General features: G+C 49.2%; 1 protein-coding gene and 1 long non-coding RNA gene across 3 annotated transcripts; one reads left to right on the forward strand and one right to left on the reverse strand.

The window, feature by feature from the left end:
- The first annotated feature begins 17,246 nt into the window (after window positions 1–17,246).
- Window positions 17,247–19,706, forward strand: LOC125746425 (basic proline-rich protein-like). Its single transcript, XM_049020366.1, has 2 exons — window positions 17,247–17,261; window positions 17,376–19,706. Exons 1-2 carry the CDS (start codon window positions 17,247–17,249, stop codon window positions 19,704–19,706), a joined length of 2,346 nt encoding a protein of 781 aa, XP_048876323.1.
- A 22,346-nt stretch (window positions 19,707–42,052) lies between these two features.
- LOC125746342 (uncharacterized) lies at window positions 42,053–50,974 on the reverse strand. 2 transcript variants are annotated; one of them, XR_007398945.1, is made up of 3 exons: window positions 50,849–50,974; window positions 49,189–49,239; window positions 42,053–46,180 (listed from the first exon to the last, which is right to left on the reverse strand). It is a non-coding gene; the product is annotated as an uncharacterized LOC125746342 (long non-coding RNA). The 2 variants fall into 2 exon arrangements; XR_007398946.1 differs by having other exon boundaries at window positions 50,703–50,960.
- Window positions 50,975–60,948: the final 9,974 nt, after the last annotated feature.

The raw sequence follows: 60,948 nt of genomic DNA on the forward strand, positions 1-60,948 counted from the left end.
TCTGACATATTAAATATCTATGAGTTGTATTTTCAATTTTCTCTGTTTTCTTGCCACGAGCAATCATCTGAATAAAACACGGACAGACAAATAGGAAACTGTCTTCATTTATGTGCAACATCACAGGAATCGAAAAGAGAATGAGGCTTTAAAAGGGTGCTGCCAGGGAGAAAGTACACGTGGTCGTGTGACATGCAGGAAAAGGGATGTTCAAACCCTCCAAGATGACTAATGCGTATGTCACTTACAACCTGATGAGGAATATCTACAGGCCAAGGATGTATATACAGACAGGAGTCATCTACAGGCCTACCACCCACTTCTCAAGGAGGTATCTATAGACAGGAGTCATCTACCGGCCTGCCACGCACTTCTCAAGGAGGTATATACAGACAGGAGTCATCTACTGGCTTGCCATCCACTTCTCAAGGAGGTATATACAGGCAGGAGTCATCTACAGGCCTGCCATCCACTTCTCAAGGAGGTATATACAGACAGGAGTCATCTACTGGCTTGCCATCCACTTCTCAAGGAGGTATATACAGGCAGGAGTCATCTACAGGCCTGCCATCCACTTCTCAAGGAGGTATATACAGGCAGGAGTCATCTACAGGCCTGCCATCCACTTCTCAAGGAGGTATATACAGGCAGGAGTCATCTACAGGCCTGCTACCCACTACTCAAGGAGGTATATACAGACAGGAGCCATCTACCGGCCTGCTATCCACTACTCAATGAAGTGTACTGTATACAGACAGGAGCCATCTACAGGCCTGTTACCCACATCTCAATGAAGTGTACTGTATATAGATGAGAGCCATCCAGGGTGTCGGCAAAAATCTTAATGTGAAATTTAAGACTTCTAAAGACCTTTTTTAAAGCCCCTTCAAACCAAATTTAAAACAAGACTCTAACTGGAAAAATTGTTTACCAGGATCAATACCCACACATTTACACTACACTGACTACAGCCAGTGTTCATTCAGGTTTGTATTAAAAGGTGGTAAAACAGTTGGTGTAAATAATAAACAGATTTTTACCATGCGATGATCAAATCCTCAGTTATGAGAAATCCTCATACCAAGAAACTTAACAAAACAGAGCAACATCAGACTAAAGGTGATTATATACAGGGCAAGCAGGTGAGCCACAGGGCAGCCGATCAAGGTGAGGGACGCTTGGCAATAACCAATCAAAGAAGAGCAAATCTACTGCCAAGAGACAGACACCGCGAAGATGGACACCGAAAGATTTGCAAATGTCACTTGTCTTGGCTTCAACATCTATTTCACTTACTGTAAGTAACACATATAGCACAATATGACAGAGATACTAGAGTCAAAAGAACATTTTTGATAATTTTAACATAGTTTTTAAAGGTGTATTAGAATGAAAATGAAAATCAGGCTTAACTCAGTATAGTAAAATAAGGTGGATTTGTGCCTGGAACTGACATACCGTGAATCTCAAACACTGTTGTTTCTCTTTCAAATATCAATCCCATATGTATCTGTAAAATGGGCTGGTCCAAAAATCCGGGATTGTTTCGTTTTCGTATGTATTCTTGACCCTTTATGGACCATCATATGAATAGCACTACAGCAGTCCCATCTCAATGCGACTAATGCGCTCCTGAAAAACCTTGCATACACTAAAATTGCGGGTTACACTTTACTTGAGGGGACATGAGTAATGTAGTAATACACACTTACTGTATGCATTAATTAACCAGTAAGTAAGTGTCTGTTAGCTACTGATCTCATACTTGTTCATCATTAATAAATCATGACAGTTCATGCATTCCATTCAGTCACTATAATGCTTAACAGTTAACTAATTAGTTAATAATTGTAAGACCACTTCAGGGGGCAAAAAGTTCTTAACCCATTTACTACTCAAGAACAAAATCATGGACAAACACGGGTTTTCCAATGAAATAAATGAACTCTCATGATTGATTAATGATGAATGAGTGATTCACTGAAAAGCAGTTCAGAAGAACAATTTGTTCACAAATTGGGCATCACTTTCGTTTTGGTGGAGTAGACACACATACAGACACACACACATACACCCAGGTTTGTAATTATATCTGTGTGGGGACTTGGGGACTCTCCATTCATTTCTATGGGGAAAACTCTAATCCCAACATGACGACCTTAACCTCCACGCAGCCCTGACCTTAACCATAAGAAACCAAACAAAATAAGAGACTTTTGGCATTTTTAGTTTCTTGATTGCTTTCACAGATTATTATAAAATTCAGCTTCCCCTGTGGGGACGGGGAAAAAGGTCCCCACAATGTAATACTCATATACACACACACACACACACACACAGACGGTGTATGACTATTCAAGGCCTTAATTGGTTCAGTTCAATTTAAAACTTTACAATGTCCCACGGACACCCTGACTACCTACAGACCACATCTCAGTGTGTTCATTGACAGCCTATCCAATTAGGTAGCACTGTACACCTCCAGCTGCGTTTTCCTGTAGTCCTCACATTACACATCTTTTCCTATGTGTTTCTTCACACTACCCAGGCAGCTGCTAACTGCTACTGGCTTCTAATTCACGACACTGGAGGCTCTTTCCATTGTACCAGCCACTGATCCATAGGCTATCCGGATGCTCCAGGGGCCTGTATCACAAAGTGAGATTTATTGGTTAGCTAGATAACCTGTTGGATTTAAGATACCCCGGTTTAAATGGATTTTATCATCATTTAATTATATTTAGCCCAGACTACCTTAAACTGCGCAAGTTATCTGGCTAGGCAAGAAATCCTGCTTTGTGATAAAGGCCCCTGGTGACAGAGCAGTTATGTGTGTGGTCACCAGAGGAAGGGGTTCGAGTGTTTTTTTAAGTGTGGTAGCTCACAAATGACAGACGGCCACACTGCCTTGGAGCTGCCAAACTCTACATGTTCCTGTTACATTCGTGTGCATCCACTGACCTGGTTAACTGCTGGCTGCACAGCCCTCAGACTGTAAGCGGGTGTGTGAGCGCACAGCCCTCAGACTGTAAGCGGGTGTGTGTGAGTGCACAGCCCTCAGACTGTAAGCGGGTGTGTGTGAGCGCACACTGTAAGCGGGTGTGAGTGAGCGCACAGCCCTCAGACTGTAAGTGGGTGTGTGTGAGCGCACAGCCCTCAGACTGTAAGCGGGTGTGTGAGCGCACAGCCCTCAGACTGTAAGCGGGTGTGTGTGAGCGCACACTGTAAGTGGGTGTGAGTGAGCGCACAGCCCTCAGACTGTAAGTGGGTGTGTGTGAGTGCACAGCCCTCAGACTGTAAGCGGGTGTGTGTGAGCGCACAGCCCTCAGACTGTAAGCGGGTGTGTGTGAGCGCACAGCCCTCAGACTGTAAGCGGGTGTGTGTGAGCGCACAGCCCTCAGACTGTAAGCGGGTGTGTGTGAACGCACAGCCCTCAGACTGTAAGCGGGTGTGTGTGAGCGCACACTGTAAGCGGGTGTGTGTGAGCGCACAGCCCTCAGACTGTAAGCGGGTGTGTGAGCGCACAGCCCTCAGACTGTAAGCGGGTGTGTGTGAGTGCACAGCCCTCAGACTGTAAGCGGGTGTGTGTGAGCGCACACTGTAAGCGGGTGTGTGTGAACGCACAGCCCTCAGACTGTAAGCGGGTGTGTGTGAACGCACAGCCCTCAGACTGTAAGCGGGTGTGTGTGAGCGCACAGCCCTCAGACTGTAAGCGGGTGTGAGTGAGCGCACAGCCCTCTGACTGTAAGCGAGTGTGTGTGAACGCACAGCCCTCAGACTGTAAGCGGGTGTGAGTGAGCGCACAGCCCTCAGACTGTAAGCGAGTGTGTGTGAGCGCACAGCCCTCAGACTGTAAGTAGCATTGCTTTCTAACACCTCTAGGTTTGGGGGTTGAATCCCACCTTCGCTGTGTGTGCGCATGTGTGGACCATATGTCCCCCATAATGTAATAAAAACCCATTTTTTATGTTGTGGGGAGCATTTTTCAGGTCCCCTCAAAGATCTGTGAATGCGATCAAAAAAGTAAAAATGACAAAAGTCTTGTATTTTGTTTGATCACTTATGGTTAAGGTTCGGGCTGGTTAGGGGTCACGGTCGTCATGTTGGGATAAGGTTTTTGCATAGAAATGAAAGAGATATAATTACAAACCTATGTGTGTGTGTGTGTGTGTGTGAGCATGTGTGTGTGTGTGTGTGAGCACGAGTTTGCATGCTCACTTTGGTTTCTATCATGCATGTGGCAGTCAGACTACCTGGCCTCTCTGATTTTCCAGTTCTGTGTGCCCTTCAATGGACTGGGATCTTGTCCAGGTTGCACCCTCAGATGCAATTGGCTTCAGGTCCCCCGTGAAAAAGAAAAATGACGAGGGGGGGGGCTTTCTGATGCAACTGTACAACAACGCTGCTTAAATTAAAAACTGTTCTGAATATACTAATAATTTTCCATACTTGTGCATTTATTTATCTTTGCCAGTGATGATTCCTTCCAGAACACTGTTCTGTAATTATTTCAATAAAAGTATTAATAAATGATACAGTGCATAAGCTGCTGATATTCATTTCAGTGTTTTGTTCGGCTGGCAAAGACGTGACTAGTCCTAACAGGTTTCCATGGTAGCAGGTTATTTTGGATATCGCGAGCACATCCGGCGCGGGTGGGGGGGCTGCCAGCAGGGCGTTGGGGGGAGTGTGTCTTCACAGGCCGTGCTCAGTGGCAGCTTATCATGTCACATACCGCTGCAGCGTGATTCGGCACAATCAAATCACTTATGTCCTGCATGAAACTTTCAGTCATAAGTGTCCAGTTTGATATAAAAAATAACTCTATCACAGTAATTATGCAAGAAGCCTTTTTATCAAGCAGGTTTACAGCAGACACAGACAGATTAAAGATATATATGCCATCCTGATTAATTACTCAAGTAAAGATCGTGGTGTATTTCCCATTTCTTTGCTGGGACTCTCGTCCGCATGATCCTGTGCTCATTGGAAAGCGCAGATGTGTTCAGCTGAGGAGCAGAGTGTTAAGACCAAGTGCTTCGGATTCACTTTCCAGCTGATCCTGAGCTGGGCAGAGCTGCACTGAGGCAGAGATCCCTCAGAGGAGGCGTCTGCATTTCCATGGGGATGTGAGACACTGATCTCCTAGCCAGAACCCCCTGTAACCCTAGTGCTTTCAGGTGAGACGCACTGGAGCAGCACCGAGACAGAGATCCCTCAGAGGAGGCGTCTGCATTTCCATGGGGATATGAGACACTGATCTCCTAGCCAGAACCCCCTCTAACCTCAGCACTTTCAGGTGAGACGCACTGGAGCTGCACTGCGTTTCCCTCAGGACTCATAAGTCTCTCATGGAGACTCCTGTCTGCCTGCCTGCACAGGGACACACCCTACAACAATGCACTGACCTGCACCCATTTCACAGCAGGCTGGTCCTAGGCCATGTGGATATGTCCTGCAGGACTGAGAGCCCCTCAGTGTCCCCAGCCCCTCACTGTCCTCAGCCCCTCACTCTCCTCAGCCCCTCAGTCTCCCCAGCCCCTCACTGTCCCCAGCCCCTCACTGTCCTCAGCCCCTCACTGTCCTCAGCCCCTCAGTGTCCCCAGCCCCTCACTGTCCTCAGCCCCTCAGTGTCCCCAGCCCCTCAGTGTCCCCAGCCCCTCACTGTCCTCAGCCCCTCAGTGTCCTCAGCCCCTCACTGTCCTCAGCCCCTCACTCTCCTCAGCCCCTCAGTCTCCCCAGCCCCTCACTGTCCCCAGCCCCTCACTGTCCTCAGCCCCCACTGTCCTCAGCCCCCCACTGTCCTCAGCCCCTCACTGTCCTCAGCCCCCACTGTCCTCAGCCCCTCACTGTCCTCAGCCCCTCACTGTCCCCAGCCCCTCACTGTCCCCAGCCCCTCACTGTCCTCAGCCCCTCAGTGTCCTCAGCCCCTCACTGTCCTCAGCCCCTCACTCTCCTCAGCCCCTCAGTCTCCCCAGCCCCTCACTGTCCCCAGCCCCTCACTGTCCTCAGCCCCCACTGTCCTCAGCCCCCCACTGTCCTCAGCCCCTCACTGTCCTCAGCCCCCACTGTCCCCAGCCCCTCACTGTCCTCAGCCCCCACTGTCCTCAGCCCCTCACTGTCCTCAGCCCCTCAGTCTCCCCAGCCCCTCACTGTCCTCAGCCCCTCACTGTTCTCAGCCCCCACTGTCCTCAGTCCCCCACTGTCCTCAGCCCCTCACTGTCCTCAGCCCCTCACTGTCCTCAGCCCCTCACTGTCCTCAGCTCCTTCAGCATTCTCAGCCCCTCAGTGTCCCCAGCCTGGAAGGTTATCCTTAACTCCCTGGTTTCCTCACCTTGGTGAGGAGCAATATGGGCAGATGGTTTTGTGGTCTGAAGTTTCAGGCCTAGGCAGGGCCAGTGGACGGGTCTCACAGCCTGAGGGGGGCTTCTCTGTAAATTGTTGCCAGTTTTACTTGATCAGGCTGAAAGGCTGGGCGAGTCCCCCTGATAAAGTTTGCAGTCATCCCCCCATGGCAGATGCCTCTCTGCCTCTCTGCCCCCCCTCCCCCCCGTCTCCTGCCCTGGAGCGGTTTAAACCACTTTAACCTCTCTCATTAACTGGCGACAAGCTACAATGCAGCGTAATGAGAATGGTGATGGAGTCTCTCTCTGAATAAAAGCACAAGTACAGAAAGCAGCGTCACGGGTTCGCATTAGGCAGCACGGCCTGTCCTGCTGTCTTCTGTCACCCACAATGCACTGCCTGTGGCACAACACCATCACCTTCCTGAGCCAGACGGTCTCACTTACAGTCCGCAAAGCCTTAGTAGAGGGACACGCCGCCATATGACAGTGTCATGCTCCACTAAAAAAACCCCCAGAAGGTGCAGAGTTTCCATCCATCCACAAATATTCTTCCTTCACCCTCATCATTATTCCGTCGTTTACACAATGTAGGGATTGCAGGAGCGATGTCACATGCTGATGGCCGCGACGCCCTCTGCCCTAAACACAGAGAAAAGGCAACAAGCACTTGCCACATAATCCCCCATGTCTTGGGGAATAACCTGTCCTCATTACTTGCATCACTTGCCTTTACTCTCCTGCCATCATGTGCAAACCACTGAGGTGGAAGCAGGGGTGGCTGGTCCACGTAGACCCCCAAAGAGGAGCTCCCAGCAGGACTGGGGGAGGACCTCGGCCTGCCAAGAACATCACGCTTAAACGATTGTTTGTGTTGGTGTACAACTAGTGCGTCAGCTGGCCATGGCAAAATCTCTCCTCAAATCACCACAGAATTTCATGTTACCATCCAAGACGCCTCTGCATTTGTACATCCCAACAAGATTCTTGAACAGCAGAACAAATTTTTGTTCATTTCTTAAAGTATTGCTGTTTTTTGTACACTGTCTATTATAACATTAAACAGTATTTTTACTGAGCAAATGTACACTTAACACCCTTAAGAGCTTCTTCCAGAAATGAGTTTAGACATCTTTATTTAAGACTTTTAGGGTGTTACTGTAAGTAAGTAATTATTAGCAAGAGGTCATACATTAAAAATAATGAAAAAGCGAACATTGAGGTAAATGTTCAGGCTTCACCTCCGTAACTCCATCTTTGGCACCAGAGAGCAGCATTGAACCCTTCAGAGTTTTTCCTAGTGAAGAACCACATAACACTTCTTGAACCATTCGCTGTATTTTTTAATCCCACTACATGATGCTCTCTAGCATGTCCCAAAGCAAACCAAGAGCGCCATCTAGTGGGGTCAAAAAATATGGCAAATGGTTCATGAAGCTTCATTTTGACTAGTACTGGCTTTTCCTTCACCCCATATAGGAAGAATCTGTGGCTGGGGGAGATCCAGGGTACTGACACAATATCCTGCACCTACCACTACCTCAGTATTGGGTCAATAGCCAGTCATGCCAAAGGACCCCTATAATGGATCCCCATGAAGGATCCCCACGTGATCTTCAATGACTGAGCTCATCGTCTGTGAGCCACTGATCCATGGACCCTGATCTCATCTGCCATGTCATCTTCATCTCAGAACTGTACTTTGAGAAGCTGGAGGATAATGTCCATGTATAGCATAGACATCCTTATTATTCCTACTGAGCTGCTGGTGTGACATTTAGCTGATTGCCTGGCATTGCACGCATCCTGATGGAGAAGAAGCCCCCAAGTGGGTGAAGAAACGAAAGCTGAGCTGGTAACAGAATCTGTATTACCCAGTACACATGTTAGGCACAACAACAGACTTTACACTGAATAATTTACAGAAGGAGCTGAAGCCATGTTATGTACAAAGGAACGGTCTCTGCAGGGATTTTAAGAGGGACAGCTCATCGCCAGGACAGGTCCTGAGCCAGCATTCTGTACGTATCATCTGTGTGAGCTTTGGGTGTCTGCAAATGTGCGTCTGACTCAGAATGAAAAGGATATTTTGCAAAAGAATAGATTTGTTCAGACAGAGAACCAGAAGAAGAGGAAATATACCAACGTGAGGTTTAATGTCAGACGGGTGAGAGGGTGTCCATGACAGGTCGACCATGACCTTCAGCAGTGTTTCAGCCTTTTTTGTTGGTGCTTGGAAAGTTATCAAAAAGTTATCTTTTATGTGGGAAGTGTTGAATTTCTCATAGGACTACAAAGAACACAAAGCATAACTAGGGATGCACCGATCCCATTATTCTGTCCTGATACCGATACTGAGCTTTGGGTATCGGCTGATACTAAGTACTGATCCGATACCAGTATTTAATATATAAGCTGTAGGTTTTGCCTCACTATGTGGAAGAGACTGTGACCATTCTTTGGTATGTACTGTAAGGGAATATCTGGCTTAACTTAAACAAAGCTTATAAATAAACAGTATATATTTAGATATCCATCCATCCATTTTCCAAACCGCTTATCCTACTGGGTCATGGGGGGTCCAGAGGGCACGAGGCAGGGAACAACCCAGGATGGGGGGCCAGCCCATCGCAAGGTACACTCACACACCATTCACGCACACATTCACACCTATGGGCAATTTAGCAACTCCAATTAGCCTCGGCATGTTTTTGGACTGTGGGGGGAAACCGGAGTACCCGGAGGAAACCCCACGATGACATGGGGAGAACATGCAGACTCCACACACATGTGACCCAGGCGGAGACTCGAACCTGGGTCCCAGAGGTATGAGGCAACAGTGCTAACCACTGCACCACCATGCCACCCCCTATATATATATAGATATATAGATATATATATATCTCGTTTGTCTATCATTGTAATTGTTTTTTTTTCCTTTAAGTCTTGTCAAATTACCATCTAATTGACATTTGTATAATTATTACATGACTCTAAGGTAATAAAACAGAAAGTGTTACTATTTACTGAATTTTACTGACGAAATGCAATACAGCTGTTTCAACTTACAGTACTGTACAAATAAAATGACTCAGAAGTGTATGATACAGTGTAATACATTAGCCTACTGCACAGAAAGTTCAGTGTGCTGTAGTGTCACTTATGCATCTCGGTACATAAGCTTCCACTCCAGGTTCGTCACTGAGAGAAATTGACTGTCTTTTTCCTGTTAGGTTTCCTGTGCAGGCAGCATTAGCCTCAGGTAACTAGCCAGAAGCAGGCAGGTTAGCACAAGGCAAAGTAGGGTTATCAAAGTAAAGTAAAGTTAAAAAAAACAGTTTTAATTTTTTCACAAGTTGTACTGTATAAGAACACACAAAATGAAGACTAAAAGCGGACTACTTCATTACTATAAGCAAGTTATTTAATCAGTATTTGTACAAGAATGATTCTGCCCCCAGATCTTCGCTCCATATAAGCGGTTGGTTACTTTATCCATGACCACGCTAAGTGATTTGCACTCTGTGCATTTAGCTTAATTGAAACCTAAGTTTTCAACTTTAACATTTATATCTGGATTCTCATTTCTCAGCTTAAAAGGTCTTTAAATCTTGATTAAACAGGCTGATTTATACTTCTTCGTAGAATTAACACCGTAAGTATGACGTAGCCGTGGATCCTGCCCTGAATCCACGGACTGTGCATGGTCTGCTTGATAGCATTGATTTTTTTTATAGAAGTGAAGAAAACATACACCCAGGTTACTCATATTGGTGATTGGACCTGAAGCGTTAAAAAACTAAACTTATTCTATGTTGGACATTAATACCACTTCAGTTTCATTTTCTCTCGCTTCTCCATAATTTAGTTTGTTGTTGTGGTCTTTCTTTGCTAGCATTAGGATATTCCATGTACTCTGCACTATGGAGCGTCCTTTGATCAAATTGCTTGTGATAAGTGATGGTTGTCCCTTCCTCTCCTCGACAGAACAGACATTAAAGTCTGACAAAATGTCACGGCTTTGAGTTTTAACGTAATGTTTCAGTTAAGTGGTGTTGGTCCTTATGAGTATGAATATACAAGCGCAGTATCAGATTATAACCATGTTATTAAAAGAGTGACTGGACAGTCACTGAACATCCTCTTTTTGTTACACTGGAATGTCCTTTTTATTCCAACACAGCAGTCAGTCTGAACAGCTCAGGTGTGCTCAGTGCCCAGTGCTCAGTGCTCAGTGGCCTTCATACCAGTCAAACTATTTGAAGTTGCTTTTGTTTCCTGACCTTCAAATATCATTCTGAGACACATATTTTCCTAGTGGTGCTAGGGATCCCTTTGGACAAAGTAACATTCTGCTGAACCTACAGGCACCGGAGACAAATGACCACGATGCAGTGAAAGCCGGTGTTTGCTGGCAACTCGATTTCCCGGCACAGAGGGACAGATCATCCATCTTGGATCAAACCCGCGAAGTAGTGGAAACGTGCCTACCAGCGACTCGACCTCTCTACACCAAGAGACTGACAATTCATCTTGGCTCATACGCATCATAGGGTGACCATAAGGTGTTGATATCGAACGATACACACTCCAGCACCATCAAGGCAGATCCTGGAGTAAGCAGAAGGGTATTTCTGAGCACATTTGCAGGGTATTTTTACTCTTCCAGGTAAACAGCCTCACAGGACAGCCCATGTGTGACACTCCTGAGACCTCAGCTCTCTGAGCCCTCTGACAGCATCCACAGCAGTTTTTTATGATCATCATTTTTTTTGTGAAGAAGAGGAAGAACAATTTGTTGTTGGTTTTATTTTCCTCCTCAGTCTCATGTTACCCACCCTGCCCACAGAAACAGCCCCCACAGTCCTGGCCAGGCAGATGAGGCCTCCGTGCAGAGAGGGGGTGCTTTGCTTTATCATTCCCATGAAGATGAATCTCCTGTCTGTGCACACGGGCAGCAGCAAACCCACTTTATTACTGTTTTATATCGCGCATTATTTACACCTGAAGGAATAGCAAAGAGAATAAAAAGCCAAAGCCTCGGCACTCACTGCACCTCCTCCTGGATGTTTAAGATCTCCTTCTTATCAGCATTTCACTTAAGACTCCTATTTCTGAAAGAAATAACCCTGCAGAAGGGGTGAGACAGAGTCCTGCGATTGGAGGATGTGAGCAGAGCGGGGTCTGGAATTCCCGCTGGAGCATGAAACGCCAGCAGGAGTCTCTGAGGAGGCCAACTGCCCCCCCCTCACCCAGAAACGGAGAGGCTGCTCTGCTCTTCTCTAATGTTTGCTTTGACAAGAATATCTTAATTAATTTTGGGCCCACTGGAAATATAAAAAGTAAGTACTTGGAAAGAAGGCCAGATGGCCGCTGATGGACATGGCTGGCGGTGCAGAGCAGGATCCCCCCCGCCGTTAACCCCCCCTGCCTGGCTTGGTGCCCTGTCTCCGGAGCGCAGGTTGCAGTGCGGCGCCCTGCCATCACTCCTCCAGGAGCATCCAGCACCTCCCATCGCCTCCGGCTGGTTTGGCCAGATCGGCTGGAGCGGGATGGGAAGAGGCTTGGCTTCTCCCCCCGGCATTGACCCTGGGAGCGGTGTGGTCCCAGCAGGTGAGGACAGCCCGCAGGCACTCTGGAGGGGGTCACAGGGGGAACGGAACGGGGGCCGTTATGAGGTACCCATCAGGGACATGTCAGTGACAGCGACATCAGCTGAGCCTGATGCTGGAGGGGGGCTCAGCAGGAACAGGGGCTTAGCGACCTTGGGGGGGGGGGGGCACTGTTCCTCAGACACTCAGTTGGGTACTGAGACTACTCCATGGTGGATCCCTTTGTGTGGAATGTAAACATGGCACAGAAATGTGGGCCTGATTGGGGTTCTTCCTGCTGTTCTCCCTGGCCTCCTTCTGCACTGTTAGCCCCCCCGGCCATCAGGGTTATGACTGATGGCTGCTCATCAATGTGAACATAGTTCAGTCTTCAGATTGTCAGATAGACCTTAGTGACCAGCATTATCACAGCGTTCTAGCACCGACCCATTCCGATTTCAAAAACATAAGCAACCAACCCTAACCCTAAGCCCCCCTCCCCCCACCCGGAACGGCAGGCAGGGAGGAACAGAAGGCATGTTTTGTGCTGTTAAAAAGGCCCGGGCTCATTTAGACACTTCAAAAAATGGCAGAAAGGTGAATAAAGTGCAGAAGTCAGTGTTTGTGTTAACATTTTTGCTCACGGGGTTTAGCATGAATAACCCTAATGGCACTTCACTGGCACGAGCAAATTGGTCATTCACTCATCCTTCAGCATCCATCTTTTCATCACACCCTCCTGCCTTTAATTGAGTTGTTGTGAACATCTGCCCACTTGTCGTTGCTTTGATGATGCCGCTTACTAATTACTGCACTAATTGCAATGATTAGGAGGATGGTGACACACATGCAGCAGGTTGTACGTGAACTCCACACCTCCCTGATGCTGAAGTCCTGGGGTCTGTGCCAGGTTAGGAAACAATGACCATACTGGTGCTGCCTCCATCCTCTTAAGTCGATACTGATGGATCGTCGGTAAACACACTGATAACAGCAGCATCTGTTTCGGGACCTGAACCTGCAAACTCCAGGTGGTTTCACTGTCTGAGGGAGATGTGACAGATGAGAGGATGTGAGACAGTCACTCCGTAGGGTATGAGAACGACATCCCGAGTAATTATCGCCTCATCAGTGTGGGGGGGAGGGGGGGGGGGGGGGTAGCACACAGACGGAGCGTAACACTCTGATGGCGGCTATATCCAGCGTGTCGGGGGAAGCCTTCACCTGAGAAAATTTGCACACACTGCTCCAGCTCATCTGCTGCAGGCGCATCTGATGATATTGTTTAAGGGTCATGTGATCTCAGAGATGGGAGTGCGTCGCGGAAAGGTCAGGAGGCCAGATGCAAGGGTCGCTCTCCATCAACCCCCATCCTACAGGAACCCAAAACACACTCTTTGCTTTTGTTTAAATCTTCTACATCTTTGCCGGTGAATTTTGTTGGCATTTATCACTCAGGTCACCAGGGATGAAGATGATGATAAGTGGAGGGCACTCGTCACTCAGATCACTGGGAATGAAGATGAGGATGAGCAGATGACACTCGTCACTCAGGTCACTGGGAATGAAGATGAGGATGAGCGGATGACACTCGTCACTCAGGTCACTGGGAATGAAGATGAGGATGAGCAGATGACACTCGTCACTCAGGTCACTGGGAATGAAGATGAGGATGAGCGGATGACACTCGTCACTCAGGTCACTGGGAATGAAGATGAGGATGAGCAGATGACACTCGTCACTCAGATCACTGGGAATGAAGATGAGGATGAGCAGATGACACTCGTCACTCAGGTCACTGGGAATGAAGATGAGGATGAGCGGATGACACTCGTCACTTAGGTCACTGGGAATGAAGATGAGGATGAGCGACACTCACTACTCGGGAGCCAGAGAGGATCACTATTCCCTCAGGGTGTCCTAACCCTCTGAACAGTTGCAGCTTGACACACAGCTCATGCTGAGCAGCAGGGGTGTATTTCTCAGAGGAAATGTCACCGAGTCATCGAGAGATCACCATCACAACCCCCAGAGCCGCTTCTGAGGGCTGAGAGGGCTGGGAGGGCCGTGGGTCACGCAGGAAGCGGTCGTGCTCCCCTAGGCTCAGACCTGTCACACCAAACACCGCCTGCAGGGAGAATCCGCAGTCAGGCTTCCAGGAACAAGGCTTGTGTGTCCCAGGAGATAAATTGACAGCGAAGAGGACGACACCAGAAAGAGAGTGGGTGAGGGGAGAGAGCGCCCGCCAGCCCACAGTCACCCACAGAACATCTGTGCCTCATCACTACTGCAGAATGTTTATTCCTCCCATCTGCAGGGGCCACTGGGGAGGGCTTGGGGCCACCGTGGCTGCAGGGTAGGGTCTTGGCCATGTCGATATTAATTTCCCATCGTGTCCCATCTGAAGGTGTCCATGAGGATCGGCAGAGCTCGGCCATGGTCACAGGGGCAGTCTGGTGCTGCTGAGAGACAGAGGCGGGACAGTGAGTGCAGACAGCTGTTTAGATTAAAGTAGAGGCAGGTTCAAGGAGCCTGGGGCAGGCAGCAGGAAGGCAGTGTAGGAGTCTAACGGCCTCGCGGAGGCAGAGAGGCCACAGGGGCTGCCACCTGTAAAGAGGAATGGGATGGGCAGCTTCGAGCCAGACGCCGGGAACCCAGAACCGCAGCGCCCCCCCTGACTCCCATCTGGTCCACTTAATGTGCTGCCAGGCCATTCCCAGAGCCTGCGTGCATGTCTGTGTGTGTGCGTGTGTGCGTGTCTCTGTCTCTGTCACTATGTCTAAGTGCCGACCTAGACCTGTGTCTTCTTAGTCGCCTGTTTTATTAACACAGAGAGACACACTGATACTGCAGGTCCGTCGCTGTCAGTGTCATGGCGATGAGCAGACTCAGCTCTGACACGACCTCCACCGCGCTGCCGGCTTTCTGACCGATGTCCTGATTGTTTGCAGAGTCTCCTGTAGATCATTTAGCTTCAGCCTCATGCTTTCTGTCTAATCAGCACCTCCCCAGCCCTAACGGGAATAATTCATCCTCCTGATGGAGTTTGTAATCGGCACAGATCCGTCTCCTCCAAGAAGTGCGGAGTGGGGAGCCGAGCAGAACCGGACAGCTGAGTCTCGTTACTGATGGGGTCCTACTGGTCCAAGTCCACCTTGTCTCCCAACATGACGGGATGCATATCCCGCAATGCAGAGCTTATCCTGATCCCAGCCTCGTTATGAAGCGGGCTTTGTGATCCTCAGTCTCCGTGTGAGGAGCAGTCCCAGTCGTCAGGTTCTGGTGTGAGGAGCAGTCCCAGTCGACAGGTTCTGGTGTGAGGAGCAGTCCCAGTCGACAGGTTCTGGTGTGAGGAGCAGTCCCAGTCGACAGGTTCTGGTGTGAGGAGCAGTCCCAGTCGACAGGTTCTGGTGTGAGGAGCAGTCCCAGTCGTCAGGTTCTGGTGTGAGGAGCCGTCCCAGTCGACAGGTTCTGGTGTGAGGATCAGTCCCAGTCGACAGGTTCTGGTGTGAGGATCCGTCCCAGTCGTCAGGTTCTGGTGTGAGGAGCCGTCCCAGTCGTCAGGTTCTGGTGTGAGGAGCCGTCCCAGTCGACAGGTTCTGGTGTGAGGAGCAGTCCCAGTCGACAGGTTCTGGTGTAAGGAGCAGTCCCAGTCGACAGGTTCTGGTGTGAGGAGCAGTCCCTGTCGTCAGGTTCTGGTGTGAGGAGCAGTCCCAGTCGTCAGGTTCTGGTGTGAGGAGCAGTCCCAGTCGACAGGTTCTGGTGTGAGGAGCAGTCCCAGTCGACAGGTTCTGGTGTGAGGAGCAGTCCCAGTCGACAGGTTCTGGTGTGAGGAGCCGTCCCAGTCGTCAGGTTCTGGTGTGAGGAGCAGTCCCAGTCGACAGGTTCTGGTGTGAGGAGCAGTCCCAGTCGTCAGGTTCTGGTATGAGGAGCAGTCCCAGTCGACAGGTTCTGGTGTGAGGAGCCGTCCCAGTCGTCAGGTTCTGGTGTGAGGAGCCGTCCCAGTCGACAGGTTCTGGTGTGAGGAGCCGTCCCAGTCGTCAGGTTCTGGTCGACGCCCTGTGTGAGGAGCAGTTCTGTTCGACGCCAGTCTGTTTGGGGTCTCAGCTCCCCAGACAGATCTTTGCAGATGGGGTTTAGTTCCGGACGGGGTCTGTACACATCTCAACCTGTGATGGCGTGGAACTCCGGGTCTCACAGGGGTGTGATCAGTAAATAAGGTTATACTGTATGAGCCAGCAGGTCTGCGCACCCGACACACAGATATCGCCTTGAAAACGAGCCCAGATCTCAGCCAGCAACCTACTCATATGTATTATTAGTATATTTGTTCACCCTGAGTAAACATCAGTGGGACAAACTCCAAATATACACCTGCTTGCTTCAGCCACTCTGTTCCCGTCTTCCATAAAAATGAAATGGAGAACAGCTTCAAATAAAGCAGGTAAATCGTGTGTGAGGCCTTTAGCAAATCTCAGAGCTCGCGTCTGCAGAGATATGAGGCACTTAAAAGGGGGTCAGATTAGTATAGGGTGTCTTACTCCGTTACGGACCTGAGCCAGCAGAGCGCATCTGTGTCATTTATACACAAAAAACATAAATGAAAGATTAAAGCAATATCATACAAGCAATTTGTACTCTCAGAATTAAACCCATACAAACACAGACAGCATGCAAGCCCTGTACTGTTAGAGATGGGTGGGATTCAAACCCACATTAAGACAGGGAGTATGCAAAATGTGCTCACAGAGATGGGTGGGATTCAAACCCACATTAAGACAGGGAGTATGCAAATTGTGCTCACAGAGATGGGTGGGATTCAAACCCATACAAACACAGAAATATGAAAACTCTACTAGCAGAGCTGAGTGGGATTCAAACCCACATAAACACAGGAGGAATGCAATTTGTACTTAAATACATAGGTGGGATACATGCCCATACAAACACAGAGAACATAAAAACTTTGCATTCACACAGCTGAGTGGGATTTAAACCCACACAAACACAAAGACTCTGCAAGCTTTGCACTCACAGAAAGGGGTGGGATTTAAACCCATACAAATACAGAAAGCAAGAAAAATTTGTAGTCGCCAGGCTGGGTGAGACTTATAGCCACAATCCTATATGAGTTATAAAAAGACATTAAATGCATATCAAAATCGTTTACTTTCTTAACATCTTTCTTACTAATTCAGCAGTTTAATTTGGCTTCATTCTCATTAATTAGCAAAAATTAAAATCCTTTATTTTCCTCCAGCTTTCTTCAAGTGTCACTTCTTGGCTGCAAATATTAATCTCCAGTTAGGATATGGGAACTGGGCCTGTTTGATTTGCATCTTTTTAATGGATCAAAGGGGACCGTCTTGCACTGTCAGACGTGTGCTGCTGCCCCCTGCCTCCCGCGGGGACCCTGGCTGCTCCTCCCTGCCCCGCGCAGGTCTGCCTCCTGCGGGGACCCTGGCTGCTCCTCCCTGCCCCGCGCGGGTCTGCCTCCCGCGGGGACCCTGGCTGCTCCTCCCTGCCCCGCGCGGGTCTGCCTCCCGCGGGGACCCTGGCTGCTCCTCCCTGCCCCCACGGGTCTGCCTCCTGCGGGGACCCTGGCTGCTCCTCCCTGCCCCGCGCGGGTCTGCCTCCAGCGGGGATCCTGGCTGCTCCTCCCTGCCCCGCGCGGGTCTGCCTCCCGCGGGGACCCTGGCTGCTCCTCCCTGCCCCGCGCGGGTCTGCCTCCCGCGGGGACCCTGGCTGCTCCTCCCTGCCCCGCACGGGTCTGCCTCCCGCGGGGACCCTGGCTGCTCCTCCCTGCCCCGCGCGGGTCTGCCTCTCACGGGGACCCTGGCTGCTCCTCCCTGCCCCCACGGGTCTGCTTCCCACGGGGACCCTGGCTGCTCCTCCCTGCCCCACGCGGGTCTGTCTCCCGTGGGGACCCTGGCTGCTGCTCCCTGCCCCACGTGGGTCTGCCTCCCGCGGGGACCCTGGCTGCTCCTCCCTGCCCCCACGGGTCTGCCTCCCGTGGGGACCCTGGCTGCTGCTCCCTGCCCCGCGCGGGTCTGCCTCCCGCGGGGACCCTGGCTGCTCCTCCCTGCCCTACGCGGGTCTGCCTCCCGCGGGGACCCTGGCTGCTCCTCCCTGCCCCACGTGGGTCTGCCTCTCACGGGGACCCTGGCTGCTCCTCCCTGCCCCCACGGGTCTGCCTCCCGTGGGGACCCTGGCTGCTGCTCCCTGCCCCGTGCGGGTCTGCCTCCCGCGGGGACCCTGGCTGCTCCTCCCTGCCCCGCGCGGGTCTGCCTCCCGCGGGGACCCTGACTGCTCCTCCCTGCCCCGCGCGGGTCTGCCTCCCACAGGGTCCCTGGCTGCTCCTCCCTGCCCCCACGGGTCTGCCTCCCACGGGGACCCTGGCTGCTCCTCCCTGCCCCGCGCGGGTCTGCCTCCAGCGGAGATCCTGGCTGCTCCTCCCTGCCCCGCGAGGGTCTGCCTCCCGCGGGGACCCTGGCTGCTCCTCCCTGCCCCGCACGGGTCTGCCTCCCGCGGGGACCCTGGCTGCTCCTCCCTGCCCCGCGCGGGTCTGCCTCTCACGGGGACCCTGGCTGCTCCTCCCTGCCCCCACGGGTCTGCTTCCCACGGGGTCCCTGGCTGCTCCTCCCTGCCCCCACAGGTCTGCCTCCCACGGGGACCCTGGCTGCTCCTCCCTGCCTCGCGCGGGTCTGCCTCCAGCGGAGATCCTGGCTGCTCCTCCCTGCCCCGCGCGGGTCTGCCTCCCGCGGGGACCCTGGCTGCTGCTCCCTGCCCCGCGCGGGTCTGCCTCCCGCGGGGACCCTGGCTGCTCCTCCCTGCCCCCACGGGTCTGCCTCCCGTGGGGACCCTGGCTGCTGCTCCCTGCCCCGCGCGGGTCTGCCTCCCGCGGGGACCCTGGCTGCTCCTCCCTGCCCCGCGCGGGTCTGCCTCCCGCGGGGACCCTGGCTGCTCCTCCCTGCCCCGCGCGGGTCTGCCTCCCGCGGGGACCCTGGCTGCTGCTCCCTGCCCCGCGCGGGTCTGCCTCCCGCGGGGACCCTGGCTGCTCCTCCCTGCCCCCACGGGTCTGCCTCCCGTGGGGACCCTGGCTGCTCCTCCCTGCCCCCACGGGTCTGCCTCCCACGGGGACCCTGGCTGCTCCTCCCTGCCCCCACGGGTCTGCCTCCCGTGGGGACCCTGGCTGCTGCTCCCTGCCCCGCGCGGGTCTGTCTCCCACGGGGACCCTGGCTGCTCCTCCCTGCCCCGCGGGTCTGCCTCCCACGGTGACCCTGGCTGCTCCTCCCTGCCCCGCGGGTCTGCCTCCCACGGTGACCCTGGCTGCTCCTCCCTGCCCCCTCGGGTCTGCCTCCCGTGGGGACCCTGGCTGCTCCTCCCTGCCCCCACGGGTCTGCCTCCCACGGGGACCCTGGCTGCTCCTCCCTGCCCCCACGGGTCTGCCTCCCGTGGGGACCCTGGCTGCTGCTCCCTGCCCCGCGCGGGTCTGTCTCCCACGGGGACCCTGGCTGCTCCTCCCTGCCCCGCGGGTCTGCCTCCCACGGTGACCCTGGCTGCTCCTCCCTGCCCCCTCGGGTCTGCCTCCCGCGGGGACCCTGGCTGCTGCTCCCTGCCCCGCGCGGGTCTGCCTCCCATGGGGACCCTGGCTGCTCCTCCCTGCCCCGCGGGTCTGCCTCCCACGGGGACCCTGGCTGCTCCTCCCTGCCCCCACGGGTCTGCCTCCCACGGGGACCCTGGCTGTGTGACGGAAGCATTCGTGACATAATGGCAGTGATGTCAAGCCGTGTGGAGAGGAGAACAGTCATCGTCACTCATCACGCCAAGGCGGGGGCCACCAGATGCCGCCCGCCCCCCGGCTGCCGTAGCAGCATCTCCATGCCGAGAGAGCTGGGGTGCAGCACTACCGCTGCTCGGGGAAAATCGGCCTTCATTAGCGTGTGAAATTATAACCTTAAAAGCCTCCGTTATGCTGCATCGCCTGCTAGCTTATTAGACAGATTTGACAGGAACGTGTGCAGGATAAGCAGCACTTCCTGTTACTGAGAAGCACAGCAAACACATTTCCTCTAATGAACTGCGGCTTTTCTGCCGACTGCTTCGTTATGCTGCAGCCGCGCGCGACATCTCCGGGCCTCGCTCGAGATATTTACGCCGTGCCATTATTTTATTTTAGTAATAAAAGGTGTCAGACCCTGGGTTAGCTGGCTCCCCATAATGGGGGCGGTTTGGAAGTGCCCGGGGGGGGGGGGGGGGGCAGAGCAGAGAGGTGACTCAGCAGGAGAGGACATCAGTAAGCTGAAACCATGGCGATTGGGTCTGTCTGCGTGTGGCAGGGTGGGGGAGGCCAGATTGATGGGGGGGTCAGCCACAGCTCCCCGGCTTCGCTCGTCCATTAGCTGTGCTGAGTCTCCCAAGGGCCCAGAGGATGCTGGGAAGTTAATTACGGAGCATACGGTTATTAATTAATGCCCGTGCCTGGAATTTCTGGATGGGGGGGGGGGGGGTTACACCAGCACATGGAGTGGGGGAGGCACTGGAGGTTTGTGGCTGGTGCTATGTCAGAGGGCTTGTTATGGCACTATCACATGACACAAGGCTCTCTCAGAGATATCCCCCCTCACAGAGCCCACAAACCTGGATCAGGCCATGAGCCAGAAAACTCCGACCAACTTGGAACCCACATCTGTGAGCTCTGTCCTTAGTTAATTGGGTTCTTTTGGTCCAGTTTCAACTGAAATGGGTTTCGCTGAATGCTCCAGAAATGGCCAGGTCTGCTCATCCAGACACCATCCAGGCACCAGCCGCTTAGCTGCTGTTACTGGTTTCCAGGCTGATTGATGCCAGGCGGTGGGCAGAGAGTCAGAGTGCCAGAGGCTCAGTCATGAGCGTGTTCCCATGGCTGATTGGGGGTGAAAGGGGCAGCTGCTTCATCGGACGCCCAGCCCAGCTCGGCCCAGCTCGGCCCTGTGGGGCGCTCTCCTGGCACCCACAGCCTCTGCTTTTCCTCCAGTCTTCCCACAAGCCCCATCTGTCATTCCCTGAGTTCAGACAGTTTCTTAGACCTCGGCTGGGTCTTGTAGAGTTGGGGTCCCCATCAGTGAATGTGTCAGGGCGTAAGAAATCGACAAACCAGAACACAGAGTATGTTTACGCCACGCAGTCATTTTGGAGAAAAGTACCGTAAAGAGACACCCAAACCATTTGTTCTGCAGTATGAAAACTAAAGCTTTTCTGCCTCCTTCCTCAAAAGGTAGGATGACCAGATAATCCATGTCAGGGAGGACAATTTGCACTTGGTCAGAATGAATAAACTTCCCTTTAAATTGAAATGAGTACAGAGTTTTCACATTAGCACTGAGTTCTTGCTCTGTGCCGATTGGTCAGTCTCCTACAATCATGCATGTGTCACTAATGTTAATGTGACACAGCTGGATGAGTCTTTCAATCAAGGAAACAAACCAGACAAAGCAGAAGAAGAGCTGAATTAATTAGCCGAGCACCGGAGCTCAAAGTGTCCTCACTGACATGGATTATCTGGTCACCCTCTGGAAAGGTCACATCTCATATGTTAATTAAGAGTAACCTTCAAGGTTGGGAGATTCTCAGCACGTGTGTAAGACAATTCTAAGCACATGCATACCGGGACTCTCTGCATGTACTGAGGAGGGATTTCCTCTGACTGCTTGTAGACGGTTTACACCCTGGAGCAACACAACCCCTTGCAGGTTATCAGTCAGCATGACTGACTCAGATTCTGACTCTAAGGTTCTGATAGAGTCGACACGCTTTTCTGCACAGCTCAGCTCGGCATTAGGGAGGCGTGTCGGCCAAGGCGTTATCACTGTCCATTAGTCAGGAAGTAAAATTGGGCAGACAGCCGGGAGGAACCCCCCCTCCCCAAGTGTGACGATTCGAATGCATGCAGCGTGTGTGTGTGTGTTACGGGTGTAGTGCTTGGACACTTTCGCAAATTCCGGTGGGGTGTCTGTAAGAATGTGGCATGTTCCATGGGCATCAACTATCAGATGCTGCCTTCAGCTAAATCCTGCCGTTGGCGATTCAGTTTCCTAATACCTCCTCCAGCGGATCAACCAGTCTATGACAGAACACCTCAACCCTGGCCGCCCATCCAAAATATCACCTTTTCTGCCCCCTGCCCCCCAAGACCAACAGTCTCAATAGTGCGGGAAACAGGGAATCGGGGACGTGAGCAGTTAACTTGATGGACGCAGACTCACAGCAGAAGACTGAAGAATGTAGAGCAAAAGCAGGGAACCTGAAGGGGCAGGAACACAAACCAGGACACAGGAATAAAACCCGAGAGAATATCAGAGCAGCGGCACAGAGCAGCAGCTGGTGAAATCGGCCACCTGGGATCGTGAATCTCCTAACCAGAAACCAGAAGGTCTCTCTCCCAGCACGGGTAAATCGCAGCCTCTCTGCCTCTCTTCCTCCATTCTCTTCCTCCATCCATCACCCTCTTTCTCTCGTATAATTGGCCATTGTATTTCACTGTGGAAATGTCAATAGCGTCCTCTCTCCAGGTACATGGGAATTCCAATGCAATCTGGCAAGCAACACATAGCTTTGTGTCCGTGTGGAATGAGTGAACTCTGAGCAGGCCTGGGTGAGCCCTCCAGCAATTTTAGTAATTATGATTATGATTAGAACAGAGTGATTAAGTATGGGCAGGAAGCAGTTGAATTTCGGTTAGGTGCATACAGCTCTTCCTGTGAAGCTCTTTACCTTGGGCTGTGACCCTATTCCCATACAGCTCCTCCTGTGAAGCTCTTTACCTTGGGCTGTGACCCTATTCCCATACAGCTCCTCCTGTGAAGCTCTTTACCTTGGGCTGTGACCCTATTCCCAGACAGCTCTTCCTGTGAAGCTCTTTACCTTGGGCTGTGACCCTATTCCCATACAGCTCTTCCTGTGAAGCTCTTTACCTTGGGCTCTGACCCTATTCCCATACAGCTCTTCCTGTGAAGCGCTTTACCTTGGGCTGTGACCCTATTCCCAGGCAGCTTTTCCTGTGAATCTCTTTATCGTAGGCTGTGACCCTATTCCCATACAGCTCTTCCTGTGAAGCTCTTTACCATAGGCTGTGACCCTATTCCCATACAGCTCCTCCTGTGAAGCTCTTTACCTTGGGCTGTGACCCTATTCCCATACAGATCCTCCTGTGAAGCTCTTTACCTTGGGCTGTGACCCTATTCCCATACAGCTCCTCCTGTGAAGCTCTTTAAATTGGGCTGCGTAGCTTGGTTTGCGACCAGGGGAGCGTCAGCCTCTGAGACATGGTGAGATGGGTGTTTCCCTTGTTATGTGTCTCAGCCCCATGCAGAAGATTCACTGGGCACAAACCACAGAGACAGGGAAACAGGGAATGGACAGGAGAGCTGTCCTTGAACATCTGTAAAACCTGTTAACATCTGTGGGCTCAGATTCTGCGTCCTAAGCGGCATAGGAAGGATGGTACAGCAGTTCAGATTAAGGTAGAAAACAGACAGACAGACACAGGAAAGGGAAAATTAAGAAAGTTAGGGAGACAGATAAATAAAATGAAAAAAAAATGTTAATGTGTAAAATGTTCAAATATGTGAACATATGAAGAAGCCAGAGGTCTAGGTCAGCGCTCTGTGACGGTGACTGTCCATCAACAAACCATAACTCCTTAAGTGTAATGCTGACAGGCTGAACCCAGAGCCACGCCGCAAACCCCATAGGCAGAAGAAAGAAGGACCAAGAGACTGTCCCTCACACACCTCAGAGCAGGGAGTCCTCTGCTGTGTCGTGTCACAGAGCAGATGGGCGCCGTCGCTCTCGAGCAGCACAATCCCCTCCACCGCCTCCCCCAGTAGCCCTGGCCGATCTGCAGCACTGAGCCGGCCCTCACTAAGAGCTTTTTCAGCCGGCCGTCGTCTCCTGGCTTCAGGGCGAATGGCTGCTCCCACTCTGTACACCAGAGGACCTGCATCATCATCAGCAGAGATGAAAATCAGAACTGCTCTACACACTGCATCCCCCAGAGAAGACACTCGCACTTTCTATCAAAGTTTCACAAAAAGAATGTGTTAAATGGCACGGCAGTTACTGGGTTGTTTGGAAAATGCACCCCTACTGACACCGTTTATCCCCCCCAAGGAAGAATCCCCACCGGCTCCATTTTCCCCTGAGATTCTCTGCTCCTGTGAGAGTGCAAAATGGGTTATTTTCACTATCAGAAAGAAAGTCAATAAAATTACTCTAAGTGTTGGTGCCATAATAGCCAAAGGACTGAATGAGAGAGGGGGTGTCTGTGATGGGAGCATTCCCCCCCCCCCCCCCCGCCTGCTGCTTCCCTTCGCCATACAGTTGTTGCGGCATTTTGATGTTTTCGACGCCGATCATGGGGTCGACTGTGGGGTGATGGAGAAGCACATGGCAGCGCTGGGGTCACATGACCCACCACAGTGCCAGCTGGATACACTTTTATAGGCACGGGAAGTGACAGTGGAGTCCTGAGGTCACGTGACCCACCACAGTGCCAGCTGGATACACTTTTATAGGCACGGGAAGTGACAGTGGAGTCCTGAGGTCACGTGACCCACCACAGTGCCAGCTGGATACACTTTTATAGGCACGGGAAGTGACAGTGGAGTCCTGAGGTCACGTGACCCCCTGCCCATCTCCTGATAGTGCCCATTAAGCGCAGGGTCTTTCCGGGCAGTTTTTTCAGATCACATGATTATCCCGAAACCATGTCTATTTCATTTCAATCATTTTTGTAAATACTGCATACTGATTTGCTCCATACAAATCTTATACAGTACCTGTCACTTTGGACCACAATCTACTCTTAACACAGACGTCGGAATACAGTGTTCAGGGCAGTGACCTTGCATGCCGGTGTCTGCCTCTCTGCGTGCAATTATTCTGTGTAGGACAGATGGTCCAGCTCGTCCATTAACATTGATGGGAAGTTAGATAATGATGTTAGGGTCTAAATCTAACTTAAGATAGGCTGGCCTTATTGTCCTTATGAATTATTCCTACATTTTTAAGTTCTATCTGTCATTTTAAGGGTTTTAATGAGGGATTTTATAAAATGCAGCTAAATAAGGGAGAATTCTTATTGGCTTTTACGAGGTGCCCCTAGTGGTCAGAATGTGGCAGCACAGTTGGGATTTCCAGCACCTTTCCCAAACGATGAGGTGTTTAACTGAGTTTGGGAAAGTTTCACAAAGCCAGATTTCTTGCTTAGCCGGATAACATGTTAGATTTAAGGTGCACCAGTTTAAATGGACTTTTTCTTTGTTCACTTACATTTAGCCCAGGCTACCTTAAATCTGACAGGTTATCCAGCTAAGCAAGAAAAATTGCACAGAAAAATAGGCCTGATACCAAAAAGGCTACGTTCAGATCTGTGCCCATGTGCGATTTTAGGGTTCAGGGTCTGTTTTTAGGGATCAAGCAGGCGCTGTCACCGATCTGAGAGTGATGAGGATTGGCCTAAAGCAGCTGTGCCGTGTGTTCAGCTGCACGCTCTGAGAGCTGAATGAACGCCTGGCCTCTCCGGGAGTCCCTGCACACGGTGGCGTCATTTGATGGAACATGAAGTCCAGGTGAGGGAAAGAGCGCTGATGATGGGAAAAGCTCCGCGTGGGCGTCGTGTAACAGCGAGTGGCGTATCCCCACCAGCCAGCGGCCCAGTGACTCACACGCCGCGTGTCAGTGTTACGCCTCCGCCGCACACACACACACACACACACACACACGCCGTATCACAAGTCAGCGGTGTAGATGTGCAGAGAGGAGCGGCTGGGGAAATGGTGCTGAGCCGCTGCTGAGTAAGGAGGAAGCCATGAGGAAACAGCGGAGAGAGGAAACAGGAGCATGCAGAGAGAGTGACGGGGGGCTCAGAGCCGGGGACCGGCAAATATCCGCAGGGATTCTGGGTGGCAAGGTGATGGGTGGGGGGGGGTAAACCTCTGCCATGTCACCCGACACACAGCCATTCTGTCTGAACCACGATGAAGCGAGAGAGAGAGAGACTAAAACCAGGCAGCAACTGGCTGACAAAAGATATCGTGATTGCAGTGAAAGCTTGAAAAGAAAGTAGCTCGACGAAACGTCTAATAAAACTGGTGAGAGTGTTAGTGGAGGCTTTAGGGAAGCGCAATTGTAATTGAAAGATTGGTGGTTCAAATCCCCAACCAGCAAGGTACCACTGAGGTACCCTGAGCAAGGTGCCACCCCCAAGCACTGCTCCCTGGGTGCTGAATTAGCTGCCCTCTGTATGTCACATATGGGTTAAATGCAGAGAACACATTTTGTTATTGTGCACTGTGGCGTGTCAACAATGATCACTAAATTCTAATTCTAGTATTTAACCTGTCATTGAGGCTTAACCCTCCACGACCAGCTTCTGCTGTGTGCGAGAGACTGTTCAGCAGAGCCGGACTGATGTTCACACCTGAGAAGGGCATGTGTTGATTCCAAAAACTTTGAAAACCAGCTTCTTTTGGAGCTAAACAGGGGGTTCTGCTAGCCCTATGATGTGTGCCCGAGTTCTTCTGGCTTATACAAACACCTAATATATTTGCATACAAATTAAGTTTTTTGAACACCATGCATATTGAGTTTATAATCCCTCCATCTTTTACAGTACTATAATATTTTTAGCATGATGTGTTTAGGAAAAAGGTGATCATCATGTATAATGATGGTAATGGCCAATGCAGCATTAAGTATTTATCTGGCTTTATTTTTCCCTGCGTGTGTTCGACATACCGCTTGGACATGGGGTCCAGCCAGCTTTGCCCTACAATGGTGGTTTTGTCCTTTGTAAGGGTACTTTATACTTTTGTACTTTAAGCATGTTTTAGAGCCAGTACTTTGCACTATAACTTGAGTAAAAAAGTGAAGTCAATGCTTCAAGTTTTACTGGAGAATTTTTAAATACTCCAGTATCTATGCTTCTAGTTGAGTGAAGAATGCGTCTACTTTTGACACCTCTGCCGTTAGCATAGTGTTATGGCATTACCATGGAGACAGCATATCGTTAGCTTAACATTAGCATGGCGTTATTATGGCATTAGCGCAGTGTGATCGTGGTGTTAGCATAGCATTATCATGATGTTATCATGTCACTAGAATAGTGTTATGCCATTATCATGTCGACAGCATAGTGTTATCTTTGCATTAGCATGACGTTATCCTGGCATTAGCATAGCATTATCATGGCATTAGCATGGTGTTAGCACAGTGTTATTATGGTGTAAGCATAGTATGTTCATGGTGTTAGCATAGCATTATTGTGGCTGATGATAATCCTGCATTATGGCAGACAGGGGGCGCTCTGGTTAGTGGGTATCCTGCTTTATTGCAGACAGGGGGCGCTCTGGTTAGTGGGTATCCTGCTTTATGGCAGACAGGGGGCGCTCTGGTTAGTGGGTATCCTGCTTTATGGCAGACAGGGCGCACTCTAGACACATACATCCCACAGTCATACTGTGAATATGAAGGAGAAGCCTTCCTGTTAGGTGGACAGGAGGACGCACACACCTCACAGTCACACAGCAGAGCTTCGTGATCAGTACCGGGCTGCAAAGAGAGCACTATAACCAGGACTGCACTTTCTGTGTTGTCATGGAGACACTGCTAATAAATCGAGCTGGGCATGCATTGGTGACAAGAAGTGAAGAGGGATCTCAGGTGGGTGTTGAGCCAGGCTACAAGCGTCTGGACGTCAGCCTCCATGTCTGCATAAGCACATCCTCAGTAGCATCCTGCTGAGTGAGAGGCCCCGGCCACAGCCGCCTCTGATCCTGAAACGCAGCCATCGTGACCAGATAGTTCATCTAAACGCTGCTTGAGGGTCGACAAGGGTGCACATGGAAAACTCGCAACTTTGGCCTGTACCAGTGAAGAGCTGGTGACAAAACAGGTTGATGCTGATGCACGAGACCTTAATGGGTTTGGTGGTGCACTGAGTCAGGGCTCTGAAGCCTGATTTTACAGCTAATTCCACAAGAATGCTAATGGCAGCAGGAGCCCATAGGCTTGACCCGCTCTAAATAATTCATGGAAATAATTGCCCGGCACACAAAAGACATAAGCCATTATTTACCCCTCACTTAATATGCCAGACTGCAGAATACAAAGTTAATTAGCAATGAAGGGGGCTCAGCAGGGCTAACCCCTCTATGCTACCATGTGTTACGTGACTTTTGTCATGACTCGTCCAAACCAGTAGGGGGCAGTATACTCAAGGTCACTGCAGATGTCCTTTGTCCTGTAAGTGTTCCAGGCAAATTGAACTGTGGACATTGCAGGCAAACTGTTAACACAAGGTTTACTGCTGAGTTCTGCTGCTAGTTAGCTTCCATCTTGAAGCGCATGAACATGAATGTGTCTTCTTGGCTTTGTCTTGCTGTGCAGTAGCTGGTCTCATTTCTAGTCTTTGTCCCTTTGTTTTGATATTGGTCTTGGTCACAGAATTCTGCACAGTTCCTGGTTTATGTTTGTGAAGTTTTCCACACCTGAAATTCACCCGGATTCCGCTGCCTTGTCCACTGATCGAAGCTGCACTCAGGTTCCAGACTGCAGACTAGCTCTCGGCCTCACACAGCACCAGTGTGCCAGTGCGTGACAGTGAGGTGCGGTCACCCGCGGGTCTGCGGTTACACCCTGGCACCTCAGCTGAGCTGGATCAGAGAGCTCGTACAGGTCAGCAAGGTGAATCTGGAACCAGTTGGGGTTACGGTTAAAGTTTATATAAACACTCCCCAAAAGCATTTGCTGTGACTCTCCCTAACCCTCAGCTGCATGTCTCTTTGGTAAATAGATGTTGTGTAAGTGTGATGCCGTATGATTCTCTGGTGTAACGGACCTTACACACTTACACGCATTAAAGGTTTTGGACTTTCCACATCACAAGGTTTTCTCCTTTCAGGCAAAGGACTGATCATTTTCTTTCTGACTCAATGTGACTTTTTCCACAGATCCTGTTACTCATCTCACCGTATGAACACTACTCTGCAAGAAATAATATACCTTCAATTTTGATATCAATAAATGACCTTATTATCAATACCGAGCAAAATTTTTCACATGGATTTTACTCATGAGAAAAATAAATGTTTTATTGGCTGTTTAAGTGCTGCAGGAAATGTTCTGAGACATGTGTGCATTCAGACGTAATACCTCCATCGACACCAATGAATTGTCCTTCTCCATGTCTAATTTCAGCGACAGAAAAACAAGAAGCTTTTTATGAATAATATCTTCCTTGCTTTGCTTGAAATCAGCATCCTGATTGTCCTTGACTTGGTGATTTTTATGTTCCTGCTTGGTGTTGGTAAACACCAACGGACAGCGCAGTCTGTTTATAGTAATGATGGTTACAGAAGGTGAATCTCAATGCCAAGAATGCAAAGACTGTACCTGTGGTCTTGGAGAGGCCGCTTTTGCGAACTTGCCTTACGAGAAGAAACTTGGGGCGCAATAAATCATGGGATTGGTCTTGTTTGGCAAGGATGCAACCGATGTACTTTTGATTTGGGGTGGAGCAAGACCAGCATCCAAGGATTTTTACTGTCTTTATGAATTTGTGTTCTCAGTATTGGAGCTGGTCTTCGGCAATGGAAGATGACGTAAAAAGGGTACACAAGAACACAATTATGGTCAAGTATGCATATTGAAATTCGCCCAGAAGCTGCAGTGTGTAGTATTCTTGAAGCTAGTCATGTGACAGGAAGTATGGCCCACCTGGGTGTGAGGAGTACAACCAGGAGGACATGCTGAGAGCCTGATTTGTGTAAATATTCAAACACATTCGGTCAAAGTACATATACATTATTATTAGAGGGCAACTCTGCTCTTTGGACAGCGCAGCTTTTGTTAATGACTCACCATGACAGTGTGACACCTGAGCTCAATCTGCAGCTCACTGTGTGAAGTGCAAACATTTTATTTTTTAGCAGGCACTTCTAGCCAAGCGATAAACGTTTTTGAGAAAGCAGGGTAAGCCTGTCCTCTGAGCAACAGAGGATTAAGGGCCTTGCTCTGGTAAATCACTCTGCTGACCCTGGGATTTGAACCAAGAACCTTCTGATCACAGACCTGCTAACCTGCTGAGCCACACATCGCCCACAAAGAACTGAGATGTACCATTTGTCCACTGGTGTTCCTACTCAGATAGCTGGCACGCTGTCCCACTTCCCAGGATGGGGATGCAGCCAGACCCAGGGAGAAGCAGAAAGGCAGGATCCTTGCACGCTCATCTCCCTCTGATCACCCTCTGTCTCGTAAGTAAGTGTGTAATTTGTCAAGTGTGTTGCAGGACAGGACAGCACAGCAGGCTCAGAAAGATTCACAGACATGGACCATGTATACAAGCTGCACAGGACACAATGTCTTGCTAATGTACTCCAGCAAAACCCTCCTGCTATTGGAGAGTCCTGGGCAGGATGCAGGGGATGCCGATTCATACGCCTGCAGCCGAGTGACAAGAGCAGAAGCTGGGATTGCACACAGTCATGGAGGTCAAGGACACTCTCATAAAGCAGCCAGTGAGCAAACGCTGGCCATTACCACAGCGCTGGAGGCTGCCACCCTGCGACAAGGTGCAATGTGCTCTTGCAACCTTGCAACCAGGTATAATGCCTTTCTATGACCCTTTGACAAGATGCAACCATGCAACCAGGTACAATGCCTTTCTATGACCCTGTGACAAGGTGCAACCCTGCAACCAGGTATAATGCCTTTCTATGACCCTGCGACAAGATGCAACCCTGCAACCGGGTATAATGCCTTTCTATGACCCTGTGACAAGGTGCAACCCTGCAACCAGGTATAATGCCTTTCTATGACCCTGTGACAAGATGCAACCCTGCAACCAGGTTTAATGCCTTTCTATGACCCTACGACAAGATGCAACCCTGCAACCAGGTATAATGCCTGTGTATGACCCTGCGACAAGGTAAAATGTGTTCCTGCGACCCTGCAACAAGGTGCTATGTGTTCCTGTACCAAGGTACACAATACACTCCAGTGACCCTGCAACAAGGGGGCTTGTGTTCCCTTGTGAATGTCTGTGTTTCTGCTGCACGTACCCTCATGTGTATGAGTGTGCTGCTCTTAAATGTCCATCATAGCTTGATTTGTGGACAAATCACACTTGCTTTAAGGCCAGACGTCCTATAAGGGTGTAATTCCCTGGCCATACATTGGAGATGAGTCATTTGCCCTTGACACAGAAAAAATAATCTGCCAATGACTTCACTGGGGAGGGGCTTGTTCTTTCTCAATATTTAACTGCAAATAAAATCAGCCATTTACAACCAAAGTGTGGCCAACGCAGAATCCAATTTCCTTTCAAATGCACAGGCGTGATTTGGGTCTGGACCTCCATCTTCCACAGGCCCGGTTCCGCTTGAAGATCCATCAGCAGCGATGTAGGATGGAGTAGAGGTCAGTTAGTTTCTGCTCACGCCTGGGGCCACCGTACTGGGAGGAAGCAAAGAGAAGGAGGTGGATAGGGAGGGGGCGGGGGGGAATAAGGGAGGGAGAGGATGATGGGGGGCTGTCAGGCTCTGAATCTCAGCAGGGGACACGCCTTGACCCGCTTACATGTCTGGCACTTGAAGGACGATTTCAGCATTGAACCCTGTGCTGCCATAACTCTCTGTTTGTGTGTCTTGCAATGCTCACGGTGTCTGCTGGGTAAGTAAGCAGGATGCTGCTCTGAATGTAAACATGCTGGTGGAAGGACGTCGGCCCCTCCATGGAATTGCCCCCAAACCCCCATAAAAATGGCAGCGTTTTGCAGGGGTTGGCGTGAACACCTGGGTGTAGAGAGCTCACCTACACCCTCATCCTGCTCCCCCTCCTCTTATCACACATGCTCCGGAAACTTTAAATCCATATCAGCTTATCGTTGTTTATCTTGTCATTGTACCATTAATCCAGGAATGTCTAAGTAACGGCTTCAAAAGCAGAAGGTGCTCCTCAGAACAGCATGTCGTCTTCAGACTAAAGGGGAAAGGTGATTTGCAATGGGGATAGAGGGACATTCTACAGAAGGTGCCAGAAGGATGGTGCTACTTTCACAGAAGAAAATATATTTGACCAATTTGTTTAATTAAATCACAGAGACCGGAACCCCTCTCAGGTTAAACAGCATCTTACATTAAAGACACAGGGCAGAGTGTCTGAGGTGCAGACCTCACATCACAGAGACCGGAACCCCTCTCAGGTTAAACAGCATCTTACATTAAAGACACAGGGCAGAGTGTCTGAGGTGCAGACCTCACATCACAGAGACCGGAACCCCTCTCAGGTTAAACAGCATCTTACATTAAAGACACAGAGCAGAGTGTCTGAGGTGCAGACCTCACATCACAGAGACCGGAACCTCTCTGAGGTTGAACAGTTGCCTTTCATCCCTTAAATATTATCCACTTTGTTCTTCTCTGGTGAGATGTAAAACTGTAAGTTGTTCTTCATATTATTGTTAATATATATGCGGCATCTTATAAGAAAATTGATATTTTAACAGGCTGTATTTTTCATCAGGGTGTCCTTCACCTGCATGCGGATTGATGAAGCAGCTTCTCTTCCTTCTACGGCCATCATGGGGCTGATAAATCAGAACTCTGCTCTGTCACGGTCCAAACGGGCCCCTTGGCTCCTGACAGGACACAACCAAGCTCTGTCCCCTAATTCTCTTTTTCTCCCATTCTTCATGTATCTTTGTTAACCCCCCCCCTTCCCATACCTCTGCTCTACAAGCCTGGACACGGTGGGGCTCTGGCTTGGCCGCAGGGCATTATGGGTGCTGCCAAACTCGACATTGACCTGGTGTTTTAATTGTGTGTGGTTCTGATTGATGGGGAGAGGTTATGTATATATTGCATTGTGGAGACATTTGGCTAAAACCTGCTATTTTGACCTTGTAGGGACCATTAACAAAAAAATTTGATAATGGAGTCAAAGAAGTAAAAATGCCAAAGGTCTCCTATTTCATTTGATTTCTTATGGTTAAGGTGAGGGCTGGGTGGGGGTTAAGGTCGTCGTGTTGTGATTTGAGTTTTCCCCATAGAAATGAATGGGTGTGTGTATGTGGTCAAGAGCTTGAATCCCAGCATCAGCAAAGTGATGTCATTGCTGGGCCCTTAAGTCCCAAGTATTAGAGAGACTGACTGACCCTGCACACACTGGATAAAAGAATTTGCTGAATAAATAAAATGTAATTGTGTGTGTCAGTAAAGTTCCGGGTCTCCACCTCGATCTGTCTGATACCTATTCTGCTCATTCATAAGCCATTTCATTCTGCTTTAATTAATCAGTCTGTAAGTCATTATTCAGCTGATCTTAAATCCCTCTGATCAATGGGACAGGCAGAGCTCTCTGCTATAAAACGGGTCACGACACTGGATTCTTGCACAGATGACACTTTGTTCTTGAAACACATGAAGGAGAGTTGCTCTATTTTTGGGTCGACAGGCAGAGGGCTCAGGAGACAGACCACAATGTCATTAAAATCCCTCCTTGGTTCCGTCCTTAAATGATTCCATTTATTTATTTAATTTTAAAATAAAATTTTTAAATATTATAATGACAAATGATGAAATCCACTTTCATCAAGACATTTCTAAGAAATTTCAATGGTGCAGATTATTTTTTCCTTTTTAACTCTTCTGGTTGGACACTGTTGTTGCTGCTGTGATTTGTGATACATGGGCAGAAATCTTTTGGGACCAGAAGCGGGTCTATGGGGCACTTTCACAGATAAGAAAATAACACTGACAAGGCACCTGACACATTCTTGGTCTTGAGTTTGTGCTTCTGTATGTGTCTCTGTCTGTCTGTGCCTCTGTGTGTGTCTCTGTCTGTCTGTGCCTCTGTGCGTCTCTGTCTGTCTGTGCCTCTGTGTGTCTCTGTCTGTCTGTGCCTCTGTGCGTCTCTGTCTGTCTGTGCCTCTGTGTGTCTCTGTCTGTCTGCGCCTCTGTGTGTCTCTGTCTTTCTGTGCCTCTGTGTCTCTCTGTCTGTCTGTGCCTCTGTGTGTGTCTCTGTCTGTCTGTGCATCTGTGTGTCTCTGTCTGTCTGTGCCTCTGTGTCTGTCTCTGTCTGTCTGTGCCTCTGTGTGTGTCTCTGTCTGTCTGTGCCTCCGGGTGTGTCTCTGTCTACCTGTGCCTCTGTGTGTGTCTCTGTCTGTCTGTGCCTCTGTGTGTCTCTGTCTGTCTGTGCCTCTGTGCCTGTTTCTGTCTGTCTGTGCCTCTGTGTGTGTCTCTGTCTGTCTGTGTGTGTGATTGGCTGGACAGAGAAGAAAAAACAATTATTAGACTCTTCCCCACCCCCACAATGACCCCCTCCAGCATTGTACCAAGTCTCGAGGAAGATGACTGACGACGCAGTCGCTGTTAGCTTCAGCGAGTGACAGTCAACCCGGGGGCAGGGCTTCTGGAAGGCTCCAGGTCAGAGGAGGTACAGGCTGACAATTCTGAGCACATCAGGAGTACAGACGTGCAAAAGATGCAAAAGGAAGTCGCTAAGATGTCTTTAGCACCAACAATGAAAAGCGCCAAGCCGAAATGCACATTCAAGGCGCTCGCTTTGATGTTGGCTGTGTCTATGAGAGCCCTGCGTGTTCGTTAATGTGCTCGGCTGTCACTGTGCTCATTCACCTGGCTTCTCACGCGTGTTTTTTGACAGAACCTGGCAGCTCTTATAAACCTGTGAATGGCACAGTGGATCTGTGAGAAAACAAGAGCAATTTTATTCCACATCACTGCAGGTAGTTACATAACTTCCAGTTCCACCTGTTGTTGTAGGTCCCCATTATCCAAAGCTACTCAAGGTCCATTAACCAAAGCAGATCAAGAAAAGCTCCTTATAAAAAAGTCAGCTAACCCCCCCTACCCCATGCTTTAAACCCATAACTTTTCAGTCATAATTCTATTCTGCTGGACACTGTGCCATCTACAGTCTGCAGCTGCATTACAAACACAGTGTGACAAACATTGTTCAGTGTTTAGCCCGTGACCCAGCCAGCTCACCAGGGCTACGATAGCCACCTCCCTTCTATAGGGCACGAGTTTGAATTGGGTCTCTCACACCAGCTGCCAGCCTTTGGTTCCTGATGCCCCAGAGGAGGAGAAACACCACTTACGTGGTCGTCTACATTATTAAAGCATGATTACCTTGGGCCCAAAGGTCTCGCTCAAAGGAGCTCAGCGTGCATCACCCCCTGAATGGCCGTACACGCCACCTCGAACTGAGAAACCACGTAAGGACAGCAGGGAGGCGAGTAAGTGTGGGCAAACACTCTCAGGGTACTGTGGAGGAACAGCCTGTCACCTCTCCGCCACTCCAGCCTGGTGGATCATTGAAGTGAATAATGTGTGGTCATATGCAGGTGTTGGAGAGAACAGATGAACACAGACATGTCTAAGTGCCGACTGAAGCAACAGGCTGGATCGCAGTGAGGGCCGGATTTCCCAGGCGGCGAGGGCCAGCGTATGGAGGGGGTTAGGGCCGGATTTCCCAGGGGGCGGGGGCCAGCGTATGGAGGGGGTTAGGGCCGGATTTCCCAGGGGGCGGGGGCCAGCGTATGGAGGGGGTTAGGGCTGGATTATCCAGGGGGCGAGGGCCAGCGTATGGAGGGGGTTAGGGCCGGATTTCCCAGGGGGTGAGGGCCAGCGTATGGAGGGGGTTAGGGCCGGATTTCCCAGGGGGTGAGGGCCAGCGTATGGAGGGGGTTAGGGCTGGATTACCCAGGGGGCGAGGGCCAGCGTATGGAGGGGGTTAGGGCCGGATTACCCAGGGGGTGAGGGCCAGCGTATGGAGGGGGTTAGGGCCGGATTACCCAGGGGGTGAGGGCCAGCGTATGGAGGGGGTTAGGGCCGGATTACCCAGGGGGCGGGGGCCAGCGTATGGAGGGGGTTAGGGCCGGATTACCCAGGGGGAGAGGGCCAGCGTATGGAGGGGGTTAGGGCCGGATTACCCAGGGGGTGAGGGCCAGCGTATGGAGGGGGTTAGGGCCGGATTACCCAGGGGGTGAGGGCCAGCATATGGAGGGGGTTAGGGCCGGATTACCCAGGGGGCGAGGGCCAGCGTATGGAGGGGGTTAGGGCCGGATTACCCAGGGGGTGAGGGCCAGCGTATGGAGGGGGTTAGGGCCGGATTACCCAGGGGGTGAGGGCCAGCGTATGGAGGGGGTTAGGGCCAGATTACCCAGGGGGTGAGGGCCAGCGTATGGAGGGGGTTAGGGCCGGATTACCCAGGGGGTGAGGGCCAGCGTATGGAGGGGGTTAGGGCCGGATTACCCAGGGGGTGAGGGCCAGCGTATGGAGGGGGTTAGGGCCGGATTACCCAGGGGGCAAGGGCCAGCGTATGGAGGGGGTTAGGGCCAGATTACCCAGGGGGCGAGGGCCAGCGTATGGAGGGGGTTAGGGCCGGATTACCCAGGGGAAGTGTGCTGACCTTTGGATGGGGTGAGGGCTGGATTATCTAGATTACCAAAGGGGTGGGAGCCAGATTACTGAGGGGGTGGAGGCCAGATTTCCCAGGGCATGGTGACTAGATTATCGAAAGGGCAAGGGCCAGATTGGCAGGGGGGCAGCCAGCCATTATGAGAGGGCAGAGGGGGCATTCTAGTCAGGTATTTAACCCAGAATCCCTCACCGGAGACGTACAGTGCCACCTAACCAAACTGCACCCTAAACTGCAGTCATCATGGATCTCACGCCAAGATGCACTCTGGCCAGCAAGTGGTGCAATGTCACGAGTGACTGTCATGTGAAGGGCCTTCGTAATGTGGGAGACGGATTGAATATCACACTCTATTCAGCTGTGCATACAGTTAGGCCTATTAAATTACGGTAAAACAATTGCCATGAATGTTATGTTAAGCAGATTTCACTGTGGAGGGTTAGGGTCTTTTTACTTACCCCCCACTACAAAGTGCTACTGAGTCAGGGACATTTCTTGTCCACAGGGAGAAGAACTGCACCTTTTTCCAACATGTGAACAGTATTAGGTGTGATATCCATGCGACCATTTGCACCTCCGCGGTAATGAAATGCAGCGCACACTGCATGCTGCCTGCACCCCGCCACATGCGAGGCATCCTCAGCTTCCGAAACGTTCCTTAGGAAAGTGCAGGTCTCATCACACCCGAAGGTACAGATTCAGCACATATAACACTGACTGATGGCTTTAAGAAGGAAATCCAGGCGGTCATTTTGTGGGGGGGGAACCCGCTTTAATAATTTGTGGGTGAAATTGAGAGCGTGTGCGTCATAAGGGCACGCAGCAGTCAGATTGATTGATGATGAAGGTGGAGGTAAGGAGGCAGGCAGAGTGCCAGGTGGGGGGGGGGGGGGGGTGTCACCGATAGCCTAAGGCTGAGAATTCTCCGGAAACGTAAGTCACGTCAAGCAGGCAGCGTAACGGTTAAAGGGCTGGGCTCATTGGATCGAAACCACATCACCACAGTGGCACAGTTTAGCAGGGAAGCGGATTAGCTAGTAAAGACCCAGAACCCAGCGCCGCTCAGGCTCCTGACATCATCACTCAGCGGCACTAAGACGGCTGCTGTTATCGAGCAGGACAAAAAATCATACTGCGTCTCCGAAACAGCTGCTTCATCTGGCGGATTAGTGATGATTAAAGCCCAGGTTGAGCTAAATGAATGAAAGCGTGATGTTTTTATTTTTGGTTACACAAACAGCATTCATACTCTTATATTTAGCTCATACCAAACTGCTTTTCAAAAAGTAAATTGATAAACACATGTCTTTGAAACCTGCCACAATGTTCTGATCTGCAGTCAGCCATGGTAATAAACAGTAATGGTACTGCAGTGTGCAATAGCTGCTCATTTCTGTCCGGGTGCAGAAAGGACAATCCTGTTAGTGAGTTTCTGCCAATCAGCCCCTGTCTGTGTCGGGGAGGGACAATGTTTGTGAGGGTTAAGATTTAGTCAGATACTTTAGTCCCAACGGCAACTGCAGGTTTACAGGCGCATGATACACATTTTCACTGTAAAAAGACACTAATAAACAGTAAGAATAAATAATAAATAAGAGTAAACAGAAGCAGTACTAATTTGATTCAATGGGCACATTCCCACTGTAGGTTCCCCAGGTTGAAATTGCTCCCTGGACAATTGCTCTAAAACTGGTAAGAGCTGAATATACAGTAAACAGCTGCCATCCCAGCAGCAGTGGACACGTCCCCTTCCGGTCATGTATGCCGGGTTTCCCAGCCTGCCCAGTTACATTAGGCTGAATGTCATATGTAGGTCTTTTCTGGCTTTTTGCAGGAATTTCTACACACTCTGGGTTAACAGCACGGTTTTTAGCTATGTCTCACCTAAAACAGAACCTTCATTCATGTTAATCCTCTCATATACTGTAACCTCCACAGAGCTCATGGGCATTAGGATGTGGTCCGGTAGCTCTGGAGACTTTGAAAGCTTTTAATGTGCAAAGAATTTTTCTCCAGGTCAGTCTTACCCTCATCTACCCAGGATGGAGACTCTCCCAGGTCTCTCCCTCGTTGTCTCTCCTCAACGCTGGGATTTTTGCCACCTTCGTCACTTAGAGAGATGCATGTGTGGAGATATTGTTCCTGAACAGGACCCACCTCAGTGCAATAATGTTCCATCATTCCTTCCGTAACTCCAGCCTCATTTTGTGCCTCAGCTCTTCTCTTCCCCCCCACCTTTCATTATGTTTACTGGCCGAGTGCTGGAGCTGATGCCAGCTCGCTGATCCGGTTGCACTTTCCATTTTAAAAACTAACAGCTTGATTACTAATGTAGGTCATAGATGAATAAGGCATTTGAAAAAGCGCAAAAAGTAATAGCTATAGCAAATATGATGAAATGGGGGGGGTCTCATTTCACAGTTGATCTCCATGGAAACAGCTAGCGTGTGATATTACTCGGGTCTTGACCTGTGTTTAAAACCGCTGTTCCAATTAATGCTGCAGTCGAAATCAGCGATGAAGGGTTTAGTTTGTGGTGGGAATGATAGAGAGATGAGGGGCAGTCAGTGACGCTGGCTGCATGTTCGGTATTTCTACACTAATAAAGTACTCACAGTCTGTACAGACACACACCACCCTGCTAATTAATGCTGCCACCTAACGAGTCACCGAAAGGCAACGACCACAGGGACTGCTTCCCCTTTAAAGGGCGGAGCCATAAGTGAAGGCGCGCTGCCTCGCTGACCTGTCGCTGTGACCTGGTGAAGCACCAAGTATCACGTGGAGATTTCAAGCCACACCTTATGTGGGTTTCCATTAAAATTTATTACCTCGTTTCTGCCAACGCTGAGCCGGCCCTGGTTTGGTTCTCACATGATGCCATTTGAGAATCGGCCTTTGTTTCCACTGGTTTGGTTCTCACGTGACGCCATTTGAGAATCGGCCTGTGTTTCCACTGGTTTGGTTCTCACGTGACGCCATTTGAGAATCGGCCTGTGTTATCACTGGTTTGGTTCTCACGTGACGCCATTTGAGAATCGGCCTGTGTTTCCACTGGTTTGGTTCTCACGTGACGCCATTTGAGAATCGGCCTGTGTTTCCACTGGTTTGGTTCTCACGTGACGCCATTTGAGAATCGGCCTGTGTTTCCACTGGTTTGGTTCTCACGTGACGCCATTTGAGAATCGGCCTGTGTTTCCACTGGTTTGGTTCTCACGTGACGCCATTTGAGAATCGGCCTGTGTTTCCACTGGTTTGGTTCTCACGTGACGCCATTTGAGAATCGGCCTGTGTTTCCACTGGTTTGGTTCTCACGTGACGCCATTTGAGAATCGGCCTGTGTTTCCACTGGTTTGGTTCTCACGTGACGCCATTTGAGAATCGGCCTGTGTTTCCACTGGTTTGGTTCTCACGTGACGCCATTTGAGAATCGGCCTGTGTTTCCACTGGTTTGGGTCTCACGTGACAGTATTTGAGAATCGGCCTGTGTTTCCACTGGTTTGGTTCTCACGTGACGCTATTTGAGAATCGGCCTGTGTTTCCACTGGTTTGGTTCTCACGTGACACTATTTGAGAATCGGCCTGTGTTTCCACTGGTTTGGTTCTCACGTGACGCCATTTGAGAATAGGCCTGTGTCTCCACTCCTGTTCCAAAGAGGAAATGAAGCTGGAGACAATTTTTTTTTTTGTGGGGGGTGCAGTTTTGTGGTATTTGAACAAAATGAACCAGCACTTCATAGCTGGTGGAAACAGGGCATTGGGGTGAACGGTTTAAAAGCCTCCAAATCACGCCTGACATGCTTTCCGAAGGATGTGATTAATCGCTAATCATGCACGGCACACTGGCAGGAGCATGTGAATTATCATCAGTCATAGCTGGAGGAGGAAGTGATGTATCACTATTCACGCCCAGCACACTGTCACAAGAATGTGATTAATCACTAATCACGCTTGGCACACTGTCAGAAGTATGCGATTAATCACTGATCACACATGGCACACTGACAGGAGGGTCATGATTTATCACCATTCGTGCCCGGGACACTGTCAGAGGTATGTGATTTATCACCAATCACGCCTGGCCTACTGTCACAAGTAGGTGAGCTATCACCAATCACATTTGGCCTACTGTCACAAGTAGGTGAGCTATCACCAATCACATTTGGCTTACTGTCACAAGTAGGTGAGCTATCACCAATCACATTTGGCACACTGTCTGAAGGACATGATTTATCAGCAGTCATACCTGGACACCTACTGAGGTGAGATCGGACATATCATCACACAGCAGTAGAAGTGGATGCTGCAACAGGACAGCAGTGTCATGCTTATGATATTGTACATATGTTATTTATAAATGCCAAAGCCACTGCTAGCCTCATGTTAGCATACAAACATGCCATAAGCTGACTTTTTAGCAGTGCTTGGCACCATGATCTCGCAGGGTTTGGGGCTAATTCTCCCACCAGCACCCTCAACTCCCCCCACCAAGTCCACCCAGGGTATCTTCTGCCTGGTGCCCTGTACACCTCAGGATAGCCTCAAACTCACTGGCCTTCTACTGGATGGGAGGTTGGGGGACTCTATGTGTCTGTGATTGTACATATACAAGCCACATGCACTCACAGCCAGAAGGTTCTGGAAGGATTTCCATTTTATCGCTTACATTTGTTTGCACAAATATCAAAAGAGGTTTTATTTATATTCCATGTAATTGTTAAATTTAACAAAATCAAGACAAAATTCCTTTTCAGCTTCATTTAAACTGAGTATTTTTCTCCTCCCGCAGTTTAATTACAGAGAGATTAATTACAACTGACCTCTGATTACTTGTTATTTTCATTTGTATTCCATGGTTTCAGGTCAAACTCACACTTTGCAGCTCAATGACACCAATGTCGATATGCAGGCTTTCTCCTGAATTCATTTTCACCGTCGCATCCAAGCATCCATCTCCTAGCAAGGGCTGTGTCACCTGACCAAATGATGTCACAGGGTTCAACTAGGTTTGCCACCTCAGGGCCAGTCAGACATGTTATTTTTTTATGAGAGGTGGGGTTACCTTAAGCCAAATATAAAGATTGTCCAATAGGAAGGTCGCTTACCTCCCCTCCTATTGGACAGTTTTCAAGTTTGATTTATGTTTTCCAGCTAACTGGGAATTCTGCTTTGTGGAAAACCCCACAAGTCCATTTTACCCATTCGGAAAAGTTTTCCCTCTTGCCCACTCTGCGCTGTACGTTGTAAATCGCCTATTTCCTTGACACTGGGATTCTCTTCCTCCTCGCCCGTCAATCTCCCCATTTCACAAAACCAAAGTAATGCTATTTTTTTTATAATGTTACATCTAGCTAACAATTTTAATTAAGTCACAATGGGGTCGTGGATTTGGATGCACGCGGCAAACCGACTGCCTGTGCAGTTGCTATGTAACAAGGTAAGCTTCATATTTATCAAATAAAAGTATATACAAGGCCCATCGTCGCTGTGGTTTACCTGCTTTTAACCATTTATGGACACATAAGTACATGAACAAGCATAACCAGGAAGACAAAGAACAGTGGTAGAAGGAAACCAAGTAAACTTTTATTTGAAGCTACAATGTACATTTTCACAAACAAACATTACAATTTGTGTCCCGGGAAAAAAATATTAATTTTCCAGGACAGTTGCTCAAAACAGAGGAGAATTCCGGGAAAACCAGGACAGGTGGCACCCCAGGTTCAGCAGGTCACACTCACACTTTGTCGTTCTGGAAGTTTTTTCGGAAGTGGAGAAACGCTGTTGTGAAGACCCCCAACACAGTAGATTTTATGGCTACTGGTACATGGTTTGTCTAAAGCAAACCAGAGGCGCCATCTGGTGGGGTCAGGGAGGTATGGCAGATGGTTCATGGGGCACATTAGTCTGCCAACACTGGGATTTGAACAAGCAACTTTCTGATCACAGGCATAGGGTCCGATACCACGTAGCCACAGACCACCTCCAATTAAAGAATGACTCCAACGCCAATCTAAAATAATGATACTGAACTTCAATGCAAAATGGTTTAGAAACACTTTGCTCTTTAATAAACAAACATTCCCACCGTTATGTGACAATGACTTTTTGTGGCAGATCAGAAAAGTGCACTTTCAAGCCAGAATTCATTAAATACTCTAATCAGCATCATTAAGTATGCAGTTAACCAAAATAAGCCAGTGAGTCTGTCCAGAGTGAAAAGCAGCTTTCAGCTTCAAATGTGTTCACACAATATCACAACATTGCCATTAAAAAATTACAGTTGATTTATGATTTATTTATGGTGAATTAAGGACTTTTCTTACACAGGAATGCACCTCAATAAGCGCAGCGCTAACCCAAAACAAGAACAATACTGTTCACATTACGCTCCAACTGGAACTCCCTCATTTACCGCTGTAATTAACGGGAAGGTGGTGCAGATGAAAGCGTGTATAAGGAGATGAAAGGCCATTCTGGCGAGACAAAGTAGTGCTTTCCTGTCATGTGCTTTTGTTATATATTTTCATTGGCTTTTGTCTGTGAGATTGGTGTCTGGCTCTCCATGCAAGAGAGTGCAGTAATGATCTTCATTAAGCTAATTGGTGATGCTATTTCCTTCCCCACAAGGCTAGAAAAGTGATTAGCGCCCGTCTGTAAAGGCCACACCCTGGGGAAGCTCATACACACTGCCTTCAAACCCCAAGCCAGGCCCCTTGCTGCTCCATGCCTGCCCAACACACCACCTGTTTCTCCCATTTTCCATGAATCCCAGAGGGTTTCTCCAGCTGTGGTTGCCAGATTTGATCTTGTGGAAGAATTATCCTCCATTCTTGACTGTGTATTGCCCTTCAGCACAATTAACTAGTCATCCACCCAACCATTACAAGGTTATTGTGAAATCATCACCAGGGTAAGACTGGAGCTTGTCTCAATAAAGCATCCTGGGTGGAATGCCACTATCTAATTTTTGGATCATTGCTATTTTTGCTATTTGCTGTACTATATTACATATTCATGATGAACTGGCATCCCGTCCAGGGTGTCCCACGCCCTGTGATGGACCGCCATTCCATCCAGGGCTTCCTCTGGTCAGTTCTATCTGGGAGACATTTCAGACTCTCTGCAATCCTGCCCAGGACAGGCAGTTGAAAGATGGATGGATGGGGGTATGGATTATGGATGGATAGATGATATAATTCATCAGAATTTGTGATCTATATTTGTGCCCACTCCTGATGATGAAGGCTAGAGCTAGAGCAGTTCCTCTCTGCAGGGGAGATTCCCCCCCCTGCTGCTGTCCTTCTGCCTGGGGACCAGCTAAAAGGCTTCAGTGAAATATCCCACAGATTAAGAGGGTGAGATTATTACATTTAAAGGATGAATGCAGCCCCGGCCACAGCCGTCCGCTGAATGCAATTATAACATGGGGAGTAATTTAGCTGTAATGTGATTATGGGGGAGCTTGTCATTCCCCAGCAGGCCACTCCCTGCGGCAGAGGGGGGGCGGGCTCCGGGGAACTTGACTGAGATGAGTGGACACTGTGGAGTCTCAGAGGAGTGGACATTGCAGAGTCTCAGAGGAGTGGACATTGCAGAGTCTCAGAGGAGTGGACACTGTGGAGTCTCAGAGGAGTGGACACTGCGGAGTCTCAGAGGAGTGGACACTGCGGAGTCTCAGAGAAGTGGACATTGCAGAATCTCAGAGGAGTGGACATTGCAGAGTCTCAGAGGAGTGGACACTGCAGAGTCTCAGAGGAGTGGACATTGCAGAGTCTCAGAGGAGTGGACACTGCAGAGTCTCAGAGGAGTGGACACTGCAGAGTCTCAGAGGAGTGGACACTGTGGAGTCTCAGAGGAGTGGACATTGCAGAGTCTCAGAGGAGTGGACATTGCAGAGTCTCAGAGGAGTGGAATGTAGGCACCAGCGAATGTAGGCACCTTAAGAGAGCCTCGCCCCCCCACTCCCTGTTCCCCCTGACAGCGAGTGCCACTCTGTCTGACCCCACCCTTGAGGAGAGGGAGCTGGGGGGCATTCAGAACCTTACTCCGCCCATGGGGCAGCTTAACTGGGCCAGTCTCCCTTTGGCACACTCAGCCCCTGCCTCTTTAGTCTGAGTTCAGAGGAACCACATAGTCTAATTAGTCCAGATGTGTTGGCTGAGTGCCCTCATCAGGACCACGCAGGCATGTGGTGGCAGTCCTGATGCAGTTGTCCCCTCCCAATCTGTGGGAGGCTCTCACTCACCAACTGCCAGCAGGGAACATGGGCCCAGCAACATGCAACACAGGGAGCCACAACAAGGAGGACCAATGCTGACATTCAGAGGGGCATGAAACCGGAGGGGACGGGGGAGGATAAATAGTAAAAAGAGGAGGAAGAGTAGAAGAAGGAGAAGGAAAATGAGGAGAAGGAGGAGCAGGAGAAAGAGGAGGCAGAGTACAAGTAGGAGAAAGGAGGACAGGAAGAGGAAAATGATGATGAAGAAGAAGGTGGCACAATAGAAGGAAGAGAAGTAGAAAGAGGAGGAGGAAAATGAGGTGGAGGAGCAAGAGAAAGAGGAGGATGAGTAGAAGGAGGAGAAAAAGGAGGAATATGAGAGGGAAAATGAGGAGAAGGATGAGTAGAAGGAGGAGAAAGAGCAGGAAGAGAAGAGGAAAACGAGGAGCAGGAGAAAGAGGAGGTGGAGCTTTAGAAGGGTGAGGAGGAAAAAACCCCTAAAGGCCACACTGCGTTAGCTCTGACTGGTTGCTAGGGGCCCTTACGCTCTTTGGAGAGGGACCCCAAAAGGCCACACTGCGTTAGCTCTGACTGGTCGCTAGGGGCCCTTACGCTCTTTGGAGAGGGACCCCTAAAGGCCACACTGCGTTAGCTCTGACTGGTCGCTAGGGGCCCTTACGCTCTGTGGCTTCTTTACTCCTGCAGTGGTGGCAGTGACAGTTACAGGCTCAGACATCGGAAGGTGAATTGAGAAAGTGACAGTGCCCAGGATCCTGGAGCCGCTTTCTAGCAATATATTCATCTATTTCTGGAAGCAATTTGTTTTCTCCCAGCTCACCAGCTGCAGCACTGCTGCCTGCATCGGCACAGAAACCGGGTCACATGATCTTCAGGACCCCAAGCCAGCTACAGGTAACCTGGGTAATAAAACCTACTGCACATGTTCATATTCACACAGCAAAAGTATATGTCTGTGGCTTAAATTTAATAAAGTGACATTTCATGAATAGTAGCTGGTTGTAGAATTTTAGAAATGAATTGAACATGAATCAGATGAATGAGCATTTCGGATCATGCAGGTGTCATTCCAACTGCATTGTTTCTGGTTACTAGAAACAGGGAGGCTAAAAACAGCAGTGACCACCCCCCAGCTCCGCACCCACGGGGGGGCAATCCATCAGGGCGCTGATCTGATGCCTGTTGTGAACCTCTGATTATTCCTGAAGGTTGAAAGAGTAATACATACATTAAGAGTTTAGTTATGTTCTCCAAGGGAGCAGATCTGCAAATGGAGGACTGGAGGGGGAGAGGGTTTCAGTTGCCAGGCGACCATGACTTTTTGTGCTAAGGTAAGAGCTTGTCTTTGGTCTCTCTGACATGCTGATAGGCCAGTGAGAGCTGCTCTCAGCTCATCTGGAGGACCGAGGTCTCCTGGGTGCAATGCAGCCGGAAAGCCGAGCTCCCAGTCTCTCTCCGTCCTTGCGTGTTCTCCTCCTTCTGCATGGCTCCTCCTGCAGATCTTGACTGATCCAGTTCGAGCACTGTGAATGAGATACTAACTGTAAACCCAACATTAACCCCTAACGCTTATCCTTACCATAACCCTAATCATACCCTAGGAATACGAGAAGGGGTTTACAATGAAGCATTGATTGTGTTCTCAGGCATACTGCAGCACCTTGACATCCTCAGTTAAGATCTCCACTGTGGACAGGAAACCAGCGAAAGCAGGATACGCAGAAACTGAGAGGTTCCACACTGTGAGGACCACAGGACTGGTGACTTCAACTTGAGCAGTTTTATTTCTTGAAATAATTATAACTAACAAAGGATTGAGCTATCAAGAAATGCATCACACTGGTACCTGGCAGAGCCACAACGAAGGCGAGAGTGTTGAGAATATGGCATATTCTGTGACTCTTTATGGAAAATACTAGAACATGAAGAACACCACAGAGCAGTGATTCCCAACCCAGTCCTTGGGGACCCACAGTCAGTCCATGTTTGTTTTTCCCGGGAGATGGGAGGGAGCAAAAATGTGGACCGGCTGTGAGTCCCCAAGGACCAGATTCAGAAACCAAGTAGGCAATGGTGGCTTAATGGTTAGGGAAGCACACTTGTAATTGAAAGATTGCAGGTTCAAATCCCTAACTGGCAAGGCACCCAGAGCAAGGTGCCGCCCCCAAGCACTGCTCCCTGGACGCTGAATTAGCTGCCCCCTGCTATGTCACATATAGGTTAAATGCAGAGAACACATTTCGTTGTTGTGCACTGTGTGCTGTGGTGTGTCAATAATCACAATTAATCACTGAATTCTAAAAGGCAAATATGACCAAACATGATTGTATTCTGGGAAAATGACAATGAGACCCAACACACTGGGAAATCAGTATATTCATAGAGAATCGATCACTAAATCCTAATAGTCCTGCTTGTGCCATAGCATCACATAAAGGAGAAGAAGCATCTGGTGCTACAGGAGGCCAGAGGTGACAGCCCAAGGCCTCCAGAGATGACAACTCAAGGCCTTCAGAGATGACAACTCGAGGCCTCCAAAGATGACAGCCCAAGGCCTCCAAAGATGACAACTTGAGGCCCCCAGAGATGACAACTCAAGGCCTTCAGAGATGACAACTTGAGGCCTTCAGAGATGACAGCCCAAGGCCTCCAAAGATGAGAACTCGAGGCCTGCAGAGATGACAGCCCAAGGCCTCCAGAGGCTACATCCCCTAAGCCCCCAAGCTCCAATCTCAAAGAGGTCTAATTAAACACTGTTCATATCTCGAAGCAGCTTCAGTAAGACCCTGCCTGGTGTAGAGTCCCATTCTGAATGTGAGTACCGGGTGAGAGCAGTCACTGAGGATGGCTGATCTGTGTCATGTCTTCTCCCACATTCCATTTTATGTTTTATGCCTCCACAAGGGCACCACCGAGCTGCTTGTTGAAGAAATTATACATTCTTCTACTTAAACACAAAACATGTAATCCATTTACTTAAAATGCAATTTGAGTCTTAATTTTGTTCTATAGAAGCTTGAGTTATTGACGGAATGGCCACGTAACCCCAGCCCTGGTCTTCCTCTCACTTTTGGCTGCTGCATTAATACATGGACCTCTGGATAATTGTCACAGTCATGATGAGGGCAGGGGTCGGCAAGACCTTCTCTATACGCCCTTATAACTTTGACAAATTAACATTATTAACAGATAAAGCATGTATTTGTGAGCAGTGTACCATGAAAGGCTAAATAGATGTGAAATAAATGTGGTTGTCTGCTAAAGTCCCTCTGGGTGGTTTAGCAGTCACTTTAAAGGCAGCAGGCAGACTGTTTTCACAGAGACCTCCTGAAAAGGGGGATCCTCATAGACCTTGATGTGAACAGCTGAGGAAAACCTTGTTTTGTGCTACTTTAGAAGCTCTGAAGAGTCATTTCAGGGTGTCCTGTTTCCTATTCCCACCTCGAGTCACACTGTGTTCATTAAAGTAAAATATATGCATTTGCTGGAATTTAGTTTTGCTCTCAAGGCGAGACAAAGCATCTGGGTCCTCAGTTCAGTTCTTACTCAGCACATAGCTGTGATTTTTCCTTTTTTCTGTAGTTTCCTGGGAAGTAAGGGTTAATGCACGACAAGCCATGCATTACTGAATATGCTTTGAAATGCACGGTTGTGGAGGTGAAGAACTCGACCGTGGAGGCCAGCAAACCCTGGAATGGGAGCCAAATTTTATATGTTTAAGATTTATAAGCATGTCTTACTGTCACCTTGCTTGGTTTAAAAACACTGCTAATGTCATTCTGTCATAGGATGAGGTGAAATTTTACAGGAGATCTTGCCTGTGCTCAGCTGCTTGCTGGGGCTGCACTTCTCCTTCCGTGACTTGCATTAAGTCAGTAGTGCTTAATATATTTGGGGCCCCACCCCCTAACCCGTCACCCATGGACAGCTGGTCCCCGGAAACTCACTGTGCTAAGACCACTGAGAGCACGAAGACCACTGAGAGCACGAAGACCACTGAGAGCACAAAGACCACTGAGAGCACAAAGACCACTGAGAGCACTTCTTGGTCTCTCTTCAAAGAGTCTCTGTGAAGACATGGATCTGATGAGCCTCCCACAGCCGGTTTCCCAACACCCTTTGGATTAAGGTCCACTATGACCTAGGAGGGGGGGGTGCCTGGGATTCAGAAAGATACTGGCACGACATTGCTGGGCCGTCCTCCCTACTCGGAAAGTGTGCCTGGCCTGCGGGGCGGGATTCTCCTACGGTCAAGTGTGTTTTACTTTCTGTCTCATTTAGCCTGTAGATTATCCATCATACAGTGACACATGAAATGAAAATTAAGAGGGGGGCAGGAGAAAATCAAATTGCACTGAATGAGAGATTAACAGGATTTAAATAACGATCTATGTGAGCCTGCCAGGCCCGTCACTGCCGTCCCAGGGAATTTATTTACATGATTTATTTGTGAGGCAACGGCTGTTATCGGGAACATCCACATGCCTTACAAAGGCTCATACCGTATCCATTCATACAGCTGGATACTTACTGAAGCTGTTCCAAAGAAGCTCGTTCCTCAAGGGGCTTGTGGCAGCTTGTTCTGCGAAATGTGAACCAGCAAACATCATGCGAATGAATGAGCAGGTATCGTGGGACCGAGCATCTAACACGACTAAACCTGACTGAGTTTGAGTCACATGGAGTCGGGCTAATGGGGAAATCATGGTAACAGGAGGCACACAGAAAGCACGAAGATGTGCTGAAATCTTAGCAGTGCGAAGAGGAGTCAATGAGATGAACAAAGAGGCTCATTATGAATGATGAAGGAAATGAAAATGAAGACAGGGAGAGTGTGTCCAGGCAGAGAAGGGTGTGCATGTATGGGCTGTGGAGATCACACAGCATGCATGCAATCCTTCAGACCATTCCAGAGACACAGTTCCTGATGAATTCACTACACCTCTCTGCGGTGCGTTTCCCGAAAGCGATCGATCTTAGCGAATAACGAGCAAGATAACAAACAATGTAGGTAAAGAACGAGTGAGATTTGTGAGTGTTTTCCCAAAACCCTTCATTATTCCAGAATTAACAAATGACCTACTTTAAGCAGTACTGTTGATTTCTCCCCAGCCTCCACATAAGAAAAGCAACGACTCGCTATAAGAGCAACATTGATTCCATGCATTTCAGGGGTGAAAAAAAATAATAAACTCATAAGAAAATACAAGTAGAGCACATACACTGTAAATATATGTATAAAGTAAGGTTTAGTTGTGTGCCCCTGAAAATCCTTGTGTGAATTCTGTTTAGATTTGAATTCAGTACAGAAAATACTGTGAGATTCATCTATTTTGATTTGTGTAACAAAAAGTCACATTTTGTTGAGCGGCGTAATGCGAGCCTTGCCTCTTTCACACAGCTGAAAGCACTGAGTGCCGCTGTGCCACTGTCACCGGTCTGATGCGTCTGCACCTGCGATATCTGCTGACACACTGACCTGAACCCACCGGAACCCACCGGAACCGAGGATCGACCCGCACTTCCAAACTGCTCCGGTAATTGCGAATATGGTTTTTTTTCCCATGAATACACCAAAATATTTTGTCCCTGCCTTCTTCCTCTTCAGTGCCTGTATCCAGCTTCCCTGGATGTGTGGCTTTCATTCGCTTGAAAGCACTGTTGCTGTACCTGTTGCTTTCTGTGCTTCTCTTTTGATGCCTGTGCTGCTGACAGGCTCTCACTGCTGTGTCCCATGTTCAGTCAGTATTGCCTCTGTCATGCATAGCAGCTGGTTTGCTCTCATGATAGAACAGGAACGGCTTTTAAGATTTCTTTCCACTTCATATTTTTAAAACCAAAGAATTTTATGTCATCAGCTCATAACGTATGTGCCACAAAAGGTATGAAATTACTTGTCTTCCCATTAGGTTACATCAGTTGCCATAACCATGAACAGAATGGGGTTCATGAGATGCGGCTGCATGCTAATAAAGACGAAGATCAATGCTGCCATTTACAGAAACGAACACACAGAAACAACAGCAAGTTTAGCGTTATTCTTACCACTGATCTCCACAAACTCTGACGGCGTTTGATTCTTTTCAGTTATATCCACTCTTGGGATGTTCTGCAACCATTGTTGTCAGTGCTAATTAGACAGAACTTCATGTCTCCTCAGGAATTCTTTGGAATTCTAAAGAAGCCTTTACCTTTGTCAGGAACCCTGTTGTTGCAGCTGAAACCAGCACACCCGGCTATGATGAACGTAGTCCAAGGGCAGTGACAGGAGTAACTCGATCAGAGGAGAAATGCACTAACATACTGGATGATGTTCTTTGCTTCCTGTGGGACATACACTGCAGTGCTCCAAACCTCTGAAATCCAGTAAACGCCCAGTCCCACTGTGTAGGATGTCTATGTTCGCCAAAGCTACACTAAACAACATCTGGGCTGTTAGCAGTTTGGTTGCACAATAGCACAGGGCAACACACAAACACCGGTTTATTACTTTGAAATTATATTTGTTATTTTGACATTTGCAGTGCTGTTATTTTGGTGGTGCAGTGGTTAGCACTGTTTCCTCACACCTCTGGGACCTGGGTTCGAGTCTCTGCCTGGGTCACATGTGTGTGGAGTTTGCATGTTCTCCCCATGTCGTCGTGGGGTTTCCTCCGGGTACTCCGGTTTCCCCCCACTGTCCAAAAACGTGCTGAGGCTAATTCGAGTTGCTAAATTGCCCATAGGAGTGCATGTGAGAGTGACTGGTGTGTGAGTGTGCTCTGTAATGGGCTGGCCCCCATCCTGGGTTGTTCCCTGCCTCGTGCCCATTGCTTCCGGGATAGGCTCCGGACCCCCTGCGACCCAGTAGGATAAACGGTTTGGAAAATGGATGGATGAATGGATTTTGATATGTAAAATTACTGCCATTTTAGGTCTTTTTCTTTCTGCCCACACCATGTCCAGTGGTATATGCATTCTTAGGAGTCAAACTCACACCTTCATTTAAATGAAAGCTCACCTGACTCTATGGCTGTAAATACTGTATCTTGCCAGCTTCACGGTTAATTCACAGAGGGCGAATCAGCGGTAGATGAATATAATAAATATATTTCTGTTCACAGTGACCCCTTCTCTCCTCTAATGCTAGAACATTATGTCCCAAATTAAGAATTAATTGTTTTACACTATTTAATTGTTATAGATGCGTTGTGGCCGTCTTCAGCGTAATAAGATGTTTATGACGGCTCACTGCCAAAATGTGTCCATCACCCGACATGCTTCCCGTAAATCAATGACAATATATGCTGTAGAGTGTAGAGTGTGATTTTTTTTGCTATTATTTCTAGGTCTTTATTTAACTTGCACCCAAAGATCCAGCTGAATTTAAACTGAGATTCAGCTCCCTTTAGCTGGACTCATGACACCAGCCTACAAGGTGTTTATTTCCTTTATCATTTTTAGTGGCAGAGAGACTTTGTGATGCTGATCACAGAAATAACTTAAAAAATGTCACATCACATAAGCTGTTTGAGAAAAATGTTGTTATACAGTACTTATCATAAAATGTTTACAATAGGGTATTTCACATAAAACTGGTCAGCAAAGATGTTTTCCATAGAACAATTAATGGGTGTCTTTCATGTCGAATTTTGCTGTGGTGTTATTTTTAGCCTATATTTATAGCAAATAATTATTTAAGAATCTATGGGCATAATTAAGAGTAAATTAGGAAAAAATATTTTATTTCTGTTTTTGAACATTTTTTAGAGCCTCACTGAAGGACGCGGAGCACTGGAGGACGCGGAGCACTGGAGGACGCGGAGCACTGTACAGTAATTCTGTTTTGCCAGAGCTTACAGGGTGTAACACATTTGGACACAAGTCCTGTTCTCTGTCTAATATGGAAAAACATCAGTGCATGTGGAGTCCCAGTATGGTCACTGGCTTCCGCTGGACTCTTAAGAGAAATGTTCCTGAGGGCAGGTAGAGCACATCCATCCATCCATCCATTTTCCAAACCGCTTATCCTACTGGGTCGCGGGGGGTCCGGAGCCTATCCCGGAAGCAACGGGCACGAGGCAGGGAACAACCCAGGATGGGGGGCCAGCCCATCGCAGGGCACACTCACACACCATTCACTCACACATGCACTCCTATGGGCAATTTAGCAACTCCAATTAGCCTCAGAATGTTTTTGGACTGTGGGGGGAAACCAGAGTACCCAGAGGAAACCCCACGACAACGTGGGGAGAACATGCAAACTCTGCACACATGTGACCCAGGCGGAGACTCGAACCCGGGTCCCAGATGTGTGAGGCAACAGTGCTAACCACTGCACCACTGCCCCTAAGTAGAGCACATATACTGTAAATATATGTATAAATTAAGGTTTAATTGTGTACTCCTGAAAATCCTTGTGTGAATTATGTTTAGATTTGAATTCAGTACAAAAAATACTGTCAGATTCATCTATTTTGATCTGTGTAACAAAAAGTCACATTTTGTTGAGCGGCGTAATGCGAGCCTTGCCTCTTTCACACAGCTGAGAGCACTGAGTGCCGCTGTGCCACTGTCACCGGTCTGAGGCGTCTGCACCTGCGATATCTGCTGACACACTGAACTGAACCCACCGGAACCCACCGGAACCGAGGATCGACCCGCACTTCCAAACTGCTCCGGTAATTGTGAATGTGGTTTTTTTTCAGCAAGCACCCTACTAGAACATAAAAATATAATTATGATCGCCCTCATTTATAATATGCTACTGACATGTCATCCCATTTGCTTTGTATTGTGTGACTCTTGCAGGTTCTGCCCCAGTACTACTTACACGTCTATCTTGGCGTTCACTGGAAGCTCAGCCTAGCTGCACTTATGTCTAATTCACTCCTTGACTGCTGTATTTTTGTAATGTACTGTTTGCCTTGCTTACAGTATATGTCACTTTGGACGAATGTGACTGCTACATTTATATGCACGCAAAGGCACTCACACGACCAACACTGAGACCAGATTTGAATGTAAGACTGTTCATTTACGGAGTACGGCCCTTACCTACCACGCAGAGTGTTCCACGCCTCCTCAAGAGCCCCAGGTTCCATCTTATCACACGCTGTGCCCGCCCACAAAAGTGTCTCTGAAAGTGTTGAGGTGGCATCCTCGGCCCACTGGGCGCTCACACCGGAAATGGGCCCAGTTCTTCATGGGCCCAAACCCACTCCAGCCCAGTCGATCCATCCATCACCTAAATTTTAGCTTAGCGGATCGTGGCAAAAGCATTTCCAGGCAGACTTAGCAGAGAGGATAAAGCAGAAGCGAGGCCGATTAGCCAGTGTAGAGGAAAATGAAGATTATTCCCTGACACCAGTAATGACAAACCACAGAAAGATGATGTGTAGGAATGTCCTTAATAGTACAGCAGGCACATTCCAGAGGGCATCGACAGCAGGTAATGAACGGTTAGAATCATTGGTAACACTTTACTTGAAGCTGTCACATATAATGCATTATAGATACCTTCATAATGCATTATAGATACCTTCATAATGCATTATAGATACCTTCATAATGCTCAGTGTAAAAATTAATAAAGCATTACAGCAACTTCTATTGACAGTCACTATAGTTTTATTATACTTCATAGGCTCCAATGAAGCTCTTATCTAATGCGCATTATAGATAACTTTATGAATATTTATAGCCATGTTTATGATGCTGTTTTAACACATTATAATGTGTTATGAATGTGTTTATAGATTAATATGGACATGGCATTCATAAAAAGTGTTACTAAATCATCTTATTAAAGACGGGCCCACATGCAGGGGTTACTATTGGCTGTTTCCGGGCAGATGGGGTAGCAGGCCCAGATGCTGGGGTTACTGTAGGCCGTCTGTGAGCAGATGGGGTAGCGGGCCCAGATGCTGGGGTTACTGTAGGTCGTCTGTGAGCAGATGGGGTAGCGGGCCCAGATGCTGGGGTTACTGTAGGCCGTCTGTGAGCAGATGGGGTAGCGGGCCCAGATGCTGGGGTTACTGTAGGCCGTCTGTGAGCAGATGGGGTAGCGGGCCCAGATACTGGGGTTACTGTAGGCCGTCTGTGAGCAGATGGGGTAGTGGGCCCAGATGCTGGGGTTACTGTAGGCCGTCTGTGAGCAGATGGGGTAGCGGGCCCAGATGCTGGGGTTACTGTAGGTCGTCTGTGAGCAGATGGGGTAGTGGGCCCAGATACTGGGGTTACTGTAGGCCGTCTGTGAGCAGATGGGGTAGTGGGCCCAGATGCTGGGGTTACTGTAGGTCGTCTGTGAGCAGATGGGGTAGTGGGCCCAGATACTGGGGTTACTGTAGGCCGTCTGTGAGCAGATGGGGTAGTGGGCCCAGATACTGGGGTTACTGTGGGCCGTCTGTGAGCAGATGGGGTAGCGGGCCCAGATGCTGGGGTTACTGTAGGCCGTCTGTGAGCAGATGGGGTAGTGGGCCCAGATACTGGGGTTACTGTAGGTCGTCTGTGAGCAGATGGGGTAGCAGGTCGAGATACTGGGGTTACTGTGGGCCGTCTGTGAGCAGATGGAGTAGCGGGCCCAGATGCTGGGGTTACTGTAGGCCGTCTGTGAGCAGATGGAGTAGCGGGCCCAGATGCTGGGGTTACTATAGGCCGTCTGTGAGCTCAGGTCCAGATGGAATCAGGCAAGTGATCAAATGGGAGAAGCACACAGCATCTTTTCCATAGGTACTCTGAAGGGAAACAGAGACAATGAGGAACAGGAAATGAGGTGCTGTGGTGGCCCCCATACTGTGTCATCCCTCAGTAAAACCTCCTGTCTCAAAAGTCCCGTATTTTGTTTGGTTACTAATGGTTAGGATTAGGGCTGGATTGGGGGAGTTTTGCCAAGAGAAATGAATGGATGGTCCCCAGAAAGATATGAGTGCAAATACGTGTCTGCATCTGTAAGTGTGGAGACCAGATTTCCCCAGAATGTAATAATAACACATTAACCTTTTACCTCATGGGGACTTTTTTTAGTCCCCACAAGGATAACCTCAGTTTTATAAAAATCTGACAATGCAATGAAAAAGCTTAAAATGCCAAGCATCTTCTGTTTTGTTCGGTTATTTATCAAGTCAAGTCAATTCTGTGTGTGCAGCACATTTAAAATGCAACATCAGTTCACCCAAAGTGCTTTCCAGTCAAGGGAATAATGGATTATCAAGTACTGCATACATACTGTAGTAAAACATTAATAAAAATAAGTTGAAAACTTGCATACAAGACATAAGAATTAGGTAGTAAAAATAATAATTAAATGAAACAAGTAATAGATTAAAAAGCAGTAAAAGGGCAATTAAAAATATTTTTAAATTAAAATTTAAATGAATTAAAGGTAAATTTAGAGTGGAGGTGATGCAAATGGCGAGAGAAGCTGAGACTGTGTTGTACCTATGAACTTTATATGGGTCACTCTTCTCACCTTGGCCTCCTCTCCTGCTTTATGAGTCAGGCGGCAGTTTGAGCTCCCAGCCCTGAATGCACAGGCATCTGCATTCTGTGTTAGCATCTCCGCTGCTCTACAGATGACTTGTATGTTATATTGCAGTTTAAATGCCTCTGTACTCTGAGCTCTGAACTGTACATTGTACTCAGAGGAAGTCATACTTCCATATCTCACAATAGCAGCAGGACTGTGGATTTGCCGCATTTGGCTAACAGCATAAAACCACAATATGTTTTTAAGCATTAATATTCTAAGCCAGCTTAACAACATGGGAAGGTCACTCGTAATGGAGGGTCAGCTCCAGCTGCATCTGGTAATTCATCACCTTGGTTAAATTAGAAACTCTTTTCAGCGCAGTCCAATACAGAGATGGAGGCGAGGGAGAAGGACGATTTCAGGGAGAGGGACAGGGAGACAGGGGGAAGGGAGGTTTGTCAGTCAGGGAGGGAGAGAAGGAGATCGGGGGAGGGAGGCTGGTCAGGGAGGGAAGGAGATCAGGGGGAGGTTGGTCAAGGAGGGGCAGAAGATCAGGCGGAGATGGGCTGATAGAGGAGGGAGGCCATTCAGGGAGGGCAAAAGGGAAATTAGGGTGAGATGGGCCAGTCAGGGAGGAGGAGAAGGAGATCAGGGAGAGAGGGACCAGTTAGCGAGGGGGAGAAGAAGAGAAAGGGTGGGGGAGAAGGGAAGGTAGGTGGACAAGTCATGGAGAATGACAGCTGCCATTTTCTGCTTCTTCCTGCATGAGGATCCCAGCAGCTGAATTAAACATGAAGAAGATACTGCAATCCGGCAGCGAGTCCCAATTTTACAAGGTCTTCCTGTCCGGACTGGCACTTCAAGTGATTCACCATGGGGCTGGGGTGCCGGAACCTTCTCCACTGGGGCAGAGCAGGCCCACGTGTGCCGGACACATAGGTATAGGTGCCAAATCAGCTCTGATCATTTGACAGAACACATGAATGTGAGGAACATGGGTATGAAAATGCCTTTTTGGCTTGGCGGGGGGGGCAGGGGGGGGGACAGCAGTCCTGCTTACAGTATGCTGGTTCAGTTCTGCTCTTTGTAACGTTTGTATCCCCAGCCGCTCTTTTCTACTGCTGGGTGACTCACTAAGCTGGGGCTTATGGCTCTAGTACAAGCAGCTGCTGATCCACACTTAAATGACTGGTCACAGCGGCCAGCCAAAGCCACTTTTAGACCAATGAGATTAAAGCTTTGTTTCCTACACCTCACCCTCCACCAAAGACTGCAGCACTATCAGAGCGAGGACAGGCGTGATTTGTACAAAAACGGTGCCAACACTGCAGAAGCCTGCAGACTTAGCAAACGGCATTAGCATGCACTATGCTAACTGATATTTACGTTACTGTATGCTTTACTCTGGTATTTCACCATCAGATATTACAGTGACGCATTTATCCGCTACTGCATTGTGTGTGGGGGGGGGGCCTTCAGCTACTGGTCTGGCCTGGAAGTGGTGGGGGGGGCCTTCAGCTACTGGTCTGGCCTGGAAGTGGTGGGGGGGGCCTTCAGCTACTGGTCTGGCCTGGAAGTGGTGGGGGGGGCCTTCAGCTACTGGTCTGGCCTGGAAGTGGTGGGGGGGGCCTTCAGCTACTGGTCTGGCCTGGAAGTGGTGGGGGGGGCCTTCAGCTACTGGTCTGGCCTGGAAGTGGTGGGGGGGGGGGCACTATATGGTCATCCAGAAGGTCACCAGCATCTAACCAGTAACCACCCTTCAAACACGACGCGACTCTCAAGCTGGCGTCTATTTGCTGAAGATCACAACCTGATGCTGTGGGTGCACCTGGAACACCGGAGGTCTTCTTAGGACAGCCTAGAAGGCTGAAGATTGTCCTTGACCTGACCTTCCCAAGGGTTAAACGTTAAAGGTCAGAGGTCCCTTCAAGCTCGGTTTCTGCCTCCGGATAGTACCATCTGTCTGGTACGTCATTCATCAAATGAAATGCTAACTGCCCCCAACATAGGGAGAAGCCAGGGTCCCACGTGAGGGTAGGGCCCCGACAGCCAGCAGTCCTCTAGCCCCACCACCCTGACACCCTGTCCCCAGGGCAGGCATTTCCACTGCCCTTATATTTTTTTCAGGACTAATTGCAAAAGACAGAATTAAACCGCTGTAAAGATAAAAAAAAACAATGGTTTACGTCAAGGATGACAAGAAGTTGTGGATTAATTAACCAGTTCATTATCCTTCGTTTAACGTGACACGCTAACACCCCCGCCTCGACTCATTAACACCCCATTTGCTAATCTCAAAGGATGAATAAATCAGTTTGCAGCATGAGAAAACAGACACTCAACTGAACAAAAACAACCATTCTGATAGTAAGAGAATCATTAGTATTTCTCCTAGCCAACAGGTGGCGCTGCTGTTGGAGGTAGCAGAGGGGAATTGCCCTCTGCATTGTAAGTCTGTGTAAATCTGAAAGTTTGGAAGTTAGTTCTGCATTCCTCACCATTGTATGTGATATACCTCAGAAGTGTGACCTCACCAGTGTGCTTCTGATTCATGTTAAGCCTGAGAGTTTGGATACACGCTTTTGTTACTTCACTCTGGTTGCTGACTCTCTGGGTGTGTTTTGGGAGGGCTGGGTGGGAATGTCGCGTCCCTGGTACGGTGAGGTCTGTGAGGATGCATTTTGATGCTGCATATTTACCATGTGTGTGTGGTAAATATGATTAGGGGGCAGCGTGTGGCTGAGTGGCGTGAGCCTCTGTGCCTGTGATTAGACGGGCACGGGTTCGAGCTCCAGCCTCAGCACATCTGTTGCTCGTTGAGTGAGGCTCTTAAGCCACAGGTCCCTGGGAGCTGCTGTGGGCGGCTGCCCTTCACAGCCAGCGTGCTCTCAGCTATGGAGTGGAAGTTGGGGGGAGGCTTAAAGAGTGTTTCCCCATGGGGATCAACAAAGTGCTGTAAAAGCTCTTATTATTATTATTATTATTATTATATTTTTATTGTTGTTATTATTATTATTATTATTATTATTATTATTATTATTATTATGTGTGACTCCTGGAATCCCATCCAAGGAGTGGCCCATCCTGCCTTGTGCCCTGGGTTACCCCCTAAGCAGAGTAAGTGGCTGGATGATGGATGGATGGATGTATGATGGATGGATGGATGGATGGATGGATGGATGGATGGATGGATGGATGGATGGATGGATGGATGGGTTTCCTCCATCAGCAGGGAGGTTTTCAGGGACTGTTATTGACATGCGGGTCACAGAGGCTGCAGATGTCGCTCAGATGGGCAGCATGTTTAAGAACATTGTTGCCCATCCACCAATGACTTATAAACATGCTCATAAAATCACAGGCACAGCCAATGAGATTAAAGGGGCGCCACCATCAGGCAACTGCACAGCAGGCGAGTGCAGCAGCTCTTCCCCACCGGCCACCCCTGGTCAGACTGCACAGCAGGCGAGTCCTGCAGCTCTTCTCCACCGGCCACCCCTGGTCAGACTGCACAGCAGGCGAGTGCAGCAGCTCTTCCCCACCGGCCACCCCTGGTCAGACTGCACAGCAGGCGAGTCCTGCAGCTCTTCCCCACCGGCCACCCCTGGTCAGACTGCACAGCAGGCGAGTCCTGCAGCTCTTCCCCACCGGCCACCCCTGGTCAGACTGCACAGCAGGCGAGTCCTGCAGCTCTTCCCCACCGGCCACCCCTGGTCAGACTGCACAGCAGGCGAGTGCAGCAGCTCTTCCCCACCAGCCACCCCTGGTCAGACTGCACAGCGCCACCTGCTGCTGTGCATTACATTCCCCACTTCTGTGGACGTCTGAGTCAGCAGCTACATGCAGAAGGTGACAGCTGACCTGTTTTTTGATGCCCTACATTCCCACATTCACATGAAGAAACCTTGCTAGATGTCAGGTAATTCAGTGTGGCTTTGTTGATGCATCAAGACATTCCAAAAAGCGACACATTTCAGTTAAGGTAACGAGGTTCACTCATCACGTCTGACCTACTTAATTCCAGGCCGGAGCCACAGGGCAGCGATTTGCATCTCAACATTCTTTTTCATAACATTCTTATGAAGCCAGCTGCACTGAGGTGTAGTCCTGAGGTACAGACATGGAGTATGGATGTGCCCATCTGCTCTGGTGGACCACGGTGGATCAGAGGATGGAGGGAATCAGCACTCATCATGGGAGTCTGTAATAATCACAGACAGGTGGCTCTAGTGAGACTTTGGAGTATATATTCAGTATGATGTATGTGCTATGTAAACGTGGAGTAATACACGGCCCATGTTTATGTTTGCCTATGGGGTAACAAGGAGTATGTGTTTATGTGTACCTGTGAAGTAATACACAGAGTACTGTATGTTTATTTGTGCCTGTGGAGTTAGACATAAAGCATGGTTATGTGTAGCCGTGGAGTAACACACACTGTGTGTTTATGTGCACCTGTGAACTAGCACAGAGTAGGTTTATGTGTAGTAACACAGAGTATGTTTATGTGCACCTGTGGAGTACCACATGGAGTATGTTTACATGTACCTGTGGTGTAACACAAAGAGTATGTTTCACTGGCTCTCAGTACTTGAGATCTTAACTGAGAATTATATATGCTAACAAGCTGAAATAGCATTACAAGGAAAAGATCCTGTAATATGTTTAAATGTCAGTCTAGAGATTTATTTATCCGCTTTCCATGTGGGTTTTGTAGGGCGATGTATGATGGAATGTTTAAGGCATCAGTCTGTGAGGATATTCAGGGATGTAACGCTGATGAGTCTGCAGATAAATTTCTCACAGTTGACCCCTGCTGGACCAGGCCACACTGCCTGCTGA

The sequence above is a fragment of the Brienomyrus brachyistius genome, chromosome 7 (genome assembly GCF_023856365.1).
Source record: "Brienomyrus brachyistius isolate T26 chromosome 7, BBRACH_0.4, whole genome shotgun sequence".
NCBI lineage: Eukaryota > Metazoa > Chordata > Actinopteri > Osteoglossiformes > Mormyridae > Brienomyrus > Brienomyrus brachyistius.